The following is a 69,638-nucleotide window of genomic DNA, read 5'->3' as shown; positions in this document are numbered from 1 at the left end:
GATGGTAGGATTCAAGATATTGGCTTATTCTGCTCTTAGCACTTGCAAGTTGCACTTCTTAACAGCATCAGCAGAATGCCAAAACTGTGAGGCAAACTGAATGACTCAAGACTGTATTTCAAAGGGGATTCCACATGGACATGTATTTTGAGCTCACGGTGGAGCTTAATCTGGATCTAAGAGACTTATTCCATCATTTTTTGATTCAGAAAATTGGGGGGGAACACTACATTCATCACCTACTTCAGCAACATTTCTGATTTAGTGGTCAAATGGATGGATATTGCTTCTATTAGTCCTCATTATTACTGTAAATTCTGCAATACCGCCAGGTCGGCTCGGTAGGGATTATGGACCATTATGAGCAGAGTGGAGACAGAGACAGAGATACCTTCTCCAGCAGATGCCGAGCAGGCAAAGTGGAGGGGCAGGAAAGAGGAATGCGACCAGTCTCCATATAATGTTAATGTAGGAGACAGAGCTCTGATTGGGGTGCAACACATTCCCATTCAGCTACACTTAACAACATCCTCCATAACAGCATCGCTGTATTCGGAGAGCTAAATGTCTGGACGCTGGATGATGCACACACGTGTACACACACACAAACACACACACACACACACACACACACACACACACACACACACACACACACACACACACACACACACAAACAGCTTGCCCTCCAAATACCAGTGCATTACTGCCCTGGCGCTCATTGACAGAGCTGCCACTCACCACAAAGATGGATGCTCCTCCTGGGACAATTTTAAACCTCCTTCATTGACTCATTTGTTTTGCTGATCTAACTACCTTTGAACACAACGCTGAGGTGAGTGTGTGTGCTCTTGTAGAAGGGGGTGCATCAGTGTTTTATGTGTGTATTTATGTGCCAAACAGTGACCACCGTTCCCACTCTCTTGCCAGTGGTAAAACACCCTTGTGTGGACCGCTAGCATTCGGTGTAGAATAAAAACCAATGCAACCAATCTTTTCTTCCTCTAACTTTAAACTACAAGTGATGCTCTCCCTCATGAGAGCTGTGCAAATAAGTCCTGTTGCTCATTTATGCACATTTCCCTCCAAGTTCCTTGATTAAAAAGATGTAAATGACTGGTCTAACGTCCCAGCTTCGCTGAGTATTACATTAACCTAAACAAGCCTTTAAAATGTGCATTTTCATTCAATTCGAGGAGGCTCGAGGAACCTCCAGCCACCAAACTCTTTTCCACACCTCCAGAAACATCTTCATCTCCTATCAGTCTCCCACTGGAGTGTGTCACGATCATGGACTATACACACATTTCAGCAGACAGCGCTGCATTCATCACACACTGGCCGCCATGTCGATAGTCACCAGGCTGAGCAGGCTCATAATGAATTTGAAGAGTTGCACACCCATAGCAAAGTCATTTACTTTATCAGTCCGATAAAAGGAAGTGATAAGATGGTGGCTCGGCACTGTAAGAGTATCAGCCTCACTCCACTATTCATCTCACCAAGATCTACAAATAGCAAAGCTCATCCCTCAAGGCAGCCGCACTGAGCCTTTATCTATGGAATTTAAAGAAGGGCTAATATCTCATAAGAATGTGTGCTTATGAAAACCATCATTTTCATATCATTATCAGTCTGAATATCTGACTGCCATACTAAGAGTCTTCTCTAGCCTCGCTGTATCTATTCTGCTTCTGGTCCAGGAACTGCTGGCAGAATACAGGTGCAAATATGATTTGGGCCTATTCCTCTTATGAAGTTGACCCCCTGTAATTGACACAGACACACTGGCAATTTGATTAGCTCTTCCTGCTGCTCCAGGGCATTTGACCATAGCAACCTTGCTGTCTGTTTCATGTACATAGCTCCACCTCTTGGTGAAGTCAGGGACTAGCACACAGAGCAGAAAAAGCTTGGGTTGCCTGACTCACATTGTGTTTGGAATTAAGCCACTGGGCCAAATCCAAGAATATTTAACAAGCCAGACCATGGCTGAATCACACACCTAAACCAATTAAAGATACAAGATGATCTCTGTAGGAGCAGGGCTGTGTAATACAGTTGGAAATTATTTATATGTTTTCATTGTTGTCATGTGTGGCATTATCAAACAATAGATTTTTGCACATATTTTGGGAGAGCAGAGCAGACAAAGTGGAATGCAACAAGACTCTGCATAATATTAATTACATGGAGCCTCGCTTTTGTTCTTTCTCATGCTTCTCTAAATCTATGTAGATTTGTGTATATGTTTGTGTGTGTGTGTGTGTGTGTGTGTGTGTGTGTGTGTGTGAGAGAGAGAGAGAGAGAGAGAGAGAGAGAGAGAAAGAGAGCATGTATACATGTACACACAATGATTCACATGCAGATTTGGACATGCGTGTGAGCAAATGTGTGTGCACAGGCCACTTCTGTGTTAATGAGTGTGTGTGTGCCACTAAAAGGAGTTATTCCCGTTATTACAAAGGGAACTGATAAGAGCCTCTTGAAACACTTGAGATAAGCACGCTGGCTTAAGTGCACTGACATTGTCACCAAACATGCAAGGCGCAGGAATGAAATGCAAGAAAAATGGGGAACAAACACACACACACACACACACACACACACACACACACACACACACACACACACACACACACGCACACACACGCACGCGCGTGCTTCAACAGCAAAACCATTCATACAAAAAAAGAATGTGAGCTCAATAGCAAAACAGTGTGTCACATGAAGTGAAAATTACTGTACATCGATTCATCAAGATACATCATTAAAGCTGTCAAACATCAAAGGCTCTCTGATCACAGCTCATTCTTGAGACACCAATAGCCTCATTCATCATATTTGTTTGAGCAATGAGAGACAGAGTGAGGCAAGATGAGAAAGATAGAAGAAGAGACCTAAGAGAGCGCTGAGAGTTTAAGTCAGGAAACTAAAAAGAAATGGAACGAAAACAAAAATTCAAATGAAGTTGAATACATGAATTGACAGAGATCAGCAAGGACAGAAAACACACGCTGACAAACAAAAGCAGAAAAGAGAGACATAGAAAGGGCGTGATCAAAAAAAGGGTAGTTGTGTCATATGAGAGATAATTAATAGCAAGCAGCAACAGAGTTCCCTAACACCTCTGTTTGTAGTGGGACGCCACCTGGACTGAGCCCTAACCCCTGAGGCTCTCCAAGCTATGCATGCTGGTTCAGGGCTTCACACACCTGCGTGCAGCAAAAATGTGGACAAAACACTATCTCTCCCTCCATCATATTATTTTTATTATCTGCATTGCTCACTCTCACCTTGATTTGACCTCGTGAGACTTGCAGCACATCACTCACTTTAGTCCAGATTTATTATCATTTATCATTTTATTAACATGGGAAACATTTTGGGGGGGAAATTGTATTGCTAATTTCTGTCCAAATAATGCTTGTAAGAGGACATCTTTAAAGTTTATGTGGCTCGTGATCAAATGGTTTTTATATATCCCCAGGCTCTTGTATTCTCCAAATTGCTTCAATAAATAACTTGTAAGTCTAATTATGCAGCAATTAATTGCAGCCAACATGGAATGCCCATCAATCTTGTAACTTGAAAAAGTCTTTTCCAGCACAGCCTGGCAGTCCAAATAAGAAATTTGATTAGATTTTGCGAGCACGTATGAGATTGTGTGTGTGTGTGCCAGTTTGTCATTATGTGTGCATGTGAGTGTGAGTGTGTGTGCATGCGTGAACATGTGCGAGTGCCCGTGGAGGTTACAGCCAGATCACAGAGGAGAGAGCTCCATCCCAGCAGCTCGCCGCAGTCTGCTCTCTCTGCCGTCTCGTCCAGTTGCTATGGCAGCAGCAGTGAAGGCTGTATCCATGGCCAAAGGAGGAAGCTGGCATCCCCCAATAACAGACCTTCCACCCCTCCTCTTTCCCCGTCTCCCCCCGCCAGGCTCCTGACCCGCTGGTGAACCTGCCTGGGGGTCGGAGGTCAATGGCTCAGAGCTGCCGAGTGACAGTGAGGGATGGTGAGGGAGAGAATGAGAAAGAGAGGAGTTACACCACACAGATGGGGAGGAGAGATGAGAAAATGAAAAGATGAGACCAAATTTGATTACTATCAAGAGGTGGGGGTGTGGGTGGCCGTTCCGTATTTTAGAAAATGGCTGCTGTTTTGCCCAGTGTCTTTAAAATGGAGGTGGAATGCAGATTGTGTTTATATATATATATATAGATTTTTTTTGTTCCATAATTTTAGTATTTGCTGATTGTGTGTTTTACCATTTGTGTGTATGCGTGCTGAGCTGAGGTGGTGTATGGGACAGGGGACAGAGGAAGAAACGGCGTGTATGGTGGGGGGTGCGGGGGTGGATTCTCAGTCACTTCCACTTTTTTGTTTATTGATTCTGTGTGTGTGTGTTGGGGCCACAAGAGAAAGTGCTCTTTCCTTGACTGTGTACAGCCCGTCTGCAGAGAGTAAAGGTATGTGTGAGGGGAGTTATCTGTGTGTTTACTATGTAGTCAAAGGAGTTGATATGGTCCTGGGCTGGGGTGGGGGTGGGGGGTCAAGTGAGTTGACCCCTGACCTCTCTGCCTCTGAGAGGTCAGACAGTCTTAGGTTAGTTCAGAACACAACTTCCTCACCTTTGAGATTTGTGTGCTTTCATACCTGGGGGCCTGTACAAGTATGCAGCTGCTCATCAGCGTTTGTCAGTCTCAGCTTCCTAAAGCAAAGATTTGACATCCGTTTACATTTTTCCACTCAACAATGAAATGTGGCTTTAAGTTAGTCGGGTTTACCTGAACATGCATGTGGTAGAATGATTTTCAAATATTATTCCATTCCAGCATGGAGAGGCTTACACAGTCTGTTTGGTAAAGTCTTTAACGGGGTGATCAAGAAGGAAAGAAGGATCCATGGGGAGTGTGGAGGCAGGAAGGAGGGGCAGACACACACAGACACACACAGACACACACACACACACACACACACACACACACACACACACACACACACACACCACCGTGTTACAACCTGTGATGATACATTATCATCAACCCAGGTGCCAATATGAACCAGGAAATCACCCAGGACTGCACAGATTCACTGGAGAGCACAGTGGCTCCCATGAATACTGTGAGGATAACATTACCCCCTAGTGGCTAATGTTTGCAGCTGCACCCTGAAACTCATGAGTATGAGTGAATGTCAACAGCCAACCTTACAATCAATCTCCATCCGTTACACTGTGGTCCATACAGTAGCTACGGAAGAGAGCCTCGAACACTCTGCCTTCTCCATCTGATACACGCAATATGTCAGTGCTATCAGACGTAACTATATAATTTCCGACCATCTTTGTCATTATCATTGGCTGGTGTGGAGTGCCGGAGCCAGTCACTTAGGACTGTCATCCAGAGACCCTCACAGAAGCCGAGAGGGCAGGGCTGAGGGTGTGTTTGTTTTATTCACACAAACACACACATACACACACTCACGCTTAGGGCGCTATGCAGACGCTTCACGCAATCTCTCTCTCTCTGCTGCATTCTTCTTCTTCTTCTTTTTTTTTTCTGCGTGTTCTCCAGATGTCGTGTCCTCTTCGTCACCCCGTTCCTTCGCTGCGCTTCGCTCGGTTCCCCCGCCCGGAGACTTGTCACAGCCCCTAACCGCATCAGGAGCACTGCTAGATTGGATATACATGATCTGTCCATCCATCAATGGAGAGAGAGGGCGAGAGAGACAGAGAAAGAAATGGTTGCCTCTGTGTGAAGAGTGAGATAGAGACGAGAGGAGAAAAATTAGAAAGGGGAGTGATTTGCAAGCACAAACAACACACAGGGAAGAATATATTCAAAGTCAAGTCTGTTCAGAAATACATGCAAATAGGTACGCATGTTCCATAAACTTATTATGAGGGTTATATGGATAAACAGCGCTCTCTGTGCAGTGATCATTGTCATCACTGTTATCGGCCAATAATGCGATTATCGACTTCTATGGGCAAGTGAACTGGCTGGCAGATGTGTGCGTTGTCACCCAACGCTGTGCACACTCCTCCTTGAAAGACAGTTTAAGACTTCATCTGCCTGTCCCTCCACATCTGTCTCGCGCCGAAGGTTTAGCCGGCGATGCCGAATCTCCTCTCTCGAATTTCCCCCTTTTCCATTCTGTGAACTGAATGAGCTGGAACACGTGTGTTATGGGCCCTGTAAAATGTGTTACAACGTGGGCACACATTGTCGAAACCTCTTAGAGCTGTGCTGACACGTGGCTCTATAGGCATTTTTATCTGCAGGTGTTCCATTCTGGCAAGAATTTTCTCCGCTGCAGACCATGTTAATCAAGGAAGGTCAGATTCGGTGCAGAAATGTGTGACGTTTGTCTCGTGTAATCAGGTTTGACATATTACACGTTGATTGTTTAATTCAAAGTGTGCTATTATATGTGATCGTAGACTATTATGGGTTTTCACACTTAATACAGTGAGCAACAATCATGAGAACAATAATTCTGGAGATGCTACCATATCATCAGTGAGAATGTGATTTCAAATGGCAGCCACTGTTTTATTCAACTGTCAAATAAATCTAAATACAAAACACAAGACCGGACTGCAATAAAAAACAGCGCAGCTCCAAGTATTTCTACTTGTGGCATTCCTTCTTATTGCTACAGGCAGTGTGCTGTCATATATTTGTTTGATGTTGAATATACAGTATGAGGAGGGTTCAATCGGAGGTTGCCCTAACACTCCATGGTTTTATCTTGTGATATTCATCTATGTCTGCTCCTCTATCTTCTCCATACATTTCCAGGTGATGCGGTATCAAGAGCACATCTGTACATCTCCTCCGTCCCCCCTCTATCTCCATCTTACTCTCCTTTTTCCCCTCAATCTCCTTCCCCCTCTTCTCTCCCTGTTTTTCCTCCCACCTGCCCTCTCCTATCTTTCCTTCCATTTTCATACTAACCCCCCCCCACCCCCCACCCCGACGCCTCTCTCTCCTTCCATCCCTCTCTCCCTTTCTCTCTGTCCCCTCTCCTCTCTCTTTCTCTCTCTCTCTCTCTCTCTCTCTCTCTCTCTCTCTCTCTCTCTCTGCTGTGCTCTGATGAATTGCCTTCCCCTCCCGGTGAACTCGACCGATAATCCTGGGGAAGCAGTAAAAGATCATCGATCAGCCCTGCAGACAGGCCCACAAGCCGCAGCACAGGAACAACACGCTAACAACAAGCCTCTGCACTTGGCTCCCAGTGTATGTATATATGCGCATGCATGCACGAGCACATGCGTGTGTGCATTGGCACGTTTGTCTACATGCATGCGTGTGCTTACCATTTGCACACTTAATGCATGCATATGACATGCAACACAAGAGGGGGTATGTTTGCTCGTGTGTTCATTCACACGTGAGCCACACACACAAGCTGCGCGCTGAGTCCATTCCTGCTGCTTGTGTTTCACGCGCTACGTTTACGTGCGTGTGTCGCCGGGATGCTTAGCATACACTGAAGAGTTCCCTCTGTGCTCGTCCTGCTTCCTCACGTGATCCGCCCCCTGCTGTGTGTCATCCACTTGGAATGTGTGCATATGTGTACTAACGTGTATGTCTACGTGCATATGTGTGCTCGGCTCTTGAGTGTGTACGCTTGTCAGCATGTGTGTATAGTATTTGTATATGTATGCAGCGCACACAGAGGCCATAAATCATGTGGCATTCTCCAGGCCCATCCTGAAGGAGAAGCATAGAGAATGCACATGATCTTGGGCAAAGCTTGATGGCTGTGAAAGTGACCAACTGATTGATTGAAACAATTAATTTTGCGCCATGCTTTTATGGCTGAGAAGCCAAGCGATCATCAGTTTGCAACAACCAAGTGAAGACAGCTGGATTGTTTTATAATTTCCACTGAAACATAGCAAAGGACTTGCTGTTGCTCCAGGCTTAGGATAATGATAAGCTACCAGCTATTGGTTTAAGTTATATGACATGATATGATAGCTTGGACTGTGCAAAGTCATGTATGAAGTCCATTTGTCTTCATCCTCCATTTTGCACACAAAAATAAGCCAGCTTGAGCGATTCAAGCACGAGGCAGCCAATGGTCATTATTCTATCCCCTTAAATATGACAAATGGAGGACGGCCTCTATTGAATCCCATTCTTTACATGCCATATTACAACGCACTGCTGTTCGCCAGTGTGGAGTGAGCTTGACCATAAAAAGCCAGTTGCTTGGAAAATAAATCTCCACTTTGACAACCGGTGAACTGCTTTTCATTGAGGAGACTCACCATTCATACTTTATCTCCCTTTTTATTTTGGAACTGTTTGTGAGTTGTCCTTCAATGCCTTTCTATCTGCTGCCTTTGTTCCTAATGTACTGGCAAGACGGACTTCATTAAACCCCGTATGCGGCAAACACATTTATGTCCTATTTTGATTTTTCCTATTTCATTTTGCCGTGATACGCCACAGCACTGCCACCAAAGCGGAAAATAAAGTCCCCATCAGGCATGAAGCCATGTGCTCTTTGTGAGCAAGGTGACACCTTGTGGTGGAATCGGAGAACCGCAGCTCCAGCTGAAATCCAGCAAGCACAAAAGGAGGACCAGATGACATTCTGCACAATGCAGCTTGTTCCCACCAGAGATCTAGCCTGCAATTATCAGCACAGCTCGAACAGAGAGAATGAGGCCCATGCAGAACAAGAGCTAGGCACGCACACCAACCCACAAACCTCAAAGGACACCTGCAACAGGTATCTGAGGCATTTCACAAGCATGAGAAGGTGTTTCGAGCCATGATTCTTCCAATACTTGTCGAATGACTTAATGTGAGGGTGTGTGCGAAGGTACGTGTGTCCGTGTGTGTTTTCCTGACAGTGAAACGCCACCATGGACATTGACAGATCGCAGGGGAATGTTCAATTGCAGGTTGTTGCGTCCTGCTGTCATTGGGCTCATCTGTCACAGGGCAAGGCTAGCTGGGAGGCAGGAGGAGGCAGGAGTGAGGGGCGTCACTCCTTCCATAGATGATGATCACACTGGGGCTCCTGCCAACCAGGCTGCTGGCCCTGTCTTGCTCCTGTGGTCCTTTGGAATTCTTCTCCTTCACAGTCAGTTCCAGGGCAATAATATTGCAGCTTTGATACTGCTGTCTACAGCAGTATGAAGCAGAGGGATTTTCCCACTTGAATACACTACAGCTCTGTGTCTTTATCGCTTTATCTTTTGGCTATGGCGCTGTGTTGACTGCACCGAATCTTTGTTGAGATTAATTTGGCAGCTCAGGAGATAATTTTTGGCTGGATGATGAGACATTTCTTGTTACAAATGCCACACACGCAGATGCTTCATTTCAGAGATGAGTCAATACAAAGCCCTGCAGGAACATAACTGATCTGACCTGCTTTCTCGCTCTCTCCCTGCAAGTTTGCCTCACCCGTCTTGCACTGCAATAACCTTTCTTGTGTCTTCCCCACCTAACCCACTGCTTCCTCATCCTTCCTTATGCCTTTGTTTCTTCTTCCTGTATAGAATCTGTTGTTGTCATACTGGTGCAAGGCTGCACTTTCACACGTGCACCCTCTGCAGTCAAGGCTGGGAAGTGCCTTTGTTGTTACATGAGAAAAGATACAAACAGGAAGGCCAATTACAGCCCAGCAGTCATCTATCTGTCAACCATTTGACAGGAACATAGCACAGCCAAATATATGACTCCCCCATAAATCACAGCATCTCACTCTAACTAGCCTGTCTTGTGTGAGTAATTAGTAGTATCATGTAGAAGCATTTCGGCATCCCGAAATACCATTAGATCATTTTACTTTTGATTTTCAGTCACTTTTCTCCAAAACCCACACACTCAAATAGCCAAATGTTCCTGAAAATTGTATGCATAAAACTGATTTAGGAGGCACTCAGGAAATCGATCATGCAACAGAATCGTTTAATGTTTAAGGAAGGGCCTTGTGATTTGTAGATGTTGAAACAGAGTTCATATTCCACATTTAAAGATTAAAAAGAGGACCTTGTATTTTCATAGTGAGCCCTAACCGCCTTGTACCCCCTTGCAGCAGTCCCACCCTGAGAGCTCCATTGCTATTGCAGATGCTTTATGACGGGCAATTTAGCTTCAGCTGCTATCTGAGCCATCTCAGGAATGGACGCGCTTAGAATCAAGTGCAATAAAGCAGAGAGGGAAGCGGAGAGAAAAGAAGGGGGGAAGAGAGAAAATAAAGAGAGACAACAAGCTCGTCTGGACAGCCCCTCTGGACAAAAGGCTTGGGGGTAGGGTCTGCTGTGGACACACACACACACACACACACACAAACACAAACACTGGTTTCCCAGGCATTCGGCTAGACTAGGAAGTGGCATACCTGTTTGTTTTCACAGGAACTTCCAAACAAGGCTAAGTGTGTGTGAGTGAATGTATCCACACATGCAGGTTTTTTTTCTCTATGTATGTATCATGTGCACAAGTTGTTTTTTTTTTGTCGGTCTATACATTTCTGTGTGTGTGTGTGTGTTTGGGTGTGTGTGTGTGTGTGTGCATGCATGCATGTGTGTGTGTGAAACATTTGGTCCTCCACGCCAGCTTGGCTTTGTTGAGTCTGCTGAGCTCCAGGAAATCTCCTGAGACGGGGAGACAGATTTACACCCTTCCCTCTGAGAGGGCTTTACAGCCTGGGACCCAGCAGAGCAATGGAAGGGCCAAGAGCGCCAAGCGAAGAGCAGGGCGATGAGACAGAGAGGGAGAGGAGAGGAAAGAAGGGAAGGATAAAGGGAGAGAGGAAGGATGAAATATGGCAGAGATTGGGGGGGGGGGGGGGGGGGTGGGCCGTGATATCGATGGAATGCAACATGGCTGCTATTTGCTTGCTGCCCTTCGCCTCTTCTCACATGCACTCCTTCTCTCGTACGTTGTGTCTCTCGCTCTCAATTTATCCCTACTGCTCCTGCACACACACACATGTATAGACACACATACATGAAGAGAGGCCATAAATCTGCCAGTGAGTGCTGCTGGGATAGAGACACCTAAGACAGGCCTATGCTGTGTTTGGAGAGAATGCAGATGTACCTGCCTCCAGCACATCATCCTCTGCCCCTCTTCCTCTCCCTCACTCTGCTCCTCTCCGCCCCTTCATTTTATCCTCTCGATCTCTCTCCAGAGTTTTCTGTCTCGTGTTCTTAACCCCTTTCAACCTTAACTCGGCTCATCTCTCCTCCAGTCTCCACTCCCTTTTCCCTTTGGTCTCACTTAAAGGACTGACGCTCTCCCACTTGGGGGAAACAAAATGCTCCAGCCGAGTCCCATGTCATTGTTGTGACGAGACAAGGCCGAGCCAGAGGACGGACAATAGGGCAGCAGAAGGGGAGATATGGCTGACACTACAGGCGGCACCTTGTGGGGGGATAATGGTAACAAATACAGGGTCTATGCAACCTGTTTGCTGCGGTTCTTCTGTCTGAGAGCCAATATCCATCATCCAGTGACAGGTCTAACTACCTGCTGAGTGATACTTGATGTCTTCAGGTGGGCTACATTCACAGCTATTCACCTCTACATGATATGTCTGGGATAAAGACAGACAGGGACAACACAAAAGACAGGAAAAGTTTTGAGTAGGTTCCATGTTTGTTCATAATGTAGAATGGTGACGCCAGATGTAGGCATTGAGGGGATCTATAAAAAGCATCTTTGTCAGTCAGACAGTGTGATGACTATAACTATAGCTAATGTTTCAACCCATCTGTATCGGCCGTGATGGCCTCCAGACACAGCAGACCTATACAAACCCATGCACATGGCCTCACATTCACAACAAAGCATTAACACCAAGCCTTGACATTATCACAACCCGGCTTCGCATCGTCTCCCAGCAAAAACAAGACCTCAAACACAGACACACACACGTAAACACACACTGTCCAAACAGACGTGGCCTGCATGACCTGATTTACAGCGAAGTAAACGCTTTAAGCCGCACATCTCACTCCAACACCTAAACACCTGACAGGCCTCTCATAAATAAGGCTGGCCTGTGACTCCCACATAATTTACACCTTGGCTATCTCCTAAGCTAACATGTAACAGGTCTCCACTCCATATTTCACCACCCAGAGCTCACCACTCACTGGAAAAGATAGAGGTGCAAAAGTTAGTCCAGAAGAAGGGGGTAGGGGAACTTCAAAAGCTAAAGAGAAAGGTCTGGATTTGGTGGTGTGGGGTTGGGAGTGAAGCTCTCTGGGCCTGGAGTAATGTGTGTGCATGTGTGTGTCGGGGGGGGGCGTGCAAGTGAATGACCCTGGCCCAGGGCATAGCCTAGCCTAGCTTAGCCACAGCCCAGCTCAGATCAAGGCCCATAGCCAGGAGTTCCACTTCTACGTCTGCCATAAATCGTCCTGCCTTTGTCTGTTCTCTCTTTCACTGGCTGAAACTTATCCTCTTCCATTAAGAGTGATGGATCAGCACCTCTCAGGGCATAAGAGACTCTGAGGTTACAGGTCTGTGCAAAGATTGTACTTTACAGTGCAAATGTGAGAGAAATATATATACACAGGCATACAAGCACACACACAAAAAGAGGCGATGTGAGACATCATATAAATTTCATGGCAGGGAGGGACGAAGAAGAAAAAAAATTGAGTTGTTTGATGTTGAAATAATTTCATGGCGGCTGACATGTATCTGCAATGGCAATTCTTTCTAGAAGGGATAAGAACAATGATGTATCTGTTTAATGTTGTTAGTTGCAGACTAATGGTTTTTAATTGTCAAGTACCTCCCTTGGATTTAACGGCATCCGTGCTCCCTCTGGTGGTTGCTTCCCGCCATGATCACTAAATGTTTGGTCTATTATAAACGTGTTCATTTGGTCTTAAAAAACAATCATTTCAAAATTACCACGAGAGAACGTCCTGTGTCAGTCATACGTGTAATATCACAATAAAAAATAAAATTAACCAAAGAGGGCAATAATTTGTGTTTACTGCAATTAACATAGATTTCATAGATGTCATTACTGCTAAAATAACATGCATTATAGCACCATAAAGACAGGTAAACAGAGCACAAACCAATCGAAGTTTTTTTTTTTTCTCCAGTCAAATGACTTGGCTGTAGGTACAAGGCTGTTTTTCCCACGGCATGAGAGAGATAATAGTTTGGCAAAAGATGTTACAAAACTTCTCCACATGTCACAACAAAGACCTCAGCAGCTGTGTGTGTGTGTGTGTGTGTGTGTGTGTGTGTGTGTGTGTGTGTGTGCTTACTTTAAAACTGTGTGTGGCCGTGACACGTGAAATGTGTTTTGATATGTTTGTAAATGTAAAAATGTGAGTTGTTGAAAAGATTAATAGCCTTATTATCATTGCGGAATATTAAAAGTGTCAAAATTCCTGGTATAAATTGGCCTTTTCTGTCATCAAAATAAAGCAGACCTCGCCCAGGAATGAGGCTTGTGCAAAATTCCTAAAGTAAGATTCGTGTCAAACCCATATATCTGCATACAGATGCAGAGAGAGTAAACTGTTAAACTGCTGTTGTAATCCTCGAGCACGGACCAGCTTTAAGCAGCAGAAGCATATAAATATTCTAATAGTCAATATGATCTGGGTGCTCAGTGTTGCGTCTCCAGGCTGCAGCTGCAGGCTGTCTGAGTGATGTTGCCCTCAGGTGGTGAGAGTGGAAAACTGCAGCAGTGAGTGTGAAGTCCATCAGCCAGCTGAAAGATTCACTACTGATGCTTTCATCTGCTCGCTTCTATAGTACCCCATTCTTGTTTGAATGAATCGCGATTTTGATTTAGATTGTGTGCGTGCGAGTGTCCTCTCTTGAGCGGTGGTTGCGTGGTGCGCATGCGTTCTGGCCGGATGAGCGGTGGCCTTTGTCTGGGAATGCCGGACTCATGCGCTTGCGCGCTGCTCCGCCGGACAGCGGAGGCACATAAAGCCTGGTAAATTGCACCAGGGCAATAAAATGGCAATAAAATGACAACAACAGTGCATTAATCCATCACCAGGGAGCGCTGAAGGTACTGTAAAGAGCTCTGGCTGGAGTCGGGAATGATTTCTAGGGTTTATCAGCTCAGCGGCTGCAGCGCCCAATCAGCATGCCAGGGGGCGGTGAGGAGCTGGGGAGGGCCAAGATCCCCCCCCCCCAAGATTCCCCCCCCCCCCCCCCGTGGACTGGGCTCATATTAATATCAGGCACGTTGGCAACAGTAATAAAAAGATGCAGCAACTTTATATTGAATAGTCCGGCTTCTTTTAATTAGAAGACGGAATTAATAAAATGAAGGAATGGAGCCTTGAACTAGCAGGGGGTTGATGGAAATCCCCAGCTCTCTGCCTCTTTTAGCTTAGCCTTATTTGGAGCAGTATTTTCCATGACATGTTCTTACAAGGAGGCAGAGCTTCAGTGTTGCAGTGGTACAGCCCCTCCAGCCTGCAAGCCTCCCCTCCGGCTCCCTGTGGCTCCTGGAGAAAGAGAGCTTTATTCAGGAGCACCTGGATTTATGTGGGGGAACCAGAAGCAGCAGGTGATGGAAACTGCTGGCCCTGTAGGTTGCCTGTGGCCAAGGGGCTCTGGCAAGGTAGTAAGTGGACCCAGTGGGTCACACTGTCATTTCCTGTTTCTCTACCCTTTTACTCTCTTTTTACCGTCTTTCTATCCCAGCCTGCCTTCATCTGCTGCCCCTGCCTTCCTGCCAGAATCACTTCCTCCAATAGGAAACAGATGAGTAGCTCCAAGTCTGAGGTGGCCCTGCTTTGCCCTTCCCATCATCAAGGCAACACATCTGACATACATTTTCACATACTTTGGGCTAAAATGTGCTTTTTAAAGATGTCATTTTGAAGCAATGCAGCTTTGCTAACAAAAAAAAATTACCAAAGGTCATTTTTCTTGGCCTGTAAAAAGCTACATGAAACTTTTTGTTTTTAACAAGATTGTTGACGTTGCCTCAAGGTGAAATCATTCTCTTCAGGTTTCAACTTGGATACTCAAACACCGGCTGCCTGGCTTACCACTGGCAATTAGTCTTTGATTTTGTGTCTGTATCTCACTGCTGCCTTGACAACAAATTTCAGAACACACACGGGATAACCTTTTAGAGAGAGTCTGCGGCATAAACATTTAGACCTCCTCTCCCCAGATGAAACCACCAGCCGGTTTGCCGTCAGCTATTCTACAGAAACAGCATTCTAAACTGAACCAGGTGTGTACATGCCACAGTGGAGAGGTCAAAAGTGGAAACACATGATCCACCCTTTCTTCTTCTTGCTCTTCTTCCTCCACTAACCGCTGGCTGGTTTAAAAAACACTCTGTGCTAAAATGGGCCATTAAACGTTCCAACAATGCTTATGTAATGCGTATTTTGTTCATGGCAAACAGATTTCTAACCAGACAACACCAGAGCAGTTAAATTAGAAGGAGGGGATTAGACAAATGGGCAGTCAGGTAAAGTGGGGGACAGACACCAGAGAGCAGGGGGATAGAAGTAGGAGGTGTCTATGTTGTGGAAAGACATCTGTTTGGTCTGCTCTGCTTCCCAGATTCTCTCACGTTTACTGGACCTCTGCCACACTGCTTTGCCTGGGTTTATTTCTGGCCAGCAGTTGAGATGAGGGACTCAATGTTTGGACACAAGCTGTTTGGATAAATTGGCTCGTATGTGTTACAGATCCTGTAAGTAAAGCCCTGCATCACTCCTGCGCCCTCAGAAGTATGACACCTAAGACACATAATACTTCACCGTGATTCTACCATGAATCAGCACACAGACCATCCTCCTCTATTTCACTAAGTTTTATTACAAATGTGTTTACTGCTAATCAGTGTAATGGACTAGACTGTGAGCACTTGAATGTGTGTTTAACGTATATATATATCCTGTGGGCCCCAGGAGATGACAGGGCCCTTACAAAGATGGTGGTTGTAATATTGAATTATAAAAGCTGTTCAAGAACCTGTCAAGAGCCCCTTTATCCTGTGTGGAGTAACATCTATGCCTTCTTTTATGTGTTAGATTTGTTATGCAATGAGGCTTTATAAAGTATTTATCAAGGCTTTATAAGCCACTAAAATTATAATCAGTCCAGGAGCCACCTCCAGCAGCAGGCCGGCCCATGTTGTTGAAAGCTCCCCATTCTGAGGCCCAGGCAAGCCTCGCCGCATTTTAAGTTCTGCCAGAACTATTCCTTGTGGATCAGTTAATATGAACTTCAACATCTCCTGTTGAAATAAATCCCACCCCAGAAAATCCTGGGGATTTCATGGCCTCTCTGAACTCTAAGCCTTGATGGAAATAGAAAGAACTGAAACTTTATGTTCATTTGACATCCTACGATTAAAATGTAAGATGTGTACAGTTTTGCAGACAGATGTGTGATTCCCCCCCCCCCCCATTCTGCCAAAATGACGCTGTCGCAGCTGGACTCTTCTCACTCACTTATAAGCCATGCATACTGGACCTCAAGCGTATAATACTTCACATTCATATACAGTGTAACATTAGATAGTTTATGGCACTGTATTATGTCGAGGCTGACTGTGGCTGGGAGCAGAGGCAGGAGAATGTTGTGGTCAGCGGCGGGTCAAAGACTGTCAGGGATCAGGGCTGGCAGAGAGCCAGCCTCCGTACGTGTCTGCTCTGAATGTTAATGGATTAACGCTCGCCACACATACAGCCAGACTGGGAAACTCAAGATGACTTTTAACGTGAAAGGCCGCCAATAAGTCGCCATCATAAATTCAGGGACACATGCTGTCTGTAGCAGCGCGGCAGTCAGGCGTGTTTCCTCAGGGAGGCCAGGGCTAAGGGACTGTGTGATGGAGAATGGGGGAGCAGGTGGGCTCTGCGTTGGCTGACCTTGCCTCTCAAGCCCCACAAGATATGATCAGAGCATGCTGGCAGCTGTGGCCTTGTCTAAATAACACCCAAGGTATCATGTAGAGCAGGTACACCAATGCAGTTTTCCACCTACAGATACTGTGCTAGTCTTACTGTCACTTCACCCTCATGCACAGTCTGTATGCAGTGTTTTACACTCAGACCCTGCTGATTTTGCGTTTTCCGCAGCAAGAGAGGGCCATTCTGATGCACAATTTTTTCTCTTAATTGCTTTAAGCGAGTAACTTAGGCTTGTCTAATGTGAATTTCCACATGGCAAAGAGAGCTGCAGTTGTAGTGCTCAGAAACTGTGTAGAGACAGCTCCAATCACTGTGTGTAATTTAGCAGCAGGGGGACAATGAGCTAATCTTGCAGGAAAGCATATACTCCCAATTTAAAATCAATCAAGATACATTTGGTTTTAAGGACCTCAACTTGAGCCGTGCTGTAAATAAGACCCAGGTTCAAAGCACACAGTTGTTGTCTGCCTGCGTGGGGGTGATTCGAAATCCACTGATGGATTCACAGCACATTGCACTGCAAACTTTCACACACATTTTGACACTAATATACCCCATTTTTCCTAATCATTTTGCTGCTGCACTGCAAGTAATTAGGCATAATTATGTCAGTGGATGATGATTTCTAGCCATTTATTGAATAACTGACTTACAAGCAATCATTAGCATGGTTTTAAATACTTGAAAGAAAAACAAGTGACACATGCAAGAACAGAAAAGTTATGGTGTTGGAAATTGTAATTCGGTTATCTTAGTGAATAAAACACTGCGCTGTGGTCTCCTATGATTTTCTGTCTCCAATCACAGAGGACTTACTTAATGCCTTCAATCTTTTGTGCACTCTCTGCTCTCTGCAAATTAATTTATGGTCTAATTACAGGACAAGCCTCCAGATATGAAGGAACACAAATCACTGGTCCTTACCAGATGGCAGAAAAACGGCACGGGATAATTGAAAATCTAGAAGTGGATCAATATTTAGAAGCCCAAGGTTACACGAAGTATGACAATACTATTAACATGGAAATATGATGCATTACATCCACAGGCAAATTGGCTTCTGTTGTTTGATGGTGAGTGAGTGGGGCTGAAATGCATCTACTGCTTGCTCCTCAATAACAAAGATAGCATACGAGCATTATACTTTAACAGATTAACTGCTCTCGTACACCCCTAGACTATCAAAAATAAAGTGTTGCAGTCTCATGTGCAAACCCACAGTCACATGTGCACACATGGCTGCATGTTGGCCAGTGGTGTGTGGAACAGGTCTGGAGGTCTCCTTTCTGACAGAATATACCATGAAGGCTCAGAGCCCCACAGACTACCTCTGGCCCACCCCACCTTTCTCTAGCATTTACTTCTTGCCTGTTAAAAATGATATCAGCTCATGGAGGGCAAGCATTAGCATTTGCATTTTATTGGAAGTACAGAGATTTAGAGCAGAGGATATATCAGCTCTGAGCAGACAGAATTAGTTAACAATGCATTACCTGCCTTTTATGGCAGCTATAACTCTTTCCCCTGGTGGGGAGAGGAGATGAAGGGAGGAGTGGTGGGGGTGAAGGGGAAACACAGCCAGCAGAGGGTTGGCGGTGAGCATGGCGCAGTAGAGGGGGCATTTAGAACGGAGAAGCTTTGTCTGTGGTGCTTTACTGCACATTAAGTGTGATAGCCACCCAAATTAGAGCATCACATCGCAATCACCTTCACACAGATCAGTGCGCTGTGCGGAGGGACGGAGTGCCGCCATCACTGCAGACCTTTTCATCTGGTCGCAACAAGGAAACAGAAACACAGCTGTTGGGCAGCTGTGTACATGACCACAGCACGAGAGAGGCCACATCAAATTGCATCTGCTGCATCTGATACTTGGAACACAAGATGTGTTTCACAGTTACTCTGAGACTCTAACTGAACACTGTGAATGTTTTTCTCTTCCAGAAAGAAGGTAAAAGTGCATTGTGCCGTGCGCTTGTGTTATCTGTATTGGTGTACATTTATTTGTTTGCTGTTTTGGTGGTATCCTTTGAACACACTGTGTAACGCTGATGAGGCCCACTGCAGCAGTCCCTTCCCTCGCCACAGCTCCCCCGACACTCATTTGGTGTAATGTGCTGCAAGACGACCCACCTCTGCCATGGGCAGTACCCTGTGGACCTCATTTGCACTACAAGTTAGTGGTACAGGAGGGACTTGAAGTGCATGGAGGTTGCTGCAAATAAATAAATAAATAAATTTACATCAAAACTGTAACTATGTTTTAACACATGATGCCCACAGAGACAAAGAACATATGTTGCAAGACACACTGAAAAAGCATTATTGTTGCCAATTAAAAATACTGCAGGTTAGGCCACATAAAAACATGTGTCAGATTTCTAAGCATATAGCAAAATATCAAATAACTCTTCAGTGCCATGGCAAAAATCTACAAGTGCATCCTGAAAAGCCAGCATTTCTTGGCTAAACGAGGCACACAGCTCCTCACTGACTCACACACATATACAGCACACACTCATTTCTAGCACAAAGGCCCAAATCAGATTTTCCTCATTTAGATGTTTAGCTTTAGTGAAGCTCCACTTTGCGAGCCTGCGTTGATCACATACCAGAACAGGCTCTACATCTGTATTTGCCACACACAGCAGAGGCAGAGCTCCCATGAGTGCCACTGTGGCTTTCCCAACGAAACCTACTGGCCTGGGTTTGTCAGCAGACAGCTCCAGGCTCCATAAAACAGCCTGCTGCTCGCTCCCTTTGGCCAGCTTAATGGTCCCAGGGGCTGGAAATTTACTAGTGACCTTTGCATTCCATTTGGAGTGTAAAAGCCTTTTTGCTAGGAAAATTCCATCACTTTAGACGTAGCTGAGCAGCACTTTGTGTGTGTGTGTGTGTGTGTGTGTGTGTGTGTGTGCATGTCAGAGAAAGAGTCACTATAAAAGGCAGCAAGAAAGAAAAAGAGGGTGGTGAGAGAAGAACAAGGATTAGACTCGACCTTGAGTGCAGTTTATTACTGATATTGTACTAATCTTAACTGACATCAATTTATTATAATAAACAACTAATTTCCCGTTTTTGTCATGGTGGCCAGATTGAGACCAGCTTTAGTGGAAATTGCCTGGTGTACTTGCTCCCTCCTTGTTTTATCCCTTGAGTCACTTTCAAATTGAGAAAAAAAAAAATCTTTTCCTCTCGTATTACAGCATTACATATTCTGTGTATGTGGTTTGTCATTCAAACTATGCGTTTTTTTTATGGCTGCATCATTACATCAAATGGAACTGGGGTGGCCTTAAGGCCTTTAAGCGACCAATGGTGCGTGAACATAATGTCCTCGGTTTGCTTCCGGGGGCCAGGGACCTTTGTTGCATTATCCCCTGTCTCTTTCTCTCCCCTGCTCTCTGTGAATTGATATATCTAAGGCATAAAATGCAAAATTAGATAAATGGAAGTAATTTAGAATGTTCCTGTGTGCTTTATTTTGGACACATTTCAGTTTAACATACTGTATCTGGTGTGTCTTTATGAGAAATTGAAATTAATTGGTGTGAGTTTGAACACTGCATGCTTCACTGGACAACTTGAGTTGGTGAACCTACAGGTGGGCTTGGCAGATAATAAGAGGAGCCAAAGTGACTCAGAAGCCAGTTGATGTTGTGGAGAAAGATGTGACGTTAGTCGGTAAACACAATGTGAATTCATGCCCTGGGCAAAGAGTTATGATGATCCATAGAGGCCTTTCAGAAAAGACTAATTTATGAGTTGTTGTAGTGAGCAACTTTAAGAGTTTGAACTGTGAATGACTTGCATAAAAATAGTTGACTTTTCCTTCGGCGTTGTCCAACGGCGCCATCTGCTGGCTGAGAGCAGCTGTTGCTCTTGAAACATTTTCTCCAACAAAGAAAACGGAAAGGTCCCACTTCTACAGGGGCCACATTTAACATCTTTGGTCCCCTGAGACTTGTGACTTATAGGTTTTTATTATTCCCCCACGACAGGCAGTTATTTTTCCCCATGATATTAGGAAATGTTCTGATGTTTAGTGTAGTATATTTATCGCTCATTTCGTCCAAAATAATTCCCATCTACTGAGTCATCATGACAAATTCCTGCCTCTCAGTAATTTATTCACTTCTCTCTGCAGAATTTTAATTCACATCCTGAAACAAAAGCCAACTGACAGCAACTTAAACACTGAAAATGTTTATTAAAGGGTGCTACTGTACACGTACGTGTAACATTTAGTTGACACAAGAAATAGTCTACTTTTTAAAAACTCTGCACCGGCAAAATCTGAGGCCAAACCTCAAGGGTCTGAAAGGACAAAGTATTTTCAATGAAATGACACCAAAACCAAAATCTAAGCAATATCAAGGGGCGTAATTAATATTGCAGGTATGAAAGAGGTCAGAGGCTTCATTCACATTGCCAATTAAAGAAAAAAAAAAAACTCCACAGCAGATCTCAGTCTGCACACACTGAACATTTGGTCCTAAGAGTCCATGTTGGAGCACAGCAGATCAAACTACAAAACCAACATCCATCCTGTGTATACGATTTGACCACTGCTTGCCAGGTAGCAACGTCCCATGAGCATCTTAATACTTATATCAAAAAACAATCCAATTACTCCAAAACCCAGGCTATGCATAATCCAACCACAAGCTGATTTTAATGTTTCCATTTAACAGAGCGATGATAAACAAACACTCTAATTGGTCAGTGGATTACACCACTTTATACTGTTAAAAAAAAAAATCTATCAAAGTATCACTAATAAAAATCATTAATACCATTATAACCGCAGGGTCATCATCAGAGATTGGTCACACAATCTAAAAGACTTTTCATCTTTTAGCCACAAGGTGGCGGACCCCAGTGACTAGTGATGGATGCTGGTTTCATACAGAGACGATTGTCTAACCTGTCAGAACAGACTGGTCCAAAGATAACACTGCAGTTAAAAAAAAACAAAACAAAAACAACCAAAGGTACAAAACAGAGCAAAATTTGTTTTATTGTCCATTTCTTGAACGGGTAATAGCATAAAGAAATTAAAAAACACCACACGAAGTTCACGTTAAAACTTGGAAATGAGAAGAGATAAAAATGACATTAAAAAACAAAAAACCAAAACAAAGAATGAAAAAAAAAAAAAAGTAACAAGGATACCATCAATTCATTATAAAGACATAATTGGCCAGTGTCAATTGAGTAGTTCTATCCCAGGAGACAGGACAAACTGAAGAATCTAAAAGAGATAAAAGTTTTAACAATAGGATGTGATTATGCAGTCAGGAAAGTGCTGTGGCGGTTGCTTCCTGAATATCAAGACTTTTATCTTGGGCGATTTTAGTATTTTAGTGGGTTCTTAAAGCAAAAAACAGTGCACGGCTTACAAAGACTTTAGGATGGGGGCTGTGCACCTGCCGTGACACATCTTTGTTGATTGCAGCTTGTACCACCTCTGGCTCTAAAGACTATTTTAACAGATGGCCATGGATGCAAAACACCTGACTGACACAATCGCATCCTGTAAGCACTAAAACATTTTGTGTTAAGACATGAAAAAGAAGCTAAAGAATACAAAGACAGAACAGCAGAAACCCTAACCCCAGTAGCATACCACCCATGTCCGCTACAGTTTCTCCTCCTGTCTAATGATTCTTCTCAGCAGTCTGGGCCCTTGTGCTCCAGTGGGGCATGGATGAGATAACGACTGTGTCCACTGTCTATGCGTCTTTGTTGGACATGGGAAAGAGGGAGGATGGGAGGTTTGGGTGTGAAAAATATCTGACTCAAGATAGTCCCTGCAGTGGAGGAGGTCCTGTTTCCTCCTGAGGTGGTGCGCTCATGCACTGACAGCATCCTTCTCCTTCTTGTCACTGTCTTCATGCCAGGTGAGACGTTCCTCATAGAAGGCTATGACTATCTGTGGGCACTTATGATTGGCCTCCTTGGCAAGCACGAGATCAGCCTCCTCGGAGTCTTTCCTGCAAGAGAAAAAGACCAAAGTTTATCTTTAAATTCAGTTTAGGAGGGTTGTGCATTTCTGCACGGTATCTTTGTCTCATGAGTTTTTCAAGATGGCAACCAATAAGACTATTTACATTAAACTTCTGTAACTTGAAATACACCACATAATTGCCTATACATTATATATACATTCAGTGTGTTTAATTATGTCTGATGTCAAATTATGTGCCAATTTACTTAATTCAAAAAGGGGGGATTAAACACTTAAGCTGACTTTTCGAATGCCTTTACATGAATTTCACAGTACAGACATCCAATTCAAGTAAGACTCGAGTTATATTTTAGCATACAGTTTAATCACCATAGTGTAAAAAATAAATATCTGCTTTGGGTGGTTTGCTACATTATTAGTCAGATAATGTTTTAACATCAAGTCTGTAAACCATGCTTCTTGTAGGCAGAGTAGGCAGATGGAGTTTGTGAACCTGCTTGGGATCAAGCCATTTTTATGTTAATATTCCTTTTTATATTGCTATAGACCCCTCTCCCTTAAAAACAAAATGTACATTTAAAAAAAAAAATACAGAAATGAACAAATCACAGCTATGGTACAACTGTTGCCCTATTTTGAGCCAGCAAACACCCTGGAATGGAACTTGACCAGGCATGAGTAACGAGGTACTATACATACATCCATCTAGCTAATGTGTAATGACATAAAATTTTATAGCGTGGCTTACTGTTTGTATATGAATGGACAGCCAAGCTATTAGTGCTGCTAATGGGTAATCTGTCAGTAGCAATCTGGCAGATTGAGAGCTGCCATTTAAAGAATCTTGCCATTACAAGTTGCATTCAGTGGTAGTATTACAGATGGCAACCCTGTGCAGGCAACACCCGCAGTACCAAAGGGTAGACACCTCGAAACCAGAAGGGCACTGATACAAGTTTTCTACAGAAGAGATGCAAATACAAGTCCCTGATTGAGCAGAAAGACCAGTGCTCACAACTTCACCTGAACTGTTATCAGTGGCAGAATGAAACTAGGGTGGGACAACCATGAACATATTCTCCAATTACACTCACTCACACAGTAGACTATCCTGACCAAATGACTGTAGCTTAAACTCATAACCATACAGTACACACAAGAAAAATGTGGGTGTTCGTCAACCCCAACCTCATATATCAGCTTGTGGTATCTTAACATTTATTTACAGATGTAGAATACTAACTACATACATTAACACCAGAGCTGCAGATAAAGTCAGTACACACCTAGCAGATGAGGGCAGTGTGTCTGCACATGGAAAAAGGCCCCTAGGGAGTGCTTTGAATAACTTAAGTTTCATCTGATCAGAAATAAAAACTTGTGTTCCATAATAAATATTATTGTTGTTTCTATTAAGACTACTGACACCACTTCCACTCTCCCATGGGAGCTGAAGCTTTGTACATTCTGACTTGATTGGGGCAGCCGCCAAGAAGCGATGATACGAGACATCTGGAGTTTTGTTGGTTCAATCACTGCACAAATAATTTTTTTTTTGTTGTTGTTTTTTTTAAAAGAGCCATCCCAGCTCAAGGATTTTATAACAAAACCATAACTAGACACCACACTTTTACTCCTAATCAGGTGTTTTCAGATCACAGATGAACAAAGGCATTGTTGTGGCTTTACAGGAAAAATATGAGACTGATGTAGGTTGATAGAAGTGTGGCAGGCGGCAGCTCTGCAGGTGCACTGAACTGATGTTAACAGGGCAAAGAAATGACTAATATATTTCTCATAATTGAAGTTATGGTATAAGATGTAATGGATACCAGTAACAATTTGGAGTGTTTATAGCAAGAAAAAAAGGATGAATTAATGAAATACAGGCACAGACAATACTGTCAAATGAATGCGTTTGAGACAATGCATTGGTTTTAAGTGGTGACACTGAGAATCCTGTTTGGGGGAGTCAACACCCACCTTAGGACAATTTCTAATGACAATATTGCCTGTTTAAATGGTGATTAAATTTCATCCAGTCACATTGGCCATATGCACATTTTGGAATGACATATCAACAAAACCTACCACTTCATAAGAAACATTAGGTCTCCACATGAGTCAGTTGCTCCTATGATCTTCTCTGGCTCAAGTCCTCTCTCAAAGCCACGTGCAACTAGAATGTCATCCTGAAAAAGAAAAAAAACAGAAAAATAAATGTAGTATACAAAAATGGTAATGTCTACAACCAACTATAGTTTGTACAGTAATTGTGTTTAGATATACAAATAAAAGCATGATTCTCGCACAATTCTACATAGCATAAAACACATTTGAACAACCTTTTGACAATTACTTTCCAATACTGAGCAAATCAAGTACATAGAAAAATATTACATTTTCCATAATTTCTGCCCAAAACCTGTAGATTCAATACATGTTTATTGTATGACAAACAAAACTGGCGAAAGTCTTAAGCAAAAGGTGAAAAGGTGCTGAACTGCATCCTTACATACATAAAGAACAGCCTCTCCTTCTCCTAAGAGGAGACACCAGTCAACTGTTAATCATCATAAAAAATAGTGAGCTTTAAATCAGGGGTGAAGCCATTTTTTCTTCCTCGAATGGAAAACTACTTTTGAGTTCCCACTGTGCAACACACAAAGCTTGAAAAAAAAGGGATCAACCTAACAGTTTGTATCAAGCTTAAACTTGACAACAGTCAACATCTCAACATATTTCAACGTTAAAATTTAACAAAACTACTGCACCAACATGTTACAGACCTCCTTTTTCTTTTTGGGCTTACTGCCACCCTCCTCATCATCGTCTGAACTTCTCTTCTTTGAGGTACTGGAGTCTTTGGAGCGTCCCAAGGAGCCTGTACTTGATTTGCTGCCCCCGCTGCTAGGTGTCGAGCTCCCACTGCTTTTCTTGTAGGTCTTCATGAATTCTGAAATAAGCTCAGGGCAGTCCAGATTCTTCTCTGGCTCCCACGTATTGTGCTTTCTGAGGAAGATCACAGCGCAACACGTCAGTGCCAGGTTGGTAAATTGGCACCAACCAAATTCTGGTAAAATATGAATGCAGCTGACAGATTTCATAAGCAAAGTAATGATACTATTGAGTGGCTGGTGAACAATATTCACATTTTACAACTAAATTTCCCAGCCAGGGAAGCACCCATATCGCCCAACTCTTTCACCAGCACTGACTAGAGATGGGCGAGCTGCTGAAATCAATATAAGAAGGAATCTATGCTTGATATCATCTGTGATGATCATAACATTGTAATATTCTTGAATCTTCTTAATTTCTTGGTCATGAAAGCAACATTTACAGGAAACTTGGAATTTTCTGAGGGTATGTGAATGTTGTATCTGACTCAGAAAGGCAGAGAATACCCCTGCCTGCTCAGGTAATAACATCCACATCTCTAGCTGATAATGACCCTTTTCCTACTTTGTTTCTAAGTGGAGACACCCAACAATACACGTCCAAATATAATGAAATATGTGTGATGTTGATTTTAAACTATAGCCCTGCGCGGTGTTGATGATGCATCCTAAATCTGTAACGGTGTGAGTACAAGTACGGAGAGCACAACGACTGGAACACAACTTACTCTGAGTATCCTTTCCACTTCAGGAAGAACTCAACCCTGCCTTTCACCACCCTCCTGTCCAGCACCTTCTCCACAACATATTCTTCCTCATCAGAGGATGAAGACTCCTCTTCGCGAGACTTTTTGCCCATAGCAAAGTTTGTCGCAGGCCAATGGCACTTCCCTGTGTAGGAGAACGATAAAGAGGCTAACGTTAACGTTAAAGATATAAGGATGACTCCTTACAAAGGTGAGTTACTTGAAATATTCCGCTATATGTTGTTAAGAACGACGCAGGGACTTCTGATTTCTGGTCGATATACTTTAACGTCAGCCAATGCTATCTAGATACTGCCGGGCATTAACGAAAGGCATCATTCATTTCATTGTCGTTAGTTATCCCAATCTGCAACAGGCAAGTCAAACAAAACAATTGGACTGGCAAACGATCTCTCAGTAACGTCAACTGTTTTCTCGCTAAATACTTAAATGTTGGATGCCGTTATCAGAAAACGGAATGCGTGCACATTTCAGTCAAAATATGATGTTGTGTTTCCTAAGCTACTAGCTAGGTTAGCTAACCAATGGGCATAAAAGCCAAACTTGCTAGCGCAAGTAGCCTGCAAGCTAACGCATCAACAAGCTAACACTAGCTATATTTGACACCAAAACGCCAAATGTTGAACGCTACCTACAACAGCATGAAACACTTTGGTGTGTTAAGTATTCCTCACCCTTTGGATGTGTAGACCGCCGGTTTTGACCCGTTAACCACGGCGATAACGTGTGTCTATTGTGGACCCCGTCTGTGAGGCCAACGCTGAGGCTACTTTAGCATCTAGCCTGGATCACATAAAGGTGCTGTGCGTAAAAAGCGCGCGTTAAATGCGCACAATGAATGTATCCGCCCCTCGGTCAGCTGATGACCTACATATTCGGCTAACGAATGCGTTGACCATAACCTAATTCTTCAATATTTTGGACATGTCTGTTGTAACAGTTTACTGTGTCTCAATAAAAATACATACTACATAGAAACGTGTGTATGTCTGTTAAAGGTATAATTGCTAGATTTGTCACTTGACTGAGAAAGCTCCATCCACAGATCAAAAATCAGAATAATTTAGGATTGTGAGCTATCGTTTTAATATGACATTTGTTGCCTGTTGTATCCATTACATGCTTACTGACCTGACAGTATGACGCGTCAGCTATATCTTACAAATATCCCTTGACATATAACACCCATAGCCTTTTTTGCTTTTTTTCATTGTAATCGTGGAATGTACGCCTACCGTCAGGTTATTGGCCATTTGCCGTGATTGATTGAATTTGGCCCAATCAACATTTGCTGAATGGTGACGACAAACTGCAGCGGGAACTATTGGCCAATTGCTGTGCCAAAGAGGTGTATCCTTTGCTATTTATTCTACTTTCGTTGCATATCGTGGTAAGCTCTGACGCAGTTCATCGCTGTACGGCCGGGTAAAAAGGAGTGCCCAGGGATCTAAGCTACAATATGTCGAAAGATGTGAGTATCACAATAGAACACGGTTTATATGTTTTTCCTTCAACATGGGTGTCTGAAATTTAAGTCATTGCAAACCACCTCGATAGCTCCATGCTCATTGCAGACTACGTTTTCATCACAACTGCCGCAGCTATCAAGCGCTGTAACGCCGCCATTTTATAGCAGCTGAGCCTCGTGGCCTTTTGTTTATGCCGACAGTTATGTATAAAATTCAGGAGCTTCAGTGATCTTTCTGCCTGTAATTGTATTGAAAGGACAACACAACTATACGCGTACAGACGTATGCATTTAGTGTTAGCATGTAATTGCCGCTAACAGTCCCAACATGATTCTTGCGTCCCGTTAGCGTAAATGGCGGCTATATCACCCTCCTCCGCCATGTCCCGATTTTTGATATGTGACGCAGGGTTGCGTAGGATTAGCGCTTTGTTATTGCTGCAGAGGTTTATTGTGTACATAGCTGTTACCAAAATTGTATCCGATTCTTGTTGATGTATTTGTGTCTTGCTTTGTCCATTGTGAAGGTCCCACGTGAGCCCGAGCAGCTCCGTAAGCTGTTCATTGGGGGTTTGAGCTTCGAGACCACAGACGAAAGCCTGCGGGCTCATTTTGAGCAATGGGGGAGCCTTACAGACTGTGTAGTAAGTAGGATTCATCGTAGGCATTTTCAAAACATAGCCACCCACATTTCCATGTATGAATGTGTGATTCGTGGGTAACAATCAGAATAATCTTCCCTCAGGTCATGAGGGATCCCAACAGCAAGAGGTCCAGGGGCTTTGGGTTTGTTACATACTCATCAGTACAGGAGGTTGACGCTGCCATGTCTGCCCGCCCCCACAAGGTTGATGGAAGAGTTGTTGAGCCTAAACGAGCTGTTTCCAGGGAGGTATGTTGAATTTGCTGTATTTGATAAGTTCCACCGTGAGTAAATGCCTGGGTGTCATTTATGCAACTTTCTTTGATCACAGGACTCAAACAGGCCAGGTGCCCACGTAACAGTGAAAAAAATCTTTGTTGGAGGCATCAAGGAAGATACAGAGGAGTCACACCTGCGAGATTACTTCCAGCAGTTTGGCAAAATCGAGGTCATTGATATCATGACAGATCGCAATACCGGAAAGAAGAGGGGCTTTGCTTTTGTGACCTTTGATGACCACGATTCAGTTGACAGGATTGTCAGTAAGTACAAATGTTCTCTGTTGCAGATTGTGCCAGATTTAAGTCATTGTCCTGAATGTCTGCCTAATACGCCTCTCCACCCCACAGTCCAGAAGTACCACACAATCAACTCCCACAACTGTGAAGTAAGGAAGGCCCTCACAAGGCAGGAGATGCAGACAGCAGGAATGGGTATGAGAGGTGAGCTCAATTTATTGAGTGAACCCAGGTTTTGTTTTGCAACATACACATTTCATACCATATTGTTTCAGATATCTTTCAGAGCTAATGGTTGTGTGTTTCTTTAGGGCGCAACAACGGCGGACGGCCCTATGACTACGACAGAGGCTTCAACCAGGGTTAGACTTTAGATAATAGCATTCACATGACAGCCTTTTAAACTATGCTGGTGTGATGCCTGACTCCCGAATGTATGTTCGCTTCTTTCAGGTGGCAGGGGCAGGTATGGAGATGGTCCTTACAATTGCAATGGAGGTGATGGTGGTAAGTCGTCAGTTTTGTCACATGTAATCACATGTTTTCATAATTGAAGTTTGGCTATGTATTCAAAGAATGTATGTTTCAGGCTATGGAGGTGGCCCTGGTGGATATAATAATGGTGGCAACCGGGGATATAACCAAGGTTACAGCCAGGGTGGAGGAGGAGGAGGTGGGGGCTATGGAGGAAACGGTTATGAAAGTAACGGTTATGGTAAGTGTTTGGCTCCCCTTGACTAAAACTATTCTGTGACCAATAAATGTTGACTGACTTTTGCAACTGTCCTATCATAGGCAGCTGTAGCGGAGGCGGTGGTGGTGGCAATAACTACAACATGGGCCACTACGACCCCCAGGCATCCAACTTTGGCCCAATGAAGAACAACTTTGGCGGTGGTGGCGGCGGTGGCAGGAACTTCGGTAAGGTGGAGATGGCAGGTGCAAGGATGTGTCCTGTCGTAGCTTCTATCGTCTGAGTATCGAGCTGAGTTTTGTTTCTTCTTCTAGGTGGCTATGGAAATAACTCAAACAATGGTGGATATGGTCGTCCAGGACGATTTTGAAATGTGAAGTGGTAAGTACTTGAAGGCATGCTTGAACTATTTTTTGTATCATAACCAGAGTTTGTAGTTGCAGGGACTCGTTAAGTGTAGATAACGATAAAGAAAAAAAATTCACTCTGGATCTCAGGTCATACAAAGTCAGTGCACAGTTAACAATGTTGTTCCGTATTGTTCAACAGGACTGAGTACTTAGGAGAGGAGAGCAAGGAGAGGAGAGCAAGCGAAATGACAGGGCAGCTGCAGGTTTACCTCCTAAATCTGCTCAGCCAAACAGTTGTGGCAGGTTACAGCTGCTGCAAGAAGAGATGAACAGTAGATAAATCATGGAGGGTCTTCATTTAAACGTTTTGTGTTTTTTCATCAATGTGTTTCTGGAAACTAAGCATTCCAATGAGGTTTTATGTAGATTTTTCTTCTAAAGTCTGATTTTTATTTGTAACTGCATAAAAGCAAACTGAAATAAACCATCTTTCAGGTTTTTTTTAAAAAAAACAAGTCTCGTTAGCCTCTTTAGTGGTTTGGGAAAGGGAGGGTTCACTGCTAGATGCTGCACAAAGTGGGGGTGACGGCCACATATCATGTAAGCGTGGAAAAGCTCATTTCCCTGAGATGTACGCGAAGCACTGCATTAGTCACCACACACTCCATAAGTTAGTACATTTACAACACTGATTGAGGGATGAGGAGTGGTGTACAGATTCATCAGTCATCACTTGGTACAGACTCTACCCTGAGTTCTGCAAAGATCATCTGGAGGATGCTAGCTTACATGCAAAGTCTTTGAGGCTAGCCATGGAAGCCAGCTGAGGGAGAGAAGTAGCAAAACCATCGCCAGGATCATTGAAGCAGGTGAGAGTGAGAACAGAAGCCTGAGGCTAGCAGGCAGCAGCTGGCAAAGGCTTAAATGCTGTCTGTAGGTAAGACCAGACTTCTCAACTACTGATAGTATGTCTTGCTTTTGTCATGTAGCTGGTAGTGAGTTATGTAGCCCAGTAATGATGTAATATTTGCAAACAAGTTTTATTATGACTTGCACCAATGTTGACTGGTAAAATTGGCCTCCTAATTGTGATGATAGAGGCCCTACAAACATAAAATTGCATGCTCTGAACAGAAATGAAAACACCTTCTTTAAGTTCTTTTCAAGATGACATTTTACTTATTTGGATTTTCTGCTTTCTAGGAAACTCCACACACATGGTCTCCAGAACCTGATTTCATTTGAGTGACAATGGCTCAATCAGGTACAAATATCAAAATCTTGCACATCACATTTCACAACTTCTTTTGTTTTTTGTTAAACTGAAATTCATTTTGTTTTCACAGGTTTGCGGAACAAACATGCTGCTGAAGACTAGATTTTTAAACTTTTTTTAACTTAACACTTGACATTTTTTTTTTACTCTTTTTTTTAAATAAAATATTTTTATAAAACACTCTGGTGTGGTTTCAGTCAGTTGTAGGAGCATGAAAAGTGTCCATTGATATGTCTGACTAATTAAACATGAGGATTAAGTCATAAACTCAAGAACTGAATGTGCAGCTTTCATCCAGTTCATATACTTCAGTTGGCACAATCAGGCAGTATACCTTCTGTACGAGTATTAAATAACAAATGACTGCCCACCGCACCCTCCCACCCACACCCTCCCATCTTCAGCACTGCTCTCTCTTTTGCATAGCTGTGTGAGGTACCAAATAAATTTTACCATCTGGTGTCTGTTGGAGAGAGTAGTCGTCAACTGAGTACGGTTGTCCATCTTCATCTCTTAAGTGAGAAAATACTTCTGAGTAGAGGTCTGTGAGGCGATGTTTAACAAAAGCCAAGCTGTGTTTGAACTCAAGCCTCTCCTTTGCCAGGTGCTCTCTCTGGGCCTGCAGCTGGCTCAGTTCTCTTTCTAGGTGAATTATGCTCTCAAGCTTCCTTTTCCTGCAGTTCTGTGCTGCCACCTTGTTCTTCCCTCTTCGCCTGATGTCCCTGACCAGTGCTAGTTGAGTATCTGTGAGAGTATACTGTGTCAGGAGCTCATTGAAGTCATCTACGGGCAGATTGATAATCTTATCCATGGGGAAGGGGATCTTCAAAGCCATGGCCCGCCGCTCATCCCTGCTGAGCGGTGCAGGAGCAGAGATGCTTCCTTGTGGTTTTGTGTGCATGTTATGCTGTGAGCTCCCTCTGCTGGACACTCCGGAGTCGATGTACGGGTTGCTCAGAGCAGTGGTCTGACCCTGCTGCTTGACTGACCAAGGAGTCTGGGCATCACATGGTGTGTGAGATAAAGTGGGTTGGGGTGAAAAATAAGACTGATGTGCACCTGAGTGTAAATATGAGTGAGACTGATTCTGGTAGTCCATTGAGTAATTGATGTGTGCTCCTCTGGTGTGCTCATTCATGCCGTCTGGTTCACCATCACTATATGTCATACCTATGTCTACACTCTGGTAACCTGGTGCACCACCAACAGGATTATCTGGGGAGGCCAAAGGGGGACTGGAACCCAGAGAGAGACCAGAGTCCGACTCCAGATCATCCACTGAGCGAGCATGCAAACTTTGTCCATGCGTAGTCCACGGCATGTGACGATTTAGACCCTGAGAGAGACAAGCGTTGGCCCTCCTGTGCCCTTGACTGGTGCCTGACATGTTCATCTGTTCCCTTGGAGCCATGAGTGAGGCCTGTGTGTGAGAAGAGACTGGGAGCATTCTTTGATTGAGCTGGGACTCAGAGTGTCCGTACATGGACTCTGCGTTGCTGCCCAGTCGATGACAGGCAGGCACCCCTTTTGAGTAACATCCATCATATGGCTCAGCAGTGCTTAGCTCACAGGCAGAAGCAGGAGGAGGCTCAGAATGGGACTGAGCCATCCCATATCCTCCCATAGGGACCATGGGTTCCATGCTTTGGTACTGTGTTGTTTCATAGGAGCCTTCAGCAGAGACTTCAAACTATGGTAGCAAAAACAAAAGGGGCATACCCAGTTATGACTGAGAGGCACATTGGTATACATGTCACATCAACAGCAATAAAATGACTGAAGGCAATTACTAAATTTACAAGACCTCAGAGTTAATTAGTGGAACAGTGTATTTTTCACAATTCATCTGGTTCACTATAGAGCGCAGTTTGCCCCCACTTCAGCATGCCACCCATAGCCTGAAGGGCTCTCAAAGATGTGATCAGGTTTCACCTGGAAACAGATGGCTATTGTACGGTGCAGGGGGCCGCTAACAACATACAGCACTTGCCCCCTCTCTCAATCTCTTCATCCTGCCATCACTCAAATGGGCCATTGTTGCCTCCCTCAGCTGAGTGTGTATCAGCGTTTCAACAAATAGCATCAGATGAAAATATGTAAAATTCTGTATCTATTCAGCTGGGATGAAATAAATCTAGTCAAGTAATTATAAATTCATTTATGAACCACATTTTAACCGTTGTGTTTCATAGCTTACTTTGAACATGACACTGAGAACTATATACATTTTTCACGGATTAAAATTAATTAATTAGATACATTAATATCTGCTGAGTTCACTATAGGCCTCAACACAATACAACCTGCACCTCTATGATGATACAGCATGCTGTGATACCACAATAAAAAAAAAACCTGATGTGGAGCTCTCAGTGTATCAGTACTGAAGAGGTACCTGCAGCTCTGTGATGGCCATCAGCTCCTGCCAAGCCACATCCATCTCTGTGTCCTGAGGGGCTCCATGAGACCTGGCTCCAGCAAAATTAGTTGACATGGACACTCTCCCACACAGCTTGCCTGGAGTGGCTAATATCTTGAAGCAGAAAAGAAAATGATTGCTGATAAAAACACAATTCACGAGTGTATTTTAGGCTTGATCACGTATCGTGGTTTGTGTGATTGACCTACCTCACAGGTTCTCCTCGGCGGGAGAACATAGTTGGTGGTTGAACACATTCAGAACAAGCTCTTGCTACAAAAAGCCAACCTGGTGAGGAGACAGAGCAGCAGGTTATTACCTACCTCACCTTTAAATGTTGGCACACCAGCAAGAAAACAAAAAAAAAAACAAAAAAAACCCATACATTCACTCAGAGTATCTGTGAACCATGAAGTCCCACCATTAAACACGCATTTCTAATACATACGGTGCATTACATGTAGGTGCTACTTGAATGACAGTCTGGGTGTTGTGTAGGTTCTTCTTGAACACATGAAGGGTTCAGTTGAGTTGAGTTGACTCCTCCCATCAGCTGTCCCAGGGTGCAGCTATGCCAACCCCTGATAAGACAATCTGTGGGAAAACAGTGGCTCTGCAAGACAGACTGAGGTCTGATGGCTGCCTTGGAAAATTTAGTGTATGGCTAACATGTTGGCAGTAATCTTTGAACTATTTTGGCTGAGTTCTGACAGAAGGCACTATTTTAAAGCTTTAACATCTCCAACTTGTATTTCAGAATTTTTTTCAGTTAAAGGCTCACAGCCGTGGAAAGGCTTGCCAACTGAATTAAAAGTACGATCAGAATTTAAAGCTTCCAAAACATAAATGAAAGTGTGGCTTAAACAGTGGCAAAGATGTCAGTGAATAAGTTTTGAATTGATGGTCTTGTGCCATGTGTGCACGCTTACATACTGTACATTTATATTTATACTCGTGCACACACTCGAACCCGCATGTCAGTGCATGTAGTCCTGTACATTCTGTACATAGACACATGCATTTACACACCAACACAGTCTGTATTATTTGTCCTGCTGTTTTTATCCTGAACCTGCTTGTTTAGATGTTTTAATTTAAAGCATAACCAGGGCTGAGGCTGCAAATTAGCCTCAGTTTTAAATGCCCCACACCCAGTGCAACTGTTGCGCTGTTTCCCCTTATCTAAGAATAGTTACATAAACTAATAAATTAATAAATTAATTAATGGTCAGAGTCTTCCTCGTACAGCTTGCTGCGTGTCTCTGAAAACCCTTTTTGTATGGACTTGATATATAATTTTATTCTCTCTTTGCAGCGAAAAGATCACTTTAATAATTTTCATGTTATTCCTGATGCTAAAATGATTCCGAAAATATTTTTGAGAAAGCAGGCATCCCATCAACAAACACAAAAAGGGATGTGATGAAGTAGCAACCTGAAACTACTGACAGTAAAACAGAGAGTACAACGGCCTACAGTCAGTGTGAGGGAGCAGCTGAAGATACCGTAAAATTAGAATGAAAAGGTTATCGTAGTCGGGCTAACAGGACTGCAGGCTGTGTCACACTGAGGTGTCACAGATTCACAGATTACACGCTTGGTGCAGTGAGGTTAGCCTGTGAGAGACTGAAGAGATGGTTTGTATCAATTAGAATGTCTCAGTTCACACACACACACACACACACACACACACACACACACACACACACACAAATACTATACTACAATCCTATTTCTAGTATATGACATGTATTTTTAAAGTAATGGTTAAATCCATGAACAGTTTCACCTTTAACCAAACCTGATTCCTCTTTTCAATTAATTACATGTTTCATTTCCTTTTATTGACCTTCTAAACAAACTTCTTGTAATTTTGATTAATATTTCAGTGGGACCTGTCTGTGTATGACAACTTACTGTAATGTGCCATGTGTGAATTGTTTTGTGATGTTTAAAGGCTCTGAAACATGGGGTTACAATGATCACAGCCTGCTAGAACTGGTGATGTGTCTGTGGTAAGTTTCTGAAGGCTGTTTCCTTGACTGTAAGGAATCATAATTCACTGTCAACACTCAAAAATCTTTTCACGGGTTCACTCAGTAAAATAAGGAATCTGACAAAACAGTGACTCAAATTAAGTCAGCAAGACAAAACTTCTATTATAAAATCTGGAAATCTATTTGTCAGCATATAGTGGAACTTAAATGGAAATTTCAGCAACAATATAATTACATTGTTCAACAATTTCACTGTGTTACGTGATGATGTGTAATATATTTTCTGAAGTGTTCCATCAGCTTTACAATAGAAAAACCAAAGGTCGGACAAATGAGTCGTGAATGAACATACCTGAGCAGCATTCTCAGCTTCTTCAACCGGTGTGAGTAAAAAAAAAAACCCCTCAGATGTTATGCACAATCCTGGTGGTAGGAAGAAGAAAAAATGAGTAAAAGGACGTTCTTCTTCACATATGTTGTGCTGTCTGCTCACTTTTAACAAATCACAACGAGTAAAGCACACGAGGCCTCTTGCCCTATCTCTTACTCAACTGTCTGTCTCTCTCTGCTCAGCTACACACACAGCCACCGACATAAATGGGATGGCTCTGTGCAGACAAACGCAATCTTCCTGTAAAGCACCCACACCACATTTTTTTGCACTCTTGTATCCTTAATAGCACACTTGCACCCCAACCTCCAAATTTCCCTTTTGCCCACACGACAAACCACAAACCAACAGTCTGGCATACACCACGACATTCATTCTGTCAGTCCACACTGAAGTAGGTAGATGTTTACAAATTAAACACAAACAAACAAAAAGTCCTATAAGCAATTTGATTCTAACTATGTCATTAGCCAGATGATTGTCTCAGTCCTGGCCAAACCGTAGAAGAACTGTGTCCCTTTAAATCCTCCCGAACAAAAGGTATGAGGAGTGTGATGTGGAGCACCTGGAGACAGAACCGGCACTGCAGTGAGGGCCCTGTTCACGCAGGGGTGGGTTGGAGGCAGGATTGAGACTTAGTTTAGTAGAGATGGAATGTACACCCTCCAACAGGTAAGAAAGACTACATTGTTCCTTTATCTGGCAGAGCAACCGACAAGGGAGAGAGAGGAGCAGGGGGAGAATGGAGGGGAGCGTGTCTTACATAGCAAGTGACCATTAAAATCCCTCACAAAAAATCCCCTCATTGCCCCGATCTGAAGCCCTGTGAGCAGTGAATTCACAAAGGCTGTGTGGTATGTAGAACTGCCCCACTGTGCAACAGCTTTCACGCAATTACTGACAGTAGAGATGTTGCATATTTATTGTTCCAAGCAGCCTGTTTGTCTTTATGCACAGTGAAAGGTAACAGCTTTTAGGCTCTGGCAAAGACCCCCTGCTGTGTACATTGTGTACAATATAAGGGATAGATTTCATTTTAGCAGAAATCACTTGATGGACATGATGAAATATGCTTCTGTTAATTCAGCTTCTGGGGCTATGTTACGGCCTTGTATATATTTACAGTGAGCCCTCCAAAGCAGATGTAGAATGCATCTGCATATAAGGCATCCCCAGTCCATTTTAAGAAAAACGCAGCACTACATAGAATATCTTCTCAGAAATGCAAAGCTGAAAACAGATGTCACGATCACTCTCCTCCTTGAACTGCTTCTTTGACACCGTTAAACAGAAAACAAATTTAATTGAAGTCGGAACAAGTCTCAGACGAAGTATATTTAAATTCAAATACTCTAAATTTGGTACAAATACGGACAAAATATTCATACACAATTTCAATCAGCTATTTAGTACACAAAATAATTGACTGAAAGTGTTCACCCTCTTTACCTCTACACATGTAAAATAATCACCTATAAATTGATCTGTATGCGGCGTATTCTCATTCTTCTAACAGAAGGTGGCCTCTCTAGTGAGGAAATGGATAAAACAACAATCCAGAAACAAAATGTAAAGGGGGGGTTGAATATTTTTATAGTGTGTAAAACACACGTTAAAAAGCTAATGCTAATTTTAATGTCATTTTAGACATTGAATTTCAAATCACACATCAAAGAGTGTGATGATATATCTTTGGGGTAATTAATGTGAGCGCTTGACTTTTTATTGTGAAATGAATACACATTTTAGGTCTCCTGATAAACAAAAACGCAGTTCAGACTTTCAGTAAGGCGCTGTGTATTCAAAAACCATGAGAACATGGAAGGTTTTGTCTGGCCAGTTACAATATCTCATCCCGCTGAGACATAAATCTCAATGTTTTCTCTGTCATTGTTCTAAGATGGAAAAAGTAGGTGGCTGACAGAGTCAAGAAAGGTGAATGTCTACCAGGAATCAAAGAAGGGACTTCCCAACCCCAGTTCCTAGCACCCAGCCCCTGACTCAACCACTGCCACAGCATGCCAAAGAGCACCCTGTTATTACTGTGACCACAGCGGTTTTGAATCTGGACACAGTTCCCAGGTCAACGCCCACGTTCCCTGTTTGTGTTTGTTTGCTTCAATTAGTCTTTGACATCTCTGCTTTCCAGCTTGCCCAAACCTCTCAGGGGCTGTCAGCCTTTTCTCATTGTGCACCTCAGTGCTGCGAACTCTACTGCAAAAATAGACCGGACATGCAGGCTGGGAAGTGCCCACAGTTGACTCACTTAGGCTTAAAGTCTCTTAATGACCATTGGATTTCATAGTAGGGTGTGTTAAATCTAATGTGGAATTAATGGTGAAACATGTTTATTGTTTTGTTGTTCCCCACCTCCTCTATTTGTCCCGGTGTTTCCATGGCATTTCACTTGTTCATTAAAGATGGAGGTATGTGGCATCTTTGGTTTTGTTTTAACATCCAGAAAGCTGTATCAGACATGAGTGGAAAAACCACCTAACTTCTAAACAAAATGAATGTGTGTCTTGGGTTGTGGTATCAAAAAGGGAATATTTTTGGAGTCAGTTTCTGGGAAAGGAGAAAAATAGAGAGGGCAGATGGAGTATTACTTTTATTTTTCTTGTATTGATCAACTACTTGTGGTCTTGATCTGAGCTGTAAAAATGAGGAAATGTTACTCATTTTTTCATTATTAATATTTAATTTGAATAAAAACCACACTGCAAATAAAGGAAGCATAACAAAGGCAGCTTGTACAATCATTCATTGTGGTGATGGACAGATCGGTACTCAGCTGGAAAGGGTTTGTGAATTTGATCCACCTACAGTGTATTTTTCTGATATCCAATTTCACACACTGGCCTAACCCTGTTGTGAACAATATTGAAGATGCACATTCAAATTTGTAGATTTCTCATCATTTGCTAATGAGCAGGATACGAAATGATCATCATTGCATGCAGTCCTCGTCAGAGCAACTGTTGATGTAGATAGTGGGACTCCACTATCTACATCTCCACTCCAGATAACCTTCTCATTGTTGTTTGATAAAATGTCTGTCATGATGCTCACACGTTATCTCCATCTGAAGAAAAGCAAATGAGGAACCTGAATATGCAGCATCATTCTTCTGAATGTCTCAACCAGGCCTGTACTTATCTCAAGATGTTTAGATAAAGATAATGTTTTGTAACAGTAGTATTGCATGTCTTAATCATTTTTTGATTTGTTTGTTTCTTTTTTTTTTTTTTGCTTATTAATTTTTGTATCAATACAATCACATAATGTATTAGTGGTGTTGGAGAACAGTTTTTCAAATAAGAAAATCAGTAATTTAAGGGGCTGTGTGAGTCTTTGTTTGCATGCATGTGTATGTATATACATATGTAATTGTATACATGCAATCAAGCCCATGTGTTCACTACAGTTGATGTCAAGACTGGTTGGTCATACAGACACAGAGAGGGAAGTTAATGAAAGGAGGATGTTGGTCAGCGGAAGCTCTGCTTAATGCTGATAAAAGAAACACTTGGTTCTTAGGAAGGGAACTTCTAACTGCTGTGGTTGCTGGCATACGCTGAGCAGAGGGGAGCAGCCATGCGATCACATTCATTCTCTGTGTCTATTGCTATGTTATTAATTTCTACTTTTTAATCTTTGCCAGCAATAAACTAATATGGTAAATATTTGCTGAACTTAAACAGGAGATATATGAGACATCTTGAACAGTTTCTTCACATCCTGTTTTGAAAATTTTCTGAAGAGATCAATTTATGCTTCACTGATGATTTTTTCAACTATGAATCAAGGAATCGAGGTCATTTATTTGCTATGTTAGGGGGTTGCACAATGAAATGTGATGAAATTTTCATACAATTTATTCAAAAGAAATGATATGTCCCATGTTAAAACTATTATATATACATAATGTTCATTCATCATACAGTGCGTGCTGTATCATTTTTATTCTTCCATTCATCACCATTACCAGCTGTGGCAGTCATCATCATCACTGGGATAGTTTATATGTACATGTAAAGGTATGAATGCTTGTGGTAACTGACATGAGATGGCATGACAATGACATCTGGGAATCCTTTAACCTCTAAGTGTGAGCTAGATCAAGGCAGCATACTGCTTCCTCCCCAGTCTGAGTAATTTTGAAATCTTAGTGGCTAAATTGTATTGACACTGCAGTATTGTGACATTTCACGGTTGCCTTTAGTGCTGTTATGAATGCATGTCAAAATAATTTGTATCTTTCAACCCTGCGCTTTTTACAGGCACATAATAGCTGTCCACTATTTGCTTTCGAAACTCTACATATTCCAGTATTATTTGAAACTCAAGCCCAAAAATATCTTACAGTAAGGCCACACAGTGATGTCATGTGTGGAGTAAGATAGAGGGAAATCCCCATCAGCCTGGGTTTCCAAATGCTTCCCAGAAGTGGGAACTAAGATAATTGGAGTTGGTTAAATGTAGGAGGATCCTGAAAAAAGATGTTGATGAGTACGAGCAAGCTAAAATGGCTTGTAAGTGAGCTATTTTTTTTTTTATTTTTTTTTTTACCATGCAATCCTATAAAAAAAAGAAAACAGCAACTGCCTTAAGTCACAAAATGTATGATTCACAATATTAATTTGAACTCTGAAATAAACCCGTGAAAGGTAAGTCTACCGCAGTTCAGAAGAATATAAAAAGAGTCAATCACAGGGGAATTACATGTGGGAATTACAAGCAACAAGATTTGGATAGCTGTAATGTTTCTGGACAGCAGAAGATAGATTAACAAAGAAATAAGGTTGGTGGAGAACATACAATGTTTTATTTAGTCTGAGGGACATTAAGTAGCAACTTTCCCCACTGAAGGGTGAAATGTGTTACAGATGCTGGTGGGTCTGGACGTACTTCACGATGAGCTATATCAGCTCACTTTGCGCCTAAATGGTGTGTATCTGTTTCCCGACTCCGCGGCCTGGCAGTGAACTGCTCTTTGCCCTGTACGCACAACACACGGCACTGCGTCAGCCAATGGGTAAGAGCCTCATTTACTGTACGTATTACGTATCCTACTGCTACCCAGCTAGCTGGTTTGCTAACAAGAAAGAAGATGGATTCTCCCATACTGGTAATGTTACCCCATGTATTTTTTGGAACAGTATACGTGTCATTTAACTTTTTTAATTATCACAATTTCACCTAATTATACGCTGAGACGGGTCGCTCGAAACGTACTGAAACATAATATTAAGCTATCGAGTTAACTAGCGTAACGGTGAAACGGTAGGCTTTTGGCTAACCAGCTAGCCTCAGAGAAGTTAGCTTCGTGTGTATGTGTTTGTGGTGATGTGGAAGTGTCATGTCTTCCTTCTGACCTCGTGAATAAGCAATTAATTTAAATACTATCGCATTGGTGACTGGTGTTTATTTTAGTTATTCCGTGTTAGCGCCTCCACTGCCATCCCGTCAGAGTTTGCTGTTCCCACGGAGCTACTTCATTTTCGGTTACTCACTTCGATAAATGTTTGATCATTGCAGCAACTAATTAATGAGGTGCAATCATCTACCTTAACAGGAACCATCCTTGTACACTGTCAAAGCAGTTCTGATACTGGACAACGATGGAGACAGGCTTTACGCCAAGGTATGAGAAAGACAGTTGTTCGGCACAATTGTCCTGATTGGTTGAACTTTTCTGAAGCATGTCAAAGCTGAACTTAAAGCACAAGCCTGGTGGTACTCTGTATTTTTTATCAACAAATTTCACCCAAAGACAAAAACAACAACCAATTGGAAAATTGAAAGTTGAAAAAATAAACTTTGTATTTGTGTTATAAGTAATACTTGTGTGCCATAGATCTGCAGAGGAAGTTGGAAAGTATTAACGGACAGACTAATGCATCATTTTCTTATTTAGTGACAATAAGAAAAGTATTGAATATCACCAGCCTGATGCTTTTCTAAAAAAATCTAAGTAGTTGAAGTGTGCTGTGGGTTATAGATTTACATGTCAACATGTGAGAATGTCTATGCTTTAAATTCATTTACAGTATTATGATGATACATACCCGACGGTGAAGGAGCAGAAGGCGTTTGAGAAGAACATATTCAACAAAACACACAGGACGGACAGTAAGATGTGTTCACCACGTTAAAGACGATCTCTTTTCCTGCCTCACTGCACGTCTAATAACACGCATGGTTTCTTTTTGTTTGTGCTTAGGCGAGATAGCATTACTGGAGGGCCTCACTGTTGTCTACAAGAGCAACATAGACCTCTTCTTTTATGTGATTGGAAGTTCCCATGAAAATGAGGTAAGCCTAAAATTAGTCGTAGGATTTTGTAACAAACTGTTATTAAGTAAGAGTTATAATCCAACTATTGAGCAGCGAGCAAAGTCACACAAACATAAATTTACCAAAAGTGTCAGTAATCCCGTCCTGTCTCTTACAGCTGAGGCGATGGTTTGAATCATAGGAAATCAAACGGTACATTTTTAACCATTGATAGTCACCCTGCAATCAATTGTACAATATGATATTCCAAATCGCTAAAAAAAAAAACTCACAGGCTTGAGCCGCCTCTTATAGTGAATCTTAATTTTACCCATCCACTCTGTCGTTCACATTTTGGCCGTCATTCAATCTTCATACAGGTTTTCTTTATCATAGAAATTTCTCAACAACAGAATGACCTGATTGAAATTAGTATTTGTGTGTGTCTATGTTTATATGACCAATTTGACCAGTTCAACGGTATTCAGATAGATTCAGTTTTTTTGTGATTATTTGGGCTGTCAATATTGTGGCATACTGGTGCTATAGAAAATAAATAATAATGTCAGTGCAAACTAATCTGTCTACATTTGGTATTTACATTTTACTTTTGTAATTAAAGTAACTTCTTTCATTGTAAAATGGGATGTTATTTGTGCACGTTGTGTCTGTAATTTATAACCTGACAATAGTTAAGAGCCTGCACAGACGGATATCAAGTTTAGCGTAAGTAGGAAATAGAAGACGTGATGTGCCTTAAGGTCCAAAGAAAACATTGTGAACACCATAACAAGTGATTTTTTACTTTAGTGATCTTTTTTTTTTTTTTTTCAGATGATAGAAAAACAATGTGGGCTCATTAGACATGAACAGATTCTAATACATTCTTTTATTCTCAACAGCTTATGCTTATGGCTGTTCTAAATTGCCTTTTTGATTCACTCAGTCAGATGTTGAGGTACGTTTTGGCAGATGTTTCTCATTATACAAAACCTCAGTAAAACTTTTTCCACAAATCTTTTTCTGACGTGTAGAAAGTTAATCTTGACGTGCATGTTTTGTTGTTACTCTGTAGAAAAAATGTTGAGAGGAGAGCTTTGCTGGAGAATATGGAGGGGCTCTTCCTGGCTGTGGATGAAATTGTAGATGGAGGGTAAGTGATAATTGAGCAGCTTGATGCCAAGTCATCTCATGTTAAAATGACTACAGTATTAGTGCAGCAATTTGTCTCTGGGATGACCGATTGTTGATCTCTGTCTTTGCTGCCTCCTGCAGGGTGATCCTGGAGAGTGACCCGCAGCAAGTTGTGCACCGTGTGGCTCTCAGAGTAAGCTCCTCTCCTCACCCCTCAGAATTACTCCACATAGTTTGACGTTGGTTGTGTCAGCTCTAAACATAACATAATTGTTCCTGTAGGGGGATGATGTGCCTTTGACAGAGCAGACCGTCACCCAGGTGAGAAAAACATTCATTGCTTCTCTCTCTGCTGTAAAGTTTAAAAGCTCCATTAGTTTATTGACTGTTAAAACTCATTACGACAGAACCAAAGATTACAAGGGCATTGTTACAGCATCAGTCTCCTCCACTCCTACTTTGTCACTCGCCTCCAGGTTGTCATATATTGCATTGTCTTATATGTGTGAACGTGTGCATGATTACTAATTATTCAGTGGTAAGGTGGTAGGTAGCCAACGGTGGTTTCCGTCTTTTTGTTCTTACATGAGTCTGTCTGTGTGTGAGCTCCTCCTGATTAATGTTGTCATTTAAGAGGCCTGAGACTGGCTACCGCCATCCCTCTTCTGGCCGTGATTAATGACTGTCCCCAATCCCCATACTTTATGGTTATGATTCGGCTTTCGTTCAATGAATTAAGATGATTAATTAGATCTTGCATATTTCTCTTCATTTACATTACTCGTTCACCCTTCTTTGTTCTGTTTTTTAACAATTCATTTTTTCCATTCCTTCCTTCAACCTCCTCAAAAAGATGCCTGTCGTTTTTTCATTGTGTTTGACACTTTCTGAAGGGTTTATCTCACACTGTAGCCATTCGTATACTGTTTGTATTGGAGTGATCTGCTCGGTCAAACCTAGCTTTCTTCCTCAGGTTCTTCAGTCTGCCAAAGAACAGATCAAGTGGTCTCTTCTACGATAGTCACTCCTGCACCAGTCTACCAGTGAGCCGCTGTTCAGCCCAGTCTTCATGGCACTGATCCACATACTCCCTTTCCTTCTACTCCTTCACTCAAAGCTGTGAGGAGTACCACTGGCTGATCCAGCCACGCTCCCAGGACTACTGCTCGACAAAGTTTCATTTTCCATTTTTTTTCTTTCTTTTTGCACAGGCTTACGTTGTATTTGCATAATCAACATGGTGATAAGATATGGTGTACATTCCAGTAGCAGGGTTGGCCTGATCTGTTTTTGTTTTTCATTACAGAAGCCGTGTCTTTATTACACCAGTGTATCTGTCTATTAAACACTGATAAACCTCATTATAGCCAGTGGCAACATTCCATATGTCTCCTTGAACAAGAGTTTTTACTCGTTTGACAGCACCCGGTCTCCTCCAGATTACTGCACAAAGTATTAACGCACTATCTCTATCATTTAATTTACATGAATATTGTGGTTAAAAAGTGTACAACTAGTACTGTAGTCATAACCATGATGGCAGAGATGTGTTTTGAATATATTTTGTTCGGGGATCTTCCATCATCAGATACTTTTAATAAATGTTTGTTGGCACTGGCATGTGAACAGCTGTGATATGTCTAACACTACCTGCTGTTTGTTGAGCATTGTTCTCTTCACCATTGTTTTTAGGAATGTCAGCCGCAGTGAAATAGCCATGAACTGCAGAGTAGTTCTCATAGTTTTAAAATGGCTTGTCGTAGATTTACATCTGCGAACTGAGCTAGCTTTTAAAAGTTGGTGTTTCCTTATTTCAGAGCTGCCGTGGCTCTTTGTTCTTCAAGACCTCAGCTAGAGCCAGAGACACTAGAGCAGGGGCTCCATCTCCTGGTGTGTGCAGCAAAGTGCGTGGCTGAGGTACATAAGAACTGCAGACGAGAAGGTAGAGAAGGGAGGAGACGCACTCATGCGGCTATGATCAGGAGCTCACACTGCGCTGTCTTACTGTGACATGCAGATAAGTTTTATGGAGTCATACTTGATTCATTTCTGCTCTGTAGAGAGCCACTGTGTGCATCATGAATTGTGTGCCTCAATGTGTGCAACCCCACCTTCACACACTAACCTCACACACACTCATTTTAATGCAAATGAAGGGTACACTCTGGGGAGAAATGCATGTGAGAATAGGCACTACATCATGTTGGTACCTGGTGCATATTACAGGAGAAGAAATTATCTATCTGCATTCTTCCAGCTAGGTATCCCCATATGTTCTCATGCTGATCGCTTGAAGGTATTTTTTCCTGCCTGAGATTTGTGCTGGTTGTGCTGCCAACAGAGCCAACCATGCCTAATTTGAACCACATTAGCCAGCAGGCCTTGTTACAGATCATGTGTCCTCCCTTCTCACCCTTACAGTTGGACGCCTCCACCTCCTATACTTTGCATGCTGTGACATGTCTGTTGGCCTGATTCAAACGTCGTTAAGCCAATGTTTGTAGCTTTTTCACAAACTGGCATGTTGCCAGTTCATTTTTTCAGTTTCTCTTATCTGTGTCTAAATAAGTTATTTGGCAAAGTGAGAAGCAGATAAATGCTCTTGATGTAGAGGCTGTCAATGGCCTGGAGCAGTTTCTGGAGAGGATCACACACATAAGCGGTAATGTTGGAATGCAGAAAGTAAATTTGAGTATGTCACCCTTTATTTCCCCGATGGGAAATTTCATACCTCCTCCAGTGTCAGTCAGTTAAATCTTGTAGTTCTTCTTTGATGAGAGCTGCATCTATCAGTCACAAACATGTCGGACAGAAAACGGCACAAAGAAAAGCTGTAATGGTATTGTGATGCGCTCCAAAAATACTGCAGTTCAATCACTCCTGTGCACATACGGTGTGTTTTTTGAAGTATTTCTGTTACAAGTAAGATACATTTGAGGTATTCTGGGTTGCAGCCCTTGGCTCAAATGAAAAACGAAATAGGAAAATAAAAGTGCTTATTTCTAGGTCAATGCCTAAAACATAAAAAGAAACACTCTGTATGTTGTATCAATCAGAGCGAACTGCAGGCAGACAGCAGCTGACACAAAACAAGGCAACTGTGTGTGCGCGTGTGCCTCTCCATGCATGTGGGTTGATGTTTTCACATAACAGAGGGGAGTGTAGTCAATGAAACTGTTATTGGCTCTGACCTGTGGACCTATTGTCTTGGCTTTGCTCCAGTTTGATTCAGCCCTTGAATCTGTGTCTCTTTATGGCTGCAGAGATAGCATGAATGAAGCCTGTGTTGATGCTGCTCGCTAAGTGTTTTACTGCAGAAAGTGCAGTCAGAAAGGAACAGGTAATCATTATAAATGGACTTTGTTATCGCACCAGTATACTGTTATCGCACCAGTTTGCTGGCATAATGAGGACATCTTCTGTGTCAGTGTGTGGTTTCATTGAGAGGAGGAAACATGAAGGTTAGAGAGGATGAGGTTAGCAGAAGTAGACAGCAGTAAATGTGATTAGACGCGATCCCAGCAAGGGCACCACAGGAAGGAGAGAGGGTTAAAAAGGATCCCACCCAAGGTGCCTGTCCAGACCCTCACTTTTCATGTAGATAGCCCTGCAGCACCATCGGGGGCGCAGTGACTTGCTTTCATTCGCTAATTACAGTTGCACCATCATAAAAAACCAGCGAGGTAATTTATATTAATTATACAGGCATGAGTATAACAGTTTGAAACGCCATGGCTTGACATGCTGTACATAACATGCAGTAAAATTGTCAGAGACGTGTGGGCTAGAGCCTTGTAATTGATCGATGCATACTGTGAAAGAGTCGCTCTCTTTCTCTTGTGTGTGTGTGTGAGTGGACCGTGTGAATTAGAGACAGTAAATTATCATCATCTGTAAGCTTACAGAGTCTTTATGTCATAGTCAATGGGTCTGAGCACCCATCCAATGGCTTACCCTGCTAAAGAGAAACAACACTTGGGAAAACAATGACAGCATGTTGGATCGAATACAGTAAACATATTAAAGCAAGTGCCATTATATTGTCTGAGCAGGACAAAGGCCAAGACCCACATGATGTTTAATGACCCAGTGTATTAAAATTAACAAGGCTATTTTACTTCTAGTGCTTTCACATTTCCACCCGATAGATAATGGATTAAACATAATGATATTAACATAATGTTTGAAAAAAAAACTAATTCGAAGAGGAAACAAGCCTTTATGTTGTTTATTGTTGAGCTGCATTTCTTCAGTTTTAAAGATAAAAACATAGAGATAAAGATAAAGCGCCATCATACCTTTGCAATCAGTGCAAACATAACATCTTCAAATAAGCTGCTCGAAGCATGTGCGGTCGTGTGCTTGTGTGCATGCAGGGAGGAAGAGGTATGGGCCCGGGCCTGCTCGCTTTGCTTCAGCAGCATCTCGCCAGGGTGACGTGGTTTATGGCCCCAGTTGCCCTCTCTGGGTCTGTTTATGGATTCCCATAGAATAGAGAATCATGGCCGCTCCAGGAAAAGCCAGCCAAAAACAACACCTCCACCACTGCACTCTTGCCTGCCTTTGCCATAACTCAACACATTGTTTATGTTTCTGAAGAAAAAAAAAAAGGTATTCATGGTAATGACATAAGATGACTGTAAATTCTGATGCTAATGTTTAATTTTTTTTTGTTGATGTAAGATAAAAACGTCACCACAAATGTGGCTGGTTTATTGGAAGTCGTTACAGGTTGGTGAAAAAATTGTGAGCTTTCTTAAGAGGAAGCTTTTTTCTTTTGGTTGGAATAGCATTGCCTTTGCAGGACCAGTTATTTTATGATACCTCTAAGATTTATTACATGAAAATGTTCAACTTTGATAGGATAATGAAAGTGCACCACCAAGGGCATTGTTAATCGAGGAAATATTCTACCTGATGTGTTTTCCCTCTGCTGTTTTCCCCACAGTTCTCCTGTGCCCGTGCAGTGCATTACTCTTAAGTGAAAGCATGCTTCAGAAGAGTGATAGTAGATGCACTCTGGATGCGAATACTCTCTGTTCAAAGCCGGTACTGGTTAGATTCAGCAAGTGATGTGTTTCTTTGTGTTTAGATGGCAAAACAGAAATCCTCAAGCATAGTTGCTCTGCTCTGCTGTACTCCATAATCGTCTGGAGCTGCACAGCAGGGGCACATCTGGTTTGTGGACGGGCTCAACCGGACCCTCCCTGTAATCCAGAGGGTAGAGTTTAGCTGCTGCTTCTGAATGCCTTAGAGTCATGGCAGTCAGAGGTTACTGCTATTAACAAACAGTCAACACAAGCTTTTGGTCTTGCAATGATGCAGAAGAGCACTAAAGAAGGGCCATCAGTCATTTTCACTGTAGACAGTCAACATCAGACACAGCCATGCTGGCCGTAAAGCTTTATGAGTGTTTCTGCTGGTGTTATTCAACTCTCACTGCATCCATCAGGGAAACATATATTCTGTTTCTCCTGTTTTTCCTCGAGCCACGTTTAGTCTTGTTTTGCTCGAAAGAATTCCTCCGCTCGCTCGCCTCTTTTTTACTACAGTATTTGCGACTGTGTTCTTGCAGCAGGGCCAAAGAATGTAAAGAAAGGCATTTTCTGTTGCACAGCTCAGAACCCTCAGTTTCTTCCCTCCTCCCTCTGTCATCTACTCTTTCTCACTTTCTCCCCTCCCTCCCCATGGATTCCCCAACCACACCACAACACCGTTAACAGACGCTGGCCTGACAGATTTACTGCCATCGTCTTTCCATTGGCCGCCAGCGTGACAGCTGAGATTTAATGCTGCCTTCTCATTGGCCAAGACTCGACAGGTTAATTTATGGGTGCACTGTGATTTGATGCCTCCTGCCTTTGAAGTGAGTTACAGCTCTGTCGCTTATAGGACACAGAAACGGTGTCAGGTTGCAATCGTAAAATCTTATCCCTGAAGGGGGGGTGGCGCTGGAGTATAATAGTCCTGACGTCATGAGAGAAGAGACCTTCTTGTGAGCACAGAGGAAGACAGAGAAATGTGTGACAGGAGAAAATGCTAGGTGTCTTTCCACAAACACTTGCAAAATATGAAAATGATCCAAGTATCTGCAAAGAAAGGGGAATGATAATGTGCGTGGTTGTGCACATCTAACATCTCTGCCTCTGATTTGAGGTTTTTCGACCTGAGTTGGAAAGGGCACTTGTCTTCTTTCCTCTTCATTCCACACCTCTCACAATCGGCAGATTTTTGTTTGACTTGGGGGGGTCATAGATCCTAAATGACTGAGTAAATCACGCATGTATCGGCATAGCTGATCAACAGCAGCAAACTGCCAAAGTCACTTTGACTACTGCATCTGCTCACTGCAACCGTAGCGTTCGTGCGACGCCATCATCTATCTGCGGCCTATCTCTTCATCAGCCTGACAGTCTGCCCTGACAGGATCAAGAAGAGCGAGAATGTGGCCCTGTAACAGCCTTGACCCATGGAAATCTCTAAGGCTAAAAAGCATGGATGCCCCTGCCCTGTCTATCAACCCCGAGTGGATTCACGCACCGTTTCCCTTGGATATCAAATCCCTCTCTTTACTCTTTCACTTCACACTTGAGGTCGTCTGCTCAAGTGGAAAATTGTCGGAAAATAAAGAGACCTAGGAAAGCCCTGGACTTGCCTTGTCATGTGGGATTGCATAATTTCTTAAGAGACCTTCTCATGAACTTGATAACTTGGGGTTAAACAGCGTACCCCCTGACAATGTGCCATGTAAGAGAGAGAGAACAGCTTTTACATCTTAAAGAGACATGATCCCTCTGAACTCAGGGGAATGATGGATAGTTTGGCGGCGAGTTAGAAGAGGCTGAGACAAATATACCTGTGTAGAGTTAGCCAATTCAGTGAGGTCTCATATATAATTGTGTCTCCTTTTGGACTCATGTTGTGAGCAAGTTTTAAGGTCATGGGAAAAGCTTTGCTGAAAATGAATATTCTGATAAACTGAAGATGAAACTGATGGTTTTATGTTCATCCCTTCCTATATTTGTTGAATGTGTTTCTGGTCTGTGGAACATAAAGGTTGTGGCTTCCCAGATAAATAAGTCTTCCCGCAGTGCATCGAGCATCCAGTGCCTCCGAAGGCCAAATCTCTTCTTGTTGTCACTGGTTGGTTGTTCCCTGGAGAAGCAGCTCAGTCCAAACGTGTCCAAACAAGCTGTGGATTAATAGGGTGGCGTAAGGCCAAGGCATGTTAATGTATCTGCCGAGGCTGAACGCACCTCCATTGGAAAGTGATTTTTACACAGTCGGCAGGGCGCCGGGGTGTCCATCCTGTCAAGGGGAATGTGGATGACTCTGTGTGGCCAAATAAATCTCAGCAACAAGGTCCTGCACAACTGAACTTGATCTTTGTGAATATATCTGAGTACTGCAGAGCCTGAGCAAAGGTGGACATGGTCGAGCCGGGTGCCCTCATACGAAGTGTCCAGGCGTCCTCTCTTTGAGAGTCCTGTGTATTACTGACATTTTTTATTGTGTAATAGTCCTCTTTCATGGATAACATTTTGACTTTTCATAGTTGGAAAGGCACAGGTGTAACTAAGAGTCATTTCCTGTATCTGTGTCACATGGGTTTTGCACTGTCCCGCCCCTTCAGGAGACAAGCATCAGTAAAGCGTTAATGGGAATGGGTGGGAGAGGCAATCAAGCCCACTTAGGAGACAGGTAGTGTGCACCATTTCATACCTTTGGCGAAGCTTGTAGTGCATCATCTTTTGTTATAGAGCATCTTTGACAAAACCAAGAAACTAAAGCAGCTAAATGGAATTCAGCCATCAGTCATTTTATTATGGACATCCGTGTTTTTCCAACTGTGACTTGCTGCTTCCCCGTTCCCCGTGCAATTTAGCCAAATTGCAAGTTGCTTTTGAAAATTTGGGCTGCAGGTTCGGCCTTGACTGGAGATTAATTTTAACGTATGAATATTCATGATTTGAATGTATCAAAATATGCAAGTAGGCCGAACTTGACTTTTCCCTTGTTAGTACTCACATGGTTGATGACGTTCGGTTCTCCTCTACGCTGTGTTGTATTTTGACTACTGGGAATGACATGCAGAAGCTAATTAATCTTGTTGAGTTACACTAATTAGAAAAATGGTGGCAGACATCCGAATATGGGACAGTTTGAAGCATGATTCGACAGAACATTCCCCATCAGAGATGCTCTGTGAGGCAGGTGGCTGGCGGACTTCCTGTCGGTGACTTCCATACATTTACTCGATTTTGGTAAGAGTAACACGCCGGCACAATATGGACACTTTGTGCACACCAGCTTTATGTACGCTCTGGAGGCCATTTTGTCCATCTCAGATTGGTGTAAAATGGCTGCCGTTTGCTATGTCTCGTCATTAAACCAGATGTTCTTTAATTTCATATCACTAAACTTCTCATATTAGTGCAAGATGCCTTTTGGTTATAAGGCAGACCAGGATTCAGCACCATACATAATTTATTTCTGAATAATAGCCCCCAGTACTAGAGAATATTACAATATTTGGTAATCATTAATAAGTAATGCACTCACACCTTCACTGCTCATTGTTTGACGAGAACTTTAGATTTATGGCAGCTTCTTTCATGTAATATCAAATAATTATTGAGCGAGTGTGATAAGTCAAATTGATGTTTTTACAATTATGCTGACACAGTTGGGTTAACATTAAAATGCATGTAAGAAGACAGTGAGTACACCAACAGGGTCACGTTCACAGTTGACTCATTTAATTTCCCTCGTTCGGCGGTCTTTACATTTCTGATTTTCAATTAAAGAAAACCAGTCGTTGTGCTCTCATTCATTGTCACGGCCTGATTGCCACTCGCAGTGAGCACTCGGCCTGGGTGAGCGTTTGAGGACGTGTTCACTGAGGTGTCCAGGAAAATGGGAGTAACCCGGACAGATGAATTGAAATTTTAATGATGAGCAGCACCAGCACGCTGACGGCCATGGAACACCTCAGACAGCTTAAATATCACCGCTAATTAACACAGAGAGGTGGGCTGTCACAAGCATGATGGATGCTCAGGGGTGGGGGTGGGGGGGTGGGGGCAGACCGCTGCCTTCAGCCAACCAGCGATTCCTTTATTAATCAAAGCCTGAGATGAAAAGGCTCTCCCACACCTCGGGGAGAGGGAGATAGCAGGATCTATTGTTGTGAGGGTTTCAATCATTCGCTGTATGTCTGTGATGTATTTGATCAGGGGGCATCCAAACATTTGTAGGAGACAGAAGGTTCCTGGTGCTGAGTGCTTGTTTTCGTAAACCTCTGAACCACCCATGTGTTTACAGAGCCACAGTATGTGCAGTCAGCTTAGATTTACTGGTTGTCGGGGGGAAATTTTTGTTTGGAGAACCTATTTTTTTTATCTCTCTGACAGGAGAGGTGAGCATGCAGAGAGTTGGCTATCACTCTTGAACAGAGCTCTCCTTCCTGATGGAGTGAGCCACACTGAGCACGAGGCAGCACTCCTACTCTTTACCTCTGGACTGACTCCATGATCAGTCTGTCTCACAGAAATGATTTCGAACCGAGATGATTTCAGCACTTTGTGTATGAAGATGGAGTGTTATCTCCCTCTCTCTGGTCTCCTCCCCATCTACCTCACTTAAGGAGGTCCATTGTTAAGTGCCGGGGGCCTGTGGGTGCTGTAAATCAGGCTGCAGAGGGAGGGGATGTCTCCCATGGGGGAAAGCGCACACTCCGAGCAGCCTTCAGGCTGATCTCATCCTGCCTGTCCTAATGCTTTAATTAAGGAACTGGTCAATAGCAAAGAAGAAGGTGCTAAAGGGTATGATCTGTACTTCCTAACGTACGACTGATGTGGCGATACCTATGCAGGCAGAATGACGGGGCAGTGTACTTGAAGAAATTCTTTCCTCCTCTCTGAGGAATGTGGGCATCAGCTATCAACACACACTTTTATCCCTGTTTAAAGTTTGATTACCCAGTTTGATAATTATACTTCTAGACAGCCATATTTCTACCTAATTATATACATTTATTAGTTGCAACCACAATTCCAAAAAAAAACAAAAAAAAACAGGTGGAACACTGTTTAAAACAAATGAAACAGAATGTGATAATCTGCTCATACTTTTTGACATGAAAACAGCACAAAGACAATATATTTCATGTTTGACCTCATCAGCTTCAACGAGTTTGGTAAATATCTGCTTATTCTGAATTTGATGCAGCAATACCTTTCAAACAAGTTGGGACAGGAGCAACAACAGACTGGGAAAGTTGTGCAACGCTCCAAAAACACCTGTTCCAACACTCCACAGGTAAACGGGTTCATTGGTAACAGGTGATAGTGTCATGATTGGGTATGAAAGGGGCATCCTGGAAAGGCTCAGTCGTTCACAAGCGAGGGTTGAGAGAGGTTCACCACTTTGTGAACACATGGCTGTATAGAGGATATTACTACATGAGTTCGGGAACACTTTGTAAAACTGTTGTCAGCAAAACATTGTGTTTGGAAATGATTACGTCCGAATCAAGGCTGACTGCTGGGTATTTTTAGCAAGTTTTGTAATCAGATTTGCAAAGCAGAATCAGTGAGATCAAACAAATAAATTTTATTATTATCTGTCAAAAGGGGAATCAGTTCCAGTCTCCACTTGCATTTTGCTTGAATGCCAACTTTTGGTCAGCGTCACATGATTGACACAGTTTTGAGTGACGAAAACGAGCCAGTTCATCAACTCTGAAATGTGACTATTTTGACCGAAACTGCTCATACCTGAATTTTACTTTTCTTTGCAAGTTGCAAGTAGTGGAATGCAACATCAAATCCGGGTCATTTATTTCCAACCAGCTTCAGGCTATGATGTCAGTGATTGGTTCATGGAAGAGCCGTATTGATCATCTATTGTCTGGGGGTTAATGATCACTAAATAAAGGCTTCTGAAAACGACAGAGCTCTTGTCTCTGCACAGTACCTGCTGTTTCTTGCTGTCTGATGAAATGTTGTGACAGAAGCTGAGGAGACAGCTCCCTCTTGTGGTGCAGACAAGGCTCTGTATCCACACACAGAAGTGACACGACTGAGTCTCAGGGTGTCAGTGTGATAGTTGATTAATTAGTAGTAATTAAAAGAGAATTAATCCTTCACTATTTTCAAAATCAATTAATTGTTTCAACTTTCTTATCAACCAAAAAACATGTGTTTGCTGGTTACAGCTTCTCAAATGCGATGATTTGAAGTGTATGTTGATTAACTGGCTTGTATTTCTCACTCAAAACTGTCAATCATGTGATGCTTTTGCTTTTTCTCATTGTAGCTTGATGGTCTTCTGACCAAAAAGTTGGTATTTAAGCCAAATGCAAGTGGAGACTGGAGATGATTCCCCTTTTGACTGATAATAATAAACTTTATTTGATCTCACTGCTTCTGTTGTCTACACACCTGCGTCCCAAAGCTTTCTCATATGTGAAGCAACACTGTTCTGCCATAAAACAAGAGTATATTAAACGGACAGTAAGGATTATCCGATCTCATTCAAGACAACTGTGTGCAGAAATGAATTTCCCCAAGAGGGATTAAGTACTTACTCTTACTTCTTTGTATTTTTATTTAGTTATTTAGTTATTTTTAGTTGGTCATCCAGAGCATTTTGTGATCATTTTGAATTACCACCAGTGTGAGAACAGTGTTTTAAAATCCTTTTATCTTCATTACTGTGCTGGAGAGAAAGCTGGTGCTCATATGGTCATTGATGCCATCTGCTGACACAGATGGTGCATTACATGTTTCTGAAATGTTCTGATGAGCCTGGGAGATTCAGTAAGTAATGTGCCATTTGAGGAAAAGTAATTAACAATGATTTAATTATAACTAATTTTATGTTGACTGAGGCTCAGTGGGAAGCTACTGACATGTGTCATGATCATTTATGGGTACTTCACACACCTCTGACATACTACAATTCTGACTGAAACTCAGTCTCACTCTCTAGGAAACAAATGAAAAGGTGAACAGCATGCATTTGTTTAAAAAGTGGAACAGCTTTATTGAGACTTTGGGCCCTAAAACTCCATTACAAACTCCATACTACAGTATGATTGAGTCAACTGATTTCACTTCACTCCTGAAATGAAAAAAGATGGGGCTCACATTAAAAAAAATCTCTTTACCAAAACAAAATGTATACAAGATCCTCTGACAAACACATGCAAAAGAAAAATGAAAAAATATGCCGACTAATCGTGGCTGCTATACTAAAAGGGCAAGAGTTGCGGCTTTTACTTTACTCCCAACAGCAAACTTAGGGATGACTTGCTGCAGGCTTTCGGCTGTCATAACAAATCATCAGACTAAGGATTATAACTTTGTAAATACTTTGATTCTTCTGGAGTGTAGGTCCCATACATACTATTTTCTACCCCTAATACAATTTAAATATATATTAACTTCATTAAAGTCGACAAGTCAGTGGTGGGCCCCAAACTCCTTTCACATAGTCTAACAACAGAAGTACCACTCTACAATACGATCCTCTACAACTGAGCTAACATCTTCAGTCCAGTGTTTACAGTCTGATTTCATGGTACAGAGGCCTGAACATGACATAATGAAGGCTATCATCATACAAAACACCACATGGACCTTAAAATTCCCCTGTCCACTGTGAACAATTAGTCACCTTCACTGAAGATGCTCAGGGTTAAACTAGACATGAAACGACATGGCACTGTTTTCAGATCACATTCAGTCAGGTCGAGACGGAGGTGAGCCCAAAAAGAAAGCCAAATTATGCTTCCAGCTGTTTGACCAGGTCTGACTCGGCCTCACTTACCAAAATACTTCTGAAAGGACGGAAGTTTCAAAGTCAGGAGAATCTGAACAGAGCAGGAAGAAAAAAGACAGTAAACATAATACATTTATGTTGGGGGGGGTTATTACAGAAGAAACACTTTTTTCCAACAGGTGGCTCCAACATCCAGTTAACATTCTAAAGAAGCTCACTCACTTTATTTGTGAGCATCAAAAAATCTGGACTCTTCCTACAAAAGCTGTCAGCCTTGTGCTGCGTTTCAACCAGTGTAACCTATTAACAGCCGGGACAAACTCCCTCTAAAACAAGGTAGACCAGTGAATGTGTGAGCCAGCAGTCGCTACACAACTTACCTAATACCAAGATTAGGTGAAAATGTAACATTTCAGGAGCATCTAGACAACCTTTAGTGTTTTTCATCGTCACTGACAACACCGTTATTCTGTCAGTCAAGCAATTAGCTGGAAAGAAATGATTTTAGAATTTAAGACTTGTGTGTTGGGGGAAAAAAGTTTGTATGTGGGTTAAAAATGGTGACTAGTTTGCATGTTACTCTGTAGGTAGCTCCTTTCATGTTTAGGTCAGTGTTAACAAAAAGTACATTTACTTAAGATGTCTTACGCACACCACACCTACAGTATTGGATAGCTGGCTAACTACTACCTAAAGGCAGCACACACCACAAGTCTGCTGTGATCCTTTGCTCATGAGCAGTAGCATGAGGAACACAAAATGAGGAGAACTCCAAGACTAAGAAGTTACACTGTGTGTATGTGAACTGTCCGTATTTAGTCAAGGGCATCGCTGGGCTGATTGCAGGTCATTAGGACGCCTAATATGTGCTGCACGACACATTGACGGTCAATGTAGTCAGAAATACTTGCAGTCCCTCGGCAGCAATACCAAAAAATATGTGTAACCTTTCCGATAAAAAAGAGATGTGTGCGTTTTTCATTTAGTTATTGTCGTAACACGGAAAACCATGACCTGCTGTCCAAGATTGAGAATCAGTCCTTCGTCTTTGCCTGTATCAAGAACATAACAGTAGATTAAAAAAAAGTACAAAAATCCACTATCAAGCTCTATGAAGGAGCTGGCGAGCGCAAACTAAAGTTTGGTTGTGTTTAAGCTAGGCTGTTTTCAGGTTGCAGCACTCCAATGCGCGATGTCACTGAGCTGCAGACTGCTGTTGTCTGCCGGGTCTCTGTGGGAGGCTGAGGGTCAGACAGTCAGCCGGTTGTTGGAAGGCTGTAGGGGGCTCCAGGAAGTTGGATGGGCAGATGTGTCCTGTGAGTACTGGCTTTCCTCTTTGCTCATCCCAACCGTGCATAACCGCCGGTGTCTCAGCAGTCTGTCTGTCCGTGAGAAGTTCTGGAGCCAGGCAAAGAAAAACGTGGGTTTCAGGTCGAAGTTTGCGCAACACTGCTACTAAGACAGATGGATTTGTTTTATGCTGTAAGATCCAAACTAATATGCAGGAACCCAAAAGTACATGTAAAGTATATAAGCTACACTGACACAGTGGCTAACCAACCTGATGACAGCGATCACACTGGTACGGCTTCTCTCCGCTGTGCACCCTCTTGTGTCTGTCCAGGTGGTAACGCTGAATGAACCGCATATCACATGCGTCGCAAGCGAATGGCTTTTCTCCTGTGAACAACCACAGGCGGACCAGTTACCAACATTTATCAAGATTATCACAGCGTATTTCACTGGATGTGATACAATTTTTATAATATGTTGTTAAATTAATTTGTAATTAAAATCAAACAAAACAGTATCAGGGCTACGTTCAAAAGTGGAAAAAAGTAGAAAAACAAAGGCATTAAAGCAAATGAAAAAGATTCCATTTCTCAAATAACTAGATGGTGAATCTATGGTTTGTTTTGGAGTGTAATCATGCTTCAGAGGGGTGGACAGGCCACACTGAAGTGAAGATATGAGCTGTGAGTTCTCACCTGTATGTGTAAGTATGTGTCGCTTGAGATGGTAGCTACTCCGGAAAGCTCCATAGCAGTGGTCACAGATGAAGTTCTTCTGGACTTTCAAGGAACTGTCGTCATCCATATTGATTGGTGAGAGTAAATGCTACATACAATAACAAATGAGTTAGAGGTGAACTGAACACATGCATGTATGTATACTTCAAAGTGCAGCTTTGAAACCGTCTTTACCTCCACTTTAACTTTGTTCGAGGACCCAGATTTTTTGTGCTTCTTCTTGGGTTGCATATTCTGGTTTGCCTGCATGTCCTTTCCATCCATCATTCTTGCTGAGTGATAATCTCCGTCTTTTCGGATTAGCTTTTGGAGAAAGAAATGAAGCAGGTAAACTGTGCTGCACCGCGCTATTTGCTACTGAGACAGCTATTTTTTTTTTTTACAAGCCAAAATATGCTTGATTGCAAACAAGCAGCAAATGCATATTCACATATACAGGACAACACTTTACTTTATGCAATGAGTTAGAAATGCATCTCTGTCCACAGACGAAGCTGAGGCTGATGTATAACTGACACTGTCTATGCAATTATTTAGGAACATAAATTAGAAGTGCTTGAGGTTGCTGTTGTCACCTCTTTTAACGTGCAACTATCCATTTACATATACTGCATTTAGCTACATTTTCATTACATTTTTTTAAAATCAGCCCACACTTTTGAACATTTTGCCCTGTCAGCCATGACTGGAGAGCACAGGATGTACACCTGCAATTATGTAGTGTCAAACGTAATCACCTCATGCTGGCCGCTTCGTCATCATTAGGGGACAGTTAGGAATCTGAAAATGCCAGCTTTTTTCCAATAAAAGCTAATTAGCGAGGTCGTAATTATGTATAATCACGTAACAGAATGAAAAACACTCAAATGTTTTCAACCTTTTTAGTTTTAAGTTTAATTCATTTTGCTTTCACTACCACATTGACATCTGTCTATTACCAACTTAAATTTTGTTCATGTAAGTAAAGCTTGGGGCTTTAAAAGGCTTTCAGAGTGACCCTGTCCAGTGTTCCTCTCTTTTACCAGGGGTGGACAGCTGACGGCTGAGGGCTGGCTCATGTGGCTGTGGTGGGTTTGTCCATGGTGAACCTGGTGTCCGTGGTGGTTGTGAGTGTGTTGCGAGTGGGTTTGGTGGCTCTCAGGACTGGCCCTGTGCCCTTGACCCAAGGGAGACATCATCTTCTTCTGGCCTGGGATGTTGTTGGCTTGCATGAGGGCCATGCTGGATAGCACCGCCTCGCAGCCCAGCAACCCAGCCTGGCAACATAAACAACATGTCAGAGCAGAAAGAGGGGGCCAGAGGACTCCTCACAGAGACAAGGAGTCAGGGGAAAGAGAGGGAGTTGAGTAATGGGAGGAACAGAGAAATGCACTGGCATCATGATGGTGATTCTGGAGGTGAAGAGACTTCCACTGACCCATTTCATATGGTCTCGCACAGAGTTGTTGGAATGGTGTGTCATCGCCGTGGTTTGAATGCGTGTGTGTTTGGGGGGGAACAGAGGGGGCTTCACTCAGGATGAGAGGTAACAGAAGAGACCACACCCACACAAATCATCAGGGGCCAAAGCCTGGAAGTAGAGGCATGAAAACATAAGGCTAACATTTTCACTGACTGGAATCAGGAGCTGGAAAAAAACCAGACTGATCCCATTTAGATTTAACAAATCACCAAATCTGGATATATGATGGAAATTTAGGTCCAGTGTTGATATGTATATCAGGCAAGAAAGCCCCAATGGTTTGGTGCATGGCACGTTTTCCATGGGTGACAGAAAACACAACAGGCAGAGAGAGAAAAGTAATGGGGAAAAATGAAAACAGTCTTCAAAAAGAATAAATACATATATGTGGGTATGATACGTAATCCAACAAATGCTTCATATGTGAGGTGAGACTGAAATATATACAAGACAAGTATCCAAACAATGTGTTGTGAGCTTCTGTTTGAGGGCTGCCAGCGTCCTGTAAAACACAAACTCATCTGTCATAAACTGTTAAAGGCATCTTTACATGGAATTCAGGCCACATGTGATGTTTTCTAAACTGACTGAAAGCTTTGGTTTGTCCTCATATGACCGTGGACGCCTGGTGAACTGACTCTTCACAGCACATTCATGCAGATAATGTCTTAAAAAAAGTCTTCATCAAAGACAGTTGTATTGATTTTTGCCTGAGTAATGTTTCCTAGCACAAACTGACGAATGAATCACTGGGCTGTCAAAGAGTTCAGTAGTCAAACACTATACAGTGAACTGGTTTCAGGCAATGACACCGAGGCTGCTGATGCAATGAAGGTTTATACTCAACGACTTGTGATGCAATTCTGCATGACCCCACTGCACAGTGTAAAAATAACTAATACACTGTATATATGCAATACTAACATTACAAACACATGCTATTACCTCCAGTGAGTAGGCTTTAATGTCAAATTCTCAGTATTTTTAAACAGTTGAACTTGCAGAGTACAGGGATGTTTTCAGGATAAAAGTATCTTAGAAAATATCCAACTTCTTGAGCAGTTAATACCTACTAAACTACAGACTGAAAAACAAATATTCTTTCATAATTTGATATTTAGGTTAGCATTTTAATGCTCAGTGTGACTGGTTCAACAAACCGTGTTGTATTAAGAACAGGAAGACTTTACACTGAATGTGGACATCAGGATTAACTCCTGTTTAGAGTTTATGTTCCATCAAAAACTTGCCAAAATATATCACCTGTAATCAAAACTGTTCACAATACGACACAATTCCTGCTCGTGATTATCACAAAGTGGAGGCACCACATGGAAAAGACTAAACAGGGCACGTAGCAGTTTGGCCTTAATAAAGGGAATGAGCCAAAACTAGCATCCGTGGCCGTGGGGTGCAGATGATTTGATAGAAACACACAAATTCCCTGCCAACGAGGCATATTAGCATAAAACCACAACATAATTGACAAAAGAACAGGTCACAAGGAGCCTTTCAATAACTGCAGTGTTAACGTTATGCGTTAACCTCTAACAGGCTGCAAATTAATACAGCAGATAAACACTGACCACACATAAAACCTCTGATAGTAAGCAGTGTTATTGATTGGGTTATTCACTACTTCGGTGGAACATGTTTGCTTTGATTAGATGAATGAATCTTTGAGCTGGGAATTATTTGGGCTGTGGGCTATTTTCATTTGTAAGCATGTGGTTTTGTGATATTGCTGAACTCGTTTACAGGATGGTTGCAGTGAGCTAGCTAGCGACTTATCCTGCAAACGTTTGATTCCCTGCCGGAAAAGTGAGCTTCGTGAGTCAAACGGGGCTGAAGTGTTACCTACGGCACCCCGGAAGGCAGTTTGGTGTTTCTACTTCAGATATTTAGAATATCGATTCAAAGTAAGAGTCTGCTAAATGCAGCAGAAAAGGCTAACCTGCTAGCTAGCCAGCAGTTGGGTTGTGGGACAACTCTTGTATGACTGAGCCCCCACCCCCCGCCCCAGACAACACAACAACAGCCAGCCAGGGTGTGCAGGCTCAGCGCCGACCACGAAATAACAGCTCCCTCACCGGCTACAGCCGCTAGAAAGAGACCAGCGGCGGATTAGAAAACGCTTAAAAAGCCGCGAGTGGAAGATGCTTGAAAACCGGACGCTTACCTTTCGACTTTTACAGTTTTCTTGATTATTATTTCTTGTCGCACTTCCAATTTTTTCTTCAGTTTACAAACACTGACAGGAAACGCCACCGGAAGTGCTCGTTGGAGAGAGCTGTGATTGGTCAGACGCCATGACACGTGACTCAAGCGGACTGACCCACATTCGCAGCCATAATTGTGAGGGATTAGAGCGATCGCTTGATTATTTGATGACAGGAAGTTAATCAGCAACTATTTTGATAATCGAATAAGCATTTAATTGTTTTTTTTTCCTGGTTCTCCAATGTGAGATTATGTTGTTTTCCTTGTCTTACACTATAATTAATTAAAGACCGTTTGTCTTAAGACATCAAGACATTTGAAGCCATCACCTTGGTCACCGGGAATTATGATGGGCATTATTCACTGTGCTGCAACTTTTTGTAGATTTAAACAGTGATGAAATAAATGGCAGACTAGAGTTACATTAGCGAATGTGTGTGTCTCTGAAGTCTCTGAATCCAGGGTTTAGAGTCCTTCCATTCAGAAACTATACAATGGACAAAAATTAAAATTCAAAAGGGTACATTGTCACAATTACTAGGGTAGTAATAATGGTTTCAAAAAAGAGTCAGGTGAGGTGGTTTTAGTATGTTTAATTAATTGGATATGTTTGAAAACATCATTAAAATAAAGCCGATTATTTATTCATTCATTCGTACAGTAGTTTGGTCCAAGGTCCTCAGCTTTCAGCTGCTTATATTAAGCAAATCAAATTGTTCAACTGGTACAGTGAAGTTGTTTGTCATGATTTGTGATATTACATCAGCAGTATTTATGCACAGCCTTGGAATCTAGATAGACAAGGGGTCTGTATCTTATAAACTGTGCTTTTGTTCACAGATTGTTCCCCAGTCTTTCAATTTCATCAAGAAAGAAGTCCATGTCTCTCTGGGAAAGCAGCGGAGAGAGAACAACCACACGGAAAAAGTTGACCTTGTTTTCCAAAGGTTGGTAGCCCACCATCATAGTGCCTTGTTTCATCATGCGTTCCTTGATGACTGGAGCTACCTGTTAACAAGAGAATAAAGGAAAACACACACAGAGTTAAATGTTAGATTCAGATGTGCTGCACAGACGTGGGAAATACTGGAAGGTGATGGCCTCCATGTTTTTCAACACGGCATGCAAACTGATTAATAGATTGAATCTGAATGCTTAATGTGTGAGTGCAAGAGAAGGAAGGAATTGAAAATCTAAATAATGGAACCTTTAGTTTTTATGTTCCCGGTGCATTGACATAAAACAGAAACTTACTTTTGCCAGTCTGTCCTGGTAGTCTGCATTTCCTTCCTTTCCCCTCATACTGGGTGGTATAAACCAGAAGCAAACATTCACAAACTCTGGCTGTCCATGGAGACAAATACAGACAAGAAATCAAAAATAGAGCAGGGAAAAACAACTCATCTTTCACAGTATGCCTGAGATGTTTACTTACCTCACGCAAAAGATGAAATCCTTCTCTTTTCTTCATCTGCTCCACCAGATACCTGCAGGAGATTAAAGTTTTCTAAACAGCCAATGTGCAGATAAATGGGTGAATTATCATGACATGCAAAAACTGAGCTAGATATCGCTTTGAAATTGTTCACCTTGAAGATGAGATCATTTAGAATTTACTGTGATGTGCTACAGCCGCATGCCTTATTTACCTAGCATGGATAAAAGCTTTGTCTACCCGTTCTGCAAAGCCAGTGGAGCCAACAGCTTTCCACATCAACCATAACTTCAGACAGTCAACCTTGCGGCTGCACTGCACTGACTTATCCCCAGTGTCCAGATTCACATCATAGAATTTATCTTGCTGGAAGAGGTATGTGGCGTTGGCGCTGTGGCACTGCTTCAACAAGTTCTGAGAACAAGCACAAGTTCATGATTGTCAAAGATGCTGAAAAAGTAACAAGAAACTACTTGTTAGAAAACAGTGTGATGTGTAACAGTTAATTTAGAAACCAAACCGTGGTGTCTTGCAACAGCAGGACAGAACACTGCAGGCCAGCCATCAGCATCTTGTGTGGATTCCAGGCTACTGAATTTGCTCTTGTCACACACACACATACACACACACACACACACACACACACACACACACACACACACACACACACAGATACAACAATGCTTTGAGTCTGCAATATGTCTTGTAGAGGCAAAATGTTGCCTTCCTCATGAAGGAAAATGTGTATGAATACCTGTCCACCCCTTTCATCAGATGTCTGTGTTGCTTGGAAAAGAGCACACTCCCTCCCCAGGCAGCCTGAAAACACACGACAAAACTCCTGTTCTTAAATTTCAACAAATACAACAGAGGCTTTACAAAATAAAGGCTAAACGAAACACATGCTGTCGTCTTCCACAGGAGGACTCACGTCTACGTGCATCCAGAGCTTGTGTTTCTCACAGACATCAGCAATGCGGTCCAGTGGGTCAAATGCACCCCACACTGTGGTTCCTGCTGTGCAGCTTACCAGGAACGGGACTGCACCCTGCCAGAAACAAACTGAAAGTAAACACAGCTTTCTTGCTCTTTGTGCTTTGTGGTGTGCAGGATGAACAAAATGCACAAATTTTATGGTTATTTATTCTATATCTAATGGATAATCATCAAAACCCCGAAGCAAGCAACATTAAAAAAAAAGATGTTTCTGAGGACATACTAAGCATCTGTGAATTTACCTGAGATTTTGACAGCTTTAGCTTTTCATCAAGGTCCTCTGGAATCATATGGCCTCTGAAGTGCACCAGAGAGCAAAGATAAGAGGCCAAAAAAAAAAAAAAAAACTGAGCAAGTCATCTGTTTAACTGTATAGAACCCTGAGATTCATAAAGAACTGGTAAATAGAGGAAAAAAAATAAGAAAATTTGAGCAAGCAATGTGATTTTCGCAGAGCCCAAGGTGACGTCTTCAAATTGCTCATTTTAGCTATTAGTTTACCTATTTATTTATTTATTTATTTATTTTTGTATCTATTTTGACTTGAACAGTTATTGATTCCGTAAATTGACTACTTTGTTAATCATTTGTTTCAGCTCATAAAATTAACAACACATTACCCATCATCCACTTTCACCAAGATGACATTGTCCGTCCCAATGCCCAGAAAGGCAGCCCCTTTCTTCACAGAGTAATGGCTCTGAGGAAACATGGGAAATACATCTTTCAATCATATTTATGTAGAGACAACACATAAAATGCAGTGTGACAATCAATAAACACCTCTGACACAGTGTCATCAATCCCTCAGACATGCAGTGTTTAACAAACTGACCTCTGGAGATGTAAAGATGGTCAGTCGTGGGAGACCGGACAGCCCCCGGCTTTTGACATCTGGGAAGAGTCTGTAGCGTGCGAGGTTTATAGCGTACATGTTAGAGGTGGAACCACCAGGGCAGAAAATACCATCACCCTCTGTCCAGCCAACCAGCTGCCGCAGCCTTTTCAGAATCTCAGTCTCCATCAGCACAAACACCGGGGCCACCTCATAGGTGTAGCTGCAGTTTACACACAAAATGTCTCATCATTTTTAAAGCTGTAGTTCCTACTGTGTCGCAAAATAATTATCGTGGTGGATGAAATGTCCAGATCCTTTACTGAGGTAACAGTATATTCCACTACAAGTAAAAGTCCTGCATTAAAAATGTTACATATGGAAAAGTACCGAGGTATTATCAGCAAACTGTGCTTATCTTTTTTCCGTTCTATTTATTTGACTTGTTATTTTCCAGATTCAGGTACTGTGTACAGAACACATGATCATCTAATAATAAACAGCCCATCAGTGTATGAAATACTTCCAAAATGACCAGAAACAACACTAACATGCTCCTTACATGTTTATACATCAATAATATGAAAAATCTGATAATATAAGCTATATAATAATATGACACTGGACCATTCTCCATAACAACTACTATTACTTTTGGTACTTTGTCAACATTTTGTCTTTTTTACTTTAACTCAAGGACTTTTGTTTAGTGGTTATTCTACTTCACTTAAGATCTGAACACTTCTTCCACCACTGCCTAACATAGTCACATTACCTTATTTATTGCATTATTTGCATTCTATTTTTACAGACTTTTTCATGCATCCCCTGTATGATTATGTGCTTATATACTTTTGTCATGTTCCTACGGGTTAGTGTTGAGAGTCTCAGTGAGAAATCGTCCAGCCAAGGCATGATAGTCCACCCCGGCAAACTGCTGATTGAGAAAACGTGGGTGACCTGAAATAAGCAAAAAAAAAAAAAGTCCACTCATGACAGAACATTTGATATCTATTCAGTCCAACTAAACGTCCCTGGCTGTCTTACTTGTCTTGACACTATACTTGGCGACATCCTTTACTCTCTGCAGGAGCCTGTGCTGTGGCTCTCCTGTAGCCCTCAGCTCCAGATCCAGCAGCAGGGCCAGCTCCTCCGGCTCTTTCCACTCACAAACCTGCAGGAGGCAATCATGCATTATGAGTTGCATTCAGAATACTCACAGTAATTTGACACTGCTGTGATTTCATGCTTCAGGAGAGACCTTTTGTTTCACATCTGTGCCCTTGCAGAGCACCTCCTCCATAATAATTTTGAAGGCTTCGGTCAAGAAGAGCTGGCCCTCGGAGTGATCAATAAGAGGCTCGTTCAGGTCATGGAGATTAGCTGGCTCCTTTGCCTGCCCATCAGCTGTTGTTATAAGCGGTAAGCACATGAACAAACACTTCCAAAAGTCAAGAGTGACAAACAAGAACAGATATATATAGCACACTGTACTTACATGAGAATGGGAACATGTTTGCCATAACACAGACTTCTGTAAAGTTGGTGGATCTCTCTCTTGTTTTATATGGCTGTGGTGAGAAGGCACTCAACAGAGAATGGTTGCGAAGCAACAGCACAGTATGGTAGGAGTGGGAGGGAGTCAACTTTTGTCCCAGATTAAGTTACGTAACATCTGAGAGGAAGGGAACAAACTGGAGAAACATTAGACAACAGTGGCGGCTCCGGACAAAAATCTCAGGGGGGGCATTTTTTTTCTGATAATGATTATAGATATATAATAATGATTCAGGTGACCCATCAATATGTACATTAAGCAAAACGGTATCAATTTCTTGTTAGATGATTAACTTGTCCAGAGATCCCTCTTGTGTGTACTAGATAGCAACACACAACAGAAAGATTTCCCCTCTAGCTACATAAGTTACAGGTGGAAAGCTACAGAAGAAAGCTGCATCCAGGAGCCTCCATAAGCAGACATGGTGTGGGTCCACAATAAATTATTCTACTTTTTAATTATTTACATGAATCCAAGAACTGGGTCTCAAAGATCTACCCTTTCTAGTATTTAGGATATCACCAAAGTGCTACTTTATAAATGCAATATTGACATGTCCCAAAGTGAATAAACAGTTGAGGCTTGACCTAATGTGCTCACTGACAGTGCACCTTAGCTTCACACATACACATTGAAGACCAAGCCGGAATGATAAGATGCTGCTGGTTTCAACCAACAAATTCTGATATACACATTAATGACTTTCTTCAAAAAGGCCTCATGGTTCAATTGGAGATATGTGCACCAGAGCTTAATTCACACCAAGAGAGCAGGAGCTTTTGATAGCCTCCTAAAAACCCTAATGCAAGTTATTGATAAACTAGTAATAAGCAATTTGTATAGACTTGCAAGATTGAACAACCATATTCTGCCCTCTTGTATAGATTTGTGAAAATGAACATGAACAGAGATGAAGAAAATTATTTCTAAAAACAAGATATTCTGACCATGGATTTGCAAAAATGAACACTGATCTCCCAGCTGTTTGTATAGATTTGTAAAAATGAACAGAACCTTTTTTCTTTTTTTTTCTTTTTTGAATGAATGACAACTATTTAAAAACAACATCAACAGGAGGGTGTCACAACCTCTTCAGACAGCCTCTGCTTCTCCTCTTCTCCCAAACCCGTCCTTGCTCTGGTGGATCCTGTTGGCTCTTGCAGCTGCTGTTCAGAGGAATCCCTGAAGGCAAACAAACCAATAATGTGTTTTTTAGGATATGTACCATACTGTAGTCTATGTGATGCACATTAACATACCTTATTCACTTAAAAAGTACAAAGATTTCAGTATAACCCCGTAAAATAGGCTGGGAGTTAGTATTCAACACTTTAACACCTGTTTAATCTCTTCAATACGAGGCCTATTTTGTCCGCCTCCTATCCAAAATGACTTACCAAAAATAAAGAGTATATGTTCACATCTACAAAGGCTGTATGAATAATCTCCTCAAAAGAAAGCTAAGATTACTACAGAAGTGTCAGAATCAAGAAATGTGTTACTGTGTCAGACTAAATTCACCTGGAAGACATAAAAAAATTTAAATTTTTGCCTCCGCCTGAAAAAAACAAACCATTACTTAGAGTGAAAACCACCTTTGAACATGTGATAGTAGCCAAATTCATTTAGAAATTAGTAAAGCAATATCTGATGAGTAACTGTGCAAAAGTACCAGCTAGAAAAATGAACCTGAGCAGTTTTCCAGATGTTTTAACACAGGTATGTCCAGGCGCTCATTTGGGCACATCGGGGCAGGGTACGGTTATTTTGTTCAAGCATACAGAGAAACTCCCCTGTTGAAAACACTTTTTCAGCCTTTTTTTCTGCTTGCTATTCTTCTTGTCTCTCATAAAAGGACAAAATGCAAATAAAACAGTAAAATAACACCTCGACCTGTAACACCTCTTGGGGTATGAATTATGTTTCGTTTGGGTGGCAGTGCTTGGTAGAGGCTTTTAGCTGAGTTTCTCCCCATCATTCTGGTATGCTACAAGTTAAGATTGGTGCTTCCAGGCGTGAGCATTGACCATCTGAACTGCACGCATCTCACGCTGCGCCCTGTACACGCGACGCTCGTATATCCATTGTGTCTCACCTAACCAGGATGTTCAGCAGAGTGTAAAGCAAACTAGATTACACCATACGTTATTAAAATAATGTAATTCCTAACACAAATGCAGTCTCCTTTTATGCATAATGTTCTCATGACAAAGCTCTGTTTTGAGAAGGATGGATTAATAGTAGTTTAATCTTACCTTATGGCCCGCACACTCAGTGGCGTTGCTAGGGTCTCTTGGGGCTCCACGCAAGAAATCTCTGGGGCACCCACCCCACCTGTGCACTCTGCAAAAATTTGGCTTTTGCATACATAAATGCAGGGACCCCCCTAGTGGCTGGGGGCTCCAAGCAACTGCCTGGCTTACCTGTCCGCAAGCCCCGCCCCTGTGCACACTGGAGGTGAAGCTCTCCAGGGCTCGTCCGATAAAGACCACATGGACTGCGTGGTTGCTGTCAATGTATCTCAGCACAAGCACCAACTGTGTTTGTGTGGAGATGTCCGTTGTCTCATCAACTTAGATGGTGACATAGTTTGCGGACTT

The 69,638-nt window shown here is 42.3% G+C and overlaps 6 protein-coding genes across 16 annotated transcripts; 2 read left to right on the top strand and 4 right to left on the bottom strand.

The window, feature by feature from the left end:
- Window positions 1–21,568: 21,568 nt before the first annotated feature.
- On the bottom strand, window positions 21,569–27,768 carry cbx5 (chromobox homolog 5 (HP1 alpha homolog, Drosophila)). The gene is made up of 5 exons (XM_076740140.1): window positions 27,225–27,768; window positions 26,512–26,674; window positions 25,673–25,895; window positions 24,975–25,075; window positions 21,569–22,908 (listed from the first exon to the last, which is right to left on the bottom strand). Exons 2-5 carry the CDS (start codon window positions 26,640–26,642, stop codon window positions 22,767–22,769), a joined length of 597 nt encoding a protein of 198 aa, XP_076596255.1. The 5' UTR covers window positions 26,643–26,674; window positions 27,225–27,768; the 3' UTR covers window positions 21,569–22,766.
- A 119-nt stretch (window positions 27,769–27,887) lies between these two features.
- On the top strand, window positions 27,888–31,679 carry hnrnpa1b (heterogeneous nuclear ribonucleoprotein A1b). 7 transcript variants are annotated; one of them, XM_076740139.1, is made up of 12 exons: window positions 27,888–28,021; window positions 28,546–28,662; window positions 28,764–28,910; window positions 28,993–29,203; window positions 29,291–29,374; window positions 29,491–29,541; window positions 29,633–29,686; window positions 29,769–29,894; window positions 29,975–30,100; window positions 30,188–30,254; window positions 31,427–31,487; window positions 31,570–31,679. In XM_076740139.1, the coding sequence occupies exons 1-10, from the start codon at window positions 28,010–28,012 to the stop codon at window positions 30,241–30,243; spliced, it is 984 nt and encodes a 327-aa protein (XP_076596254.1). In that variant the 5' UTR covers window positions 27,888–28,009; the 3' UTR covers window positions 30,244–30,254; window positions 31,427–31,487; window positions 31,570–31,679. The 7 variants fall into 7 exon arrangements, with proteins under 7 accessions (XP_076596254.1, XP_076596253.1, XP_076596251.1 ...); XM_076740138.1 differs by having other exon boundaries at window positions 30,423–31,487; XM_076740136.1 differs by having other exon boundaries at window positions 29,291–29,383.
- A 217-nt stretch (window positions 31,680–31,896) lies between these two features.
- Window positions 31,897–36,389, bottom strand: nfe2 (nuclear factor, erythroid 2). Of its 3 annotated transcripts, none has more exons than XM_076740130.1 (4): window positions 36,268–36,389; window positions 34,128–34,206; window positions 33,895–34,032; window positions 31,897–33,189 (listed from the first exon to the last, which is right to left on the bottom strand). In XM_076740130.1, the coding sequence occupies exons 2-4, from the start codon at window positions 34,173–34,175 to the stop codon at window positions 31,900–31,902; spliced, it is 1,476 nt and encodes a 491-aa protein (XP_076596245.1). In that variant the 5' UTR covers window positions 34,176–34,206; window positions 36,268–36,389; the 3' UTR covers window positions 31,897–31,899. The 3 variants fall into 3 exon arrangements, with proteins under 3 accessions (XP_076596245.1, XP_076596244.1, XP_076596246.1); XM_076740129.1 differs by lacking the exon at window positions 36,268–36,389 and adding an exon at window positions 34,304–34,396; XM_076740131.1 differs by lacking the exon at window positions 36,268–36,389 and adding an exon at window positions 34,367–34,394.
- Window positions 36,390–41,365: 4,976 nt separating this feature from the next.
- On the top strand, window positions 41,366–45,330 carry copz1 (COPI coat complex subunit zeta 1). Its single transcript, XM_076741990.1, has 9 exons — window positions 41,366–41,434; window positions 41,882–41,950; window positions 42,357–42,438; window positions 42,530–42,621; window positions 43,485–43,540; window positions 43,658–43,735; window positions 43,858–43,909; window positions 43,999–44,037; window positions 44,690–45,330. Exons 1-9 carry the CDS (start codon window positions 41,417–41,419, stop codon window positions 44,735–44,737), a joined length of 534 nt encoding a protein of 177 aa, XP_076598105.1. The 5' UTR covers window positions 41,366–41,416; the 3' UTR covers window positions 44,738–45,330.
- A 10,415-nt stretch (window positions 45,331–55,745) lies between these two features.
- On the bottom strand, window positions 55,746–62,288 carry znf740b (zinc finger protein 740b). Of its 2 annotated transcripts, XM_076741677.1 has the most exons (7): window positions 62,174–62,288; window positions 59,950–60,102; window positions 59,555–59,788; window positions 58,707–58,835; window positions 58,491–58,620; window positions 58,064–58,182; window positions 55,746–57,900 (listed from the first exon to the last, which is right to left on the bottom strand). In XM_076741677.1, exons 2-7 carry the CDS (start codon window positions 59,992–59,994, stop codon window positions 57,751–57,753), a joined length of 807 nt encoding a protein of 268 aa, XP_076597792.1. In that variant the 5' UTR covers window positions 59,995–60,102; window positions 62,174–62,288; the 3' UTR covers window positions 55,746–57,750. The 2 variants fall into 2 exon arrangements, with proteins under 2 accessions (XP_076597792.1, XP_076597793.1); XM_076741678.1 differs by lacking the exon at window positions 59,950–60,102 and having other exon boundaries at window positions 62,174–62,266.
- A 502-nt stretch (window positions 62,289–62,790) lies between these two features.
- csad (cysteine sulfinic acid decarboxylase) lies at window positions 62,791–67,149 on the bottom strand. 2 transcript variants are annotated; one of them, XM_076742021.1, is made up of 14 exons: window positions 66,979–67,149; window positions 66,742–66,887; window positions 66,528–66,654; window positions 66,350–66,440; window positions 65,481–65,703; window positions 65,266–65,345; window positions 64,888–64,942; window positions 64,581–64,697; window positions 64,404–64,468; window positions 64,170–64,251; window positions 63,864–64,063; window positions 63,650–63,701; window positions 63,469–63,558; window positions 62,791–63,222 (listed from the first exon to the last, which is right to left on the bottom strand). In XM_076742021.1, the coding sequence occupies exons 1-14, from the start codon at window positions 67,001–67,003 to the stop codon at window positions 63,049–63,051; spliced, it is 1,527 nt and encodes a 508-aa protein (XP_076598136.1). In that variant the 5' UTR covers window positions 67,004–67,149; the 3' UTR covers window positions 62,791–63,048. The 2 variants fall into 2 exon arrangements, with proteins under 2 accessions (XP_076598136.1, XP_076598137.1); XM_076742022.1 differs by lacking the exons at window positions 66,742–66,887; window positions 66,979–67,149 and having other exon boundaries at window positions 66,333–66,440; window positions 66,528–66,584.
- Window positions 67,150–69,638: the final 2,489 nt, after the last annotated feature.

This window comes from Chaetodon auriga, chromosome 10 (assembly GCF_051107435.1).
Source record: "Chaetodon auriga isolate fChaAug3 chromosome 10, fChaAug3.hap1, whole genome shotgun sequence".
NCBI classification, from domain to species: domain Eukaryota; kingdom Metazoa; phylum Chordata; class Actinopteri; order Chaetodontiformes; family Chaetodontidae; genus Chaetodon; species Chaetodon auriga.
Note: the sequence above shows the minus strand (reverse complement) of the source record. Positions and strands in the feature narration are given on the sequence as shown.

Bases quoted from the DNA above. Each gene is read 5' to 3' on its own strand.
- znf740b (XM_076741677.1), bottom strand. From the start codon at position 59,994: ATGACACACCATTCCAACAACTCTGTGCGAGACCATATGAAATGG. The intron at 58,836-59,554 runs GTAAAAGAGAGG...TTTCTCCAAAAG, and splicing joins CCGTCAGCTGTCCACCCCTG to CTAATCCGAAAAGACGGAGA. The intron at 58,183-58,490 runs GTGAGAACTCAC...GGTTGTTCACAG, and splicing joins ACACATACTTACACATACAG to GAGAAAAGCCATTCGCTTGC.
- cbx5 (XM_076740140.1), bottom strand. From the start codon at position 26,642: ATGGGCAAAAAGTCTCGCGAAGAGGAGTCTTCATCCTCTGATGAGGAA. The intron at 25,896-26,511 runs GTAAGTTGTGTT...GATCTTCCTCAG, and splicing joins AAGTGGAAAGGATACTCAGA to AAAGCACAATACGTGGGAGC. The intron at 25,076-25,672 runs GTCTGTAACATG...TTTCTTTTTCAG, and splicing joins AGCCCAAAAAGAAAAAGGAG to GATGACATTCTAGTTGCACG.
- nfe2 (XM_076740130.1), bottom strand. From the start codon at position 34,175: ATGTGTTCAACCACCAACTATGTTCTCCCGCCGAGGAGAACCTGTGAG. The intron at 34,033-34,127 runs GTAGGTCAATCA...TTCTGCTTCAAG, and splicing joins CGCCGAGGAGAACCTGTGAG to ATATTAGCCACTCCAGGCAA. The intron at 33,190-33,894 runs GTACCTCTTCAG...TTGCTACCATAG, and splicing joins TGGCCATCACAGAGCTGCAG to TTTGAAGTCTCTGCTGAAGG.
- csad (XM_076742021.1), bottom strand. From the start codon at position 67,003: ATGGCAAACATGTTCCCATTCTCAT. The intron at 63,702-63,863 runs GTAAATAAGGCA...AATCTCCTGCAG, and splicing joins AAAGCTTTTATCCATGCTAG to GTATCTGGTGGAGCAGATGA. The intron at 63,223-63,468 runs GTAAGTTTCTGT...TCTTGTTAACAG, and splicing joins ACCAGGACAGACTGGCAAAA to GTAGCTCCAGTCATCAAGGA.
- copz1 (XM_076741990.1), top strand. The intron at 42,622-43,484 runs GTAAGCCTAAAA...TATTCTCAACAG, and splicing joins GAAGTTCCCATGAAAATGAG to CTTATGCTTATGGCTGTTCT. The intron at 43,736-43,857 runs GTAAGTGATAAT...TGCCTCCTGCAG, and splicing joins GATGAAATTGTAGATGGAGG to GGTGATCCTGGAGAGTGACC.
- hnrnpa1b (XM_076740136.1), top strand. The intron at 28,911-28,992 runs GTATGTTGAATT...CTTTGATCACAG, and splicing joins AACGAGCTGTTTCCAGGGAG to GACTCAAACAGGCCAGGTGC. The intron at 29,687-29,768 runs GTAAGTCGTCAG...TGTATGTTTCAG, and splicing joins TTGCAATGGAGGTGATGGTG to GCTATGGAGGTGGCCCTGGT.